The sequence below is a fragment of the Macrosteles quadrilineatus genome, unplaced genomic scaffold, assembly GCF_028750875.1.
Source record: "Macrosteles quadrilineatus isolate MER2022 unplaced genomic scaffold, UCM_ALF_1.0 Scaffold_2__2_contigs__length_208266976, whole genome shotgun sequence".
Classification (NCBI taxonomy): Eukaryota; Metazoa; Arthropoda; class Insecta; order Hemiptera; family Cicadellidae; genus Macrosteles; species Macrosteles quadrilineatus.
The window spans coordinates 8,793,633-8,865,721 of NW_026542595.1; the positions used below are offsets into that span (position 1 = coordinate 8,793,633).

Here is a 72,089-nt window from a genome sequence, read left to right on the forward strand (position 1 = left end):
AATGAGGAAAGGAATGAACAACCACATCATGACGTCGAAGATACTCCTATTTTTAGATTACCACTTATAAACGAGATACCAACACACAATCTGGGCCTGATGAATGATCAATGTATGCATTGTGGTGCGTTGCACTTTGTTGAAGAGTCTACAAATGGTCACTACAACTCTTGCTGCCATAACGGTCTCATACATCTACCACAACCTGAAAATAACAATGAACTACAACAGTTGTTTAGTAATGGACATTTTATTAAAAACATAAGACAGTATAATAGTGCTATGGCATTTGCCTCACTCTCTGCCACGAAAAAAGAAGTTCAAGGCAATGGACCATATTGCTTTAAAGTCCAAGGTCAAATTCACCGTTTTATTTCGTACTTATTACCAGGTGATGAACAAGCCCCTTCATACGGTCAGTTATATTTCATTGATACTGCAGTCGCAAATAATCTTAGACTACAAAGAACCGAAAATAGTGCCCTCAAGTTGGAAATAGTAACTCAATTGTCTGACATATTATCAAATAACCCATATTCCCAGACTTATAGAAAAGCTAATGAAATGATGACTAATGAAAGCATTAAAAACATTGAACTTCGATTCGTAGACAACATTTCGATGGATATTAGACGATTCAACAGACCTTCCGCAGATGAAATTGCTGGAGTGTTTAATTCAGAAGAAGGTGAACCTCCACACAATCGTCATGTAGTAATTTACAACCGCCAAAGTGGGCCTAAACTTTTATCAATATTGAGCCCACACTGTGATCCAATGCTATATCCTTTGTTATTTCCGAGCGGCGAACCTGGGTGGGACGCAGAAATGACTCACAATGGACAACGACGTCAAAGACTGCGTGAGAAGCTTACCATGCTACAGTTCGCCAGCTATAGACTTGCTGTTCGGCCCGGCTTCTCAAATATCCATGGTGCTAAAAAACTATTTCAACAATATATTGTAGATCTATACACCAGAGTTGAAAGTAATAGTCTAAATTATATTAGACATCACCAATCGCAGCTTAGAGTTGAACACTACCACGGATTGCAAGATTTTGTTTTGAACAGAGCACAACTAGAAAGCGTCACTGCGGGTAAGATTGTTGTGTTGCCATCAACATTTGAAGGTAGTCCCACAGCCACCTCTAATACAAGGCCGCGACGTTCGAACTGGCAACGCCGCAATCACACCCCCTCTGCGTCCGTCTTAAAACGCGGTAGGCTATGAACATCAATGAGAGTAATGCTACTCTGTATCAATGAATGAAAGTATTTAAATACGTAATAACATATTTTAGTAGATTATTAAATATGGTAGAATAGACAAAATTGGAATCTATGTTGTTTATTTAGTTAAAAATTGCAACATACCGCAATATGTCTAAAACTAAAAATATACAAACATAATGTTTTTGGTTGCATTTATCGTATTGTAAGTACGATGAATGTGGAAATAGATGGACTTTTACATATTTCCTTTGTTAATTTGATAATCTAAACTATTATATAAAAATCTCATGGTGTCTGTATATATGTGTGTTATTTAACATAGTAAAAACTACTAGACAGACTGTGCTTAAATTTTACAAAATAAAACTACTATACCAAGAATGGTTATACAGTAGGACTAACGTATTGCCACTTCAATATTTGTAGAGACTAAGATTTGTTGGGATTTGTAGAGACTAACATCTAACAATTTTTTCAAATAAAATTAATTTTAAATTTTTAATAGGAATATTATGTTTTAGTCTACCTGAGGAAACCATAAGTTAGCTACAACAAAATTTGAAGTTTTCATTTTGAAGGCATACTGACTAAATAATTTATTTTCTTTGAATAATTACTAAGAAAAACGTTTGCCATTTTGTAAACGATTTCAGAAGCTAGGCCTCTATATGGCTTTCCACAATATTAATAGAATTTTTTTATCACATCAACATTTAGACTGGATTCGGAGACTATGATGCTTTTATTGTTAGATGGTGTAGTACATATTTTTTTACTAGTAGGCTATTAGAACATTTAACAGAAACTCTAGGTAGGGAGGGGGGGTAGGGGGGGGGGGTAGGTGGTAGGGATTTTTAACGGAAACACCGGCTTATTTCTTTGAAGTGGTATTTATTTAAGTTATTTTAATCACTTAACAACAGCATTTATCAACAAGATAGACAAATAAAAAAGGAAATAGAACGGTATTTACTACCTAAAACTTGCTCCTCGCGTCTATATTTACACGAATCGTTGTCTTATTCTTACATTTGTTTACAAATTTAATCTAAGCTCATGTTCGTGAAAAATGTTTCACACCAAAACGAGATAATTTTTAAGATGTCTAATTTGATCGAAGAATAGCAGAAAGCAATTGTTGCTTACGCGGCGGATCAAGTAGTCTTAGAACACTGTATGTATTATTCATTTTTAATTGAGCTATCGTAATTATTCTTTCATCCAGGCACATCACATCTATCTGGCATGCTGTAGTAAGAAGCTTAATGTCATTACTAATGATTAAAGGTAGTAGAAACGCGATTATGTACGTAGAGTACGCGACTCCTCCATTCACTGTAATGGTAAAACGACCGAACACCAAGACACCGATGCGACGTTGCCGCTTTTCACTCGCCGCGGCCTTGTATTATAGGTGGCTATGGTAGTCCGCGTAACATGACTCAACGTTATCAAGATGCAATGGCTATCGTTCAAAAATACGGAAAGCCTGATTTATAACAATGACATGCAACCCTAAATGGACTGACATACTATCTTCACTGAAAGACAATGAAGCACCAGCCGATCGACCAGATATCGTTTCCAGAGTATTTAAATGTAAATTAAATGAGTTGAAAAAGGACCTCCTAAAAAATAATGTATTTGGAAAGGTTATTGCTTTTGTGTACGTCATAGAATTTCAGAAACGAGGCTTGCCCCACTGCCACATACTTTTAATCCTTGACGAAGAATCAAAATTTCGTGAACCAGCCCAAATAGACCGATGTGTTTATGCAGAGTTGCCTAATCCAATGAGTTCCCAAGTCTCCATGACAAAGTTGTGCGGAACATGATTCATGGGCCATGCGGAGCGCGAAATCAGAATTCACCTTGCATGAAAGACGGAAAATGTTCAAAAAAATATCCTAAAGATACGTGAATGAAACAGTTGAGAACAGCAATGGATATCCACTTTATCGTCGACAAAACAACAATACCACAGCTCAAAAGGGGGTTAACCTGGTTGACAATAGAGATGTTGTGCCATATAATCCTTATCTATTAATGAAATATAACGCTCATATAAACGTCGAGGTTTGCTCAAGTGTCCGATCAGTGAAGTATTTATTCAAATATGTATATAAAGGATATGACTCGGCTTGCCTAGAATTTGTAAATAGTATACAAAATGAAACTCTAAACTTTGATGAAACGACCCGCTTTGCCAACATGAGGTATGTTAGTTCTCATGAAGCTATTTGGCGTCTCCACTCTAATGACATGCATGAACAATCTCATACAATTATTCGCTTAGCTGTTCATGAAGAAGGATATCAAAATGTTTATTTTCATGCTGGGAACGAGGAGCACGCACTTCAAAATTCAGCCGAAAAACACACAACACTTACAGCATGGTTTGTTTTAAACAACCGAGACCCCAATGCACGTCAATATCTATATGCAGAGATTCCACAGTACTACAGATTTGTTTCAAACCAATGGGTACGTCGACAGAGATGTGGATCGAAAGTAATAGGTAGAATGTACGGTGTTGCACCAAAAGATCAAAACAGATTTTACCTACGTATTTTACTACTACATATCAGAGGAGCTATGTCATTTGATGACATACGATTCTACAATGGTACTGCATATAACTCTTTTAAAGAAGTTGCAGTTGCAAGGGGACTCCTTCACGATGATGCAGAGTGGCATCGTTGTTTAGAGGAGATGCAAAATAGCAAAATGCCTAAACAGTTAAGAGGTTTATTTGCATACATTTGTTGCTTCTGTGAGCCATCCTCTCCATTAGCACTCTGGAATAGTTTCAAAGAAAAACTTATCGAAGACTTCCAAGAACTTGGTGCAGATGAAGCTGAAAATGTAGCGTTACAACAAATAGACTTAATCCTAAGAGAGAACGGATTTAATTGTGCCAGTCTGAATTTACCAGTACCACGGAACAATAACCATCATTTGAATAACAATAATAATATAGAGTACGAGTCTGTTGTAGGTGCCGAAATGTACTCAAAATTAAATTATGGACAAAAATTAGTTGTGGATGAAATTCTAGATTCTATATCAGGAAATTCAACGGATAACCTGTTTTTTTTTTAGAAGCTCCAGGAGGATATGGAAAAACGTTCATTTACTCTTGCCTTCTACATATAATTCGAGGACGAGGCCAGACTGCATTAGTTACAGCTTGGACAGGAATAGCTGCTCTGCTCTTAGAAGAAGGAACAACACTTCATCGATTATTTGGACTACCAGTCCCCGTACAGCCCGGATCAGTATCTTCAATTAAAATTAATTCAGAGAAAGCTAAAGTACTGAGAAAATAAAAAATTATTATAATAGATGAAGCATCAATGGTCCCTGCCGCCGCTATAGATTGCATTGATCGTCTGTTAAGAGATATAATGAAATTTGAAAACCAAATCAATGAAAACATTCTAATGGGAGGGAAAATTGTATTGTTTGGAGGAGACTTTCGACAAGTGTTACCAGTTTTTCCCATGCAAGGAAAAGTTCAAACATTGGAGGCATGCTTGCAGAACAGTAAAATTTGGAAAAAGTTAAAATTTCTTAAACTAACACAAAACATGCGAGTCAACCCTGGTGAAAACGAGTTTTGCAATTGGCTTCTCGAACTTGGAAATGGCACATTAAACTAAGGTTTCGATGTGATTGACATTCCTGAACAGTTTATCCTCAGAAATCAATCTATTATTAGTTTTACTTTTAATGAACAAATTAATTTAAACAATGTCAAGACATTTTCTAATAATGTAATAATGTGTCCATTGAATGAACAGTGTCAAACCCTCAACAATGAAATCCTACAAACAATGGAGGGGGAAGCGAATGATTACTTTAGTGTGGACAAAATAATCAGTGACGACCCAACCGAACGTTTGAATATTCCTATTGAATATTTACACTCAATAACTCCCTCAGGAATGCCACCTCACAAATTGACATTAAAAGTAGGTGCCATAGTAATGTTAATCAGGAATATAAACCTAGGGTCAGGTTTGGTTAATGGCGTGCGGTTAATCGTATTAAGCATGTTTGAGAAATGCATAAAATTAGAAATTATTACGGGATCTGGAAAGGGAAATATAATATTTTTGCCTAGAATCAAGCTTATTTCAACAGATCCTAACATGCCTTTCCACATGTCAAGACTGCAATTTCCCTTACGACTTGCCTTTGCTATAACTATCAATATGGCACAAGGCCAAACCTTCCAGAAAGCTGGAGTTTACTTAGATAAACCAGTTTTTACACACGGACAGTTATATGTTGCATTTAGCAGAGTCAAGTCATCAGATGGAATCAGAGTATATAATATGGCAAATACAAGAGAACAGAACAATACAGAAAACAATTCATATACAAAAACCATAGTTTATCCAGAGGTTCTGACTAATTATCAAATGCAATAAGTAAGTAGTGATTTCTATTCATGTAAATAAAACTTGAATTAAACCAAATTTTAATTATTTTTATGCTTATTATTTTCAAAATAAAAAAGTTTACTGTTTTAGAGGCTATTGTCCCTACAAACCACCATTTAAATGTAAATGTATCTACTGTATATAATATATTGTATACATTTTGTGTTGTAAACTATATTATAATGCTAGAAAATCAGTGCTTATTTATAAATGACCAATGAAGGTTGATAAAAAATTTATGTATTTTGGTTTTTTAGGGGCTTTTGCCCCTACAAGCCCCTAGTTTAGTTGAAGCTCATAAATTTTAGGAGTTTACGTAGATGACGCAGTTAAATGGGATTCACATTTGAATTATTTACATAACAAAATTAGGTCGATATCATCTTTATTCATACATTTAAGGGACTGTGTTTCTATTGAGACACTTAAAGTAGTTTATCAATATCATGCTTATGTGGAGTCAGTGTTAAGATATGGCATAAGTTTATGGGGTCAAGCTACTGGTATTAAAACTTTATTCAGGTTACAAAAACGTATTATTCGCATTATCACCAACTCTCATCCACGCAGTTCTTTTAAGAAACATTTTCAAAATTTAAGAATTCACACATTAACGGGGTTGTATATTCTAGAATTATTAAATTAAATACATTCAGTTAAAAATGAGCTACCAGGAACAATAAATTTTAATCACAGGTATGAAACCCGAAATGGAAATATATTTAGACTCCCCAGACACCATTTGACCCTATATGAAAAATCTCCATTGTATGCTGGGCTGAGATTGTGCAATGTGCTTTCGCCATGCTATAAGTCACTAAGCAAAACCAAATTTATATATACAATAGATAATTTACTTATTGACAAGGCTTTTTACCTAATTGAAGATTTTTACAGAACTACAATTTAGAAATTTTTTTCATTTTTTTATTTTAAGTGTTTAATTTTAAGTTAAGTTTTAATGTTAAATATTTTATGTATGGATTTAATTTTGACAATGCACCTATTCTAAATGTTATTGACATGTATGGAATGTTTTGGGCAAATAAAGTATGTCTATGTCTATGTCAATCATTGAAAAAATCTTCGATTGTGTAATACAATACAAAATAATACAAGTGCAGAAGGGCACGGTGCCCATTTGAGCCGCATCCATATTTTGTTAAATTAATAGTGGTTTACAGCAACTGGATAAAACATTTTACAATATTTATGTAGAAATATGTGCATGATTTAGAATATGTGCACTGAGCAGCAGCCTAAAAAATCTATGTAACTTACCCATATAATATAGTTACAAAATGCTCATACTCCAATTATTGTGACATTTATAATTCGGCTTTTATTTCCCCAAAAGAAAAATCATCTGCAGAACATTTTATTGTGCTCCTACCTTTTCTAATAACATCCAAACACAGAAACCTTGCCTAAAATGTTACCTAAAATGGTATATTATGGACCGTGGCCCACTGGGTTGGTAATTAAGTGAAAATAACACAACATTTTGGCTGTAAAAATGGCCCAATGAGTAAATACTATTTAAGCAGCTACTGTTATGACAGAAAGGTCATATTCCCTTTAAACTAGATATAGATTTTTCTCACATCATCCTTTATAAGATACATTGATTAACAATGCATGTAAACGTCAATATTTACGTAAGAGCCAATTTACATTATTTTTTGCTTTCGGAAATGCCACATTACTATGTCATTTGCATTATTTGTTGCCAATGAAGCGGTACAACCATATAAATGAAGGCCCCTAATAGTTCAAGAATAAAAGCTAACTTCACTTCAAGTATATTCCACTACACCTAACATTCCGTAGAGAGATTATATTGACAACTTTATGTAAGTGATAAGGCTGAGACAACTAACTGACATCCCCCATGTCAAGGAATCCCAGCTTTAACAGTAACCCCACAACCAATTTCTCAAAACTGTGCTAGAGGGTTATTCATTGGCACAGAAGTACGAAGGCACTGACACAACGTGACAAAGGAAAAATCAAACTTACACTGTAACGGATATACCTCCCTTTGAAGTTAGAACGTGTCTTCCCAACAAACAGATTTTTTCAAATAAAATCATAGATTAATCTGCATTACACTGATGAAATCATGGAAGTGTTTAACTACAAAAGATCCACCAATACGATTTTAATACTATTTAAAGGTTCTTCCAAAGGAAGAGATACCAGATAGCATAATAACAACTCGGATGACATACTGTATGGGAAATATTTTATTCGTTGAATGATCAACCATATTTGATATCTAACGCAATTAATATCATTATTGTTTTTACCCTTATTAATCTTTAAACAATGCTAAATGCTCAAAATATGTATAATATATCACTAAATTTTTGCAGTTAGATGAACAGTGACGTAGCCAGGATTTCAAAATGGGGGGTTCAACCGACCGGGTGGGGTCTGGGGGGTATTCCAAAGGGGTGTCCGGGAAATAAAAAAAAAAAAATATAAGCCCTAAAAAGGTTTTTTTAGCTCTCTTGGCATTGAAAATAAACAACCCCAACGTCAATACAGTATGATTATATAATTTTACATTTAGTTTAACAAAAACATATTATATTTAAGACCGGAAGGGGGAGTCTGGACCCCCAGGACCCCCCCCTGGCTACGTCACTGAGATGAATTAGAGTAAGCCTTGAAAGTGACCGTCGATTTTGACGGGTTTAGCCTAGTCTCTAATATTTCTAGTTTTTTTATCTAAAAAATTTTGTATTTTAATTTTTTGTTATAAAACTCCATGAAATAACAGAAAAATTGGAATCGCACAAGAACCGCTCAGACAATTTTGTTTAAAATTAAGTATATTATTGTAAAGCCCTTTTAACTTTTAAAAGAATGGCACAACACACAATGCTGTAAAAATTAGGTTCAAAAGCTATTGTAACTTTTTTGATTTTCCCCATAAAATATCATCGTTACTCCCACACGAAACTTTATGTGCCATATCGCTGAGACCGTTTATTTAATTGCTTCATAGTTTAGATTTTGTAATGGTTATTTCCCCATCGTATTTAATAATATAATAGAAAAATCTGATTTTTACAAACATAGCTTGAACTAATTAATTTGTTAAAATTATGTTAATGTATGTTATAGCTCTTTTAACTCAAAAAAATTTGGTACAGCCCTGATTGCTGTACAAACTGCAATTCAAAAGTAATTGCAATTTTGTGTACCCATGCAACAGCATAGTTGTTAATCTCACTGAGTCACTGCTTACCCATTACACGGGTAGTTGACAAGCTAATGGGAGAAAGTATGTGGTGTCAGTTTGCTGTTACTGTTTAGATGTAGTTTAAGAAATATTCCATTACTCTTTTAGGAACAATATTTCAATACACTATTGTAATAAAATAATGAAAGAAGTTATTAATAAAAATCTATGTTCTAATGAGATAATATTTATTTTTGAATTAAAGTAACTTATTTGTTATTCTTTTAGTTGAAAAATCTTTCATGTAAATAATAATTTTTATCAAAAAATCTTAATGGCAATCTCTCTATCAAAATACATTGAAATACCTACCCCAAAACTGTGATATACACACAATACCTGTAAGCAGCAGTTCCAACCAGGTTGTAACATGTTTCACTGGGAATCATTTATCAAATGAATCAGTCCAGGGAGAATGTTATATTTGCTTGAGTAGCTTCGTTATTCAGGTTCGCACATACAACATATACATTGTGAACAAAATGTAAAATTATCCTTTTAGTGAATTTTTGCAAAAAATTTCTAGGGAATAAGCTATTAACGTAGGTCTCATGGTAAGACCTAGACCCGGGACCAAGTTTTGTTTTCTTTTTGTTGTCCTCTGAGCCCGATCAGATTATAATAGTTCAGACTATTTAGAACCCCTTAAAGTATGCATAATATAGAATTATTAATTTGGTCAAATAATGTTTTTTCTTATGAGGACCCTAAACAAAAATAGTAGGTCTACTTTATAGTTCCACACACAAATCACTTCTTTCTACATTCATCCTTCAGAAAAAAAAAAAAAAAAAAAAAAAAAAAAACAACTAGATGGCGTCCCCATCTCAAACTGATAATAATGATCCTACTGCAGGGACTACAATCAAATTTGTCAAATCATTTATGTGCAAAAATAGATAAAACGACCAAAATTTGGAATTTCAGTGGGTAGGGACGGAATCAAAAATTAATTACAGGGGCCTGTTTCATAAAAATATATAAGCTTGTAATATAAGTGTTTACCTGATATTATTATATTATAATACTAGTATTGTGTTTCATAAAAATATAAGCTAGTAAAACAAGTTATAAGTTTACTGCTCCAAAATACCAGTTATAATACTAGTGTTTACACAAATCTTGTTTCAAAAACAATAGAAACTAATAATATAACCCTAAAATTTAGAGTAATATATTATTAGCCTTTTTTAACTCATAGAATTTTTACTTGTGTCGTGTATTTTCTATTAAGATTTAGCGAAATATAAAAATATTAATAACTTTATCTAAATAGAGATGCAATCAAGCGGATCAAGTGATGAAGAAGACATAGTGGTGGTTAGAAGACCAAGAACATTTAAACAAAGGATTTCTTACTTTCAAATTCAAGAAACCTACGAGTTTAATGAAAGGTTTAGGTTAAGCTATGAAAATTTCAATATCATTTTGAATACAATCGAGCCTGTGTTACAGCACCCAACGAATAGGAACCATGCATTGACACCAAAAGAACAATTACAAATTGCACTTCATTGGTTTGGTAGTGGTGTACAATACCATTGCATAGCAGATATGCACGGTGTGTCGAAAGCGACAGTTTGCCGCATCATAAAAAATGTTGTAAATGCAATTAATGAAAACTTATTGATTGACACCGTTCGCTGGCCAGAAGATGTAGGAGAAACAATCAATGCATTCAGTAATATCGCTGGCATGCCTCTTACTTGTGGTGTAGTTGATGGGACTTTAATAAAAATAGATGCTCCTTCAATCGACGAACCAGTTTTTGTTGACAGAAAGGGACATCATTCCATAAACGTTTTACTAATTTGTGGACCTAACCTGGAGTTTTACTACGTAAATGCTAACTGGCCAGGTAGTGTTAGCGATGCTCGTGTTCTGAGAAATAGCTTCATAAGTGACAGAATGGAAGAAGGTTGGCGTCCCTTTCCAGGCGCTGTGTTGCTTGGGGATTCTATCTATCCGCTCAAGTCCTGGTTAATACCACCCGTTCTTCAAAACGCTGGTGACCCTGCACAAACTCGTTTCCTAAGAGCACACAAGAAAACTAGAAGGGTAGTGGAATGTGCAATCGGTAGGTTAAGGGAAAAATTTCCTTGTCTTAACTACTTGCGAGTAAATCCTGTCTATGCATGCAACATAATCAAATGTGCTGTTGCTCTTTCTAACTTGGCAATGATCGAGAGATTTGTCCTTAATAACGACGAAGACGATGCTCATGTAGTTGAGGGGGTAGAAGAGTACGCGGAAGGAGCGGAAGAAAAATTACACTTCTTCTACAACCACTTCAGAAATTAGCTGCATAGCTTAGACTTGTTGCTGAGACCTTGTTTTGACTTTTGTTTCTATATTTTTTTAGTTTTTCTTGATGTTTTTTTCAGTAATATTAAGAAGAATAGATTAGTTAATGGTATATATTAATCTAATTTATACAGTTATTTCTGTTTACCCCAACCTAAATAATTTTCCATACCGTACTTTAATAGTCAATTTGTATAGTTATAAACCAAATGTAAGTCTATTATGTTTATGATTTTTTATTGTTTGTTATTTAAAGATCTAATTAAACATGTCTTAATAATCAGGTTTTAACATCGATTAATAAAAAGAGACAATAATGAAATATACAAGCATGTTTAATTATTAAGTATTAGTAAAACTATAACAGACAAAAACACAATTAAGAGTAATTTTACAAATCCATTTGTCAGTATTTCGTACATTAGACATGAGTAAGTGGTTTTACAGATTGGGTTAACTCGGAATGTTCAACCCCTAGTTTGTTTTCCAGCTCCCACACTTCCAACTTGGTTTTGAGAACTTCCAACTCCAACTTTTGTTTTCTCAAAATCTCAAATTGCTTCTTCGCATCAGTCGATCTTACAATTACTTGCTTCCTTTTTCTAGTAGGCCTATTATTAGTAGTAGGCATTGCCACTTCTTCAAACAATGTGACATCACTGTCATCCATATTATGTGACCAAGCAACAATCTGAACATCCGATTGATGGATAGTTGGATTCATTTCATGGTTTGAAAGAGACTCATCTTCTTGCTCTTGACTCGAACCAGGTTTAGGTACCATGGAATCACCAACACCCAATCCTTTTAAAACGGGTGACTCCTTTCCTACAATGTTCAAGACCATATCGTCGATGGCATCTAGCTTCGAGTCTGGTGACCCACTTGCCCCCGTCTTAGAAGACTTGTCAACCTTTTCCATTGTTCTCTTCCTGAGATTTGTCCATGTAGTGTCTCTTACATAGGTATAGTCCTTATCATTAGTTATGAGTCCAATGGAAACAGCGTAATCACGGACAGCACTCCATCCATTTTTCTTGGTTTCTTTAGTCGCTGTTGCAGAAAACGCTTCAAAAAGCTCAGCTTTTAGTTCAAATATCTTCCTCAAAAAGTTCAAGTTTTTCAAATTCTTCATTTCACGTTTACTTGACATTTTGATCAAGTTAAAATATTGCAGTCAAAATTAACCTTACAAATCAAACCAAAACAAATACTAAAATAAACAAGCAAACTAATGCAACAGCTGACTAATAACTTGTATTATCAGTGTAATATTTTATTAGTCTGTAAATATTTTTATGAAACAGAAAATTACCAACTTGTAAAATAAAATTTTATAAGCTTATATTACTAGCTTATAATATCAGTACTTTTATGAAACAGGATGAAAAAAAATATCCTGTACTGTAATCTATATATTTAATACGCTAGGCATATTTTTGTCATAATTGTTTTGGAGCGGTGGTGTTACCGATCACCATGTCGAAGGTGTCATTAGAAAGGTCTTAGCATGTAGTTTTGCAATCAAACAAAAAAACTTTGGAATTCTATCAGGGCTCTGCCCCAGTGGCCTTCAAAGTTCCCATGTTATTCTTATGGAGAAAATGTTTGTTTACATTTGAACAGAATATGAATACTTTGAAATTGACACTAATATATTTTGTAACAGCTGGTTACACTAAAATTGGAGACATGTGCTATAAGGATCCTTATATGTAATACGTGAAGGCGTTTTCTATGAAACACTACTCCTTCGTTAATAATGGACGGATTTTTACAAACGATGTGTCAAAATTAAGTATTTTTTGTGTAGACGCCCCCTTTCACCAATTCCTGTAATAAAAGTCCTCGGGCTTTGCCCCACAGGCCATCAAAATCGCAATGTATTTCTTATGATGAAAAGATTTTGTTTTCTTAAACAGAGGAATAATATTTGTATAAATTACAGCTGTTCATTAGTAAACACATTATACACACAATAGTGTTCGTTTTCAGAGTGAGTTAATTTTGCAGTTTCGATAACTAGAGTGGAGCGATTGATTAAATCTTTGAGTTGACTCTTTTGAGTCATAATCGGAAGTTATGACTGTTATTCGTTTTGAAATAATGCCTGTAATACTTTACAATTGCTCGAATTCGAGCAACAGGTGATCTAGTTTATAATTAATTAATTAATTATCGTAAGATTAGTTGAAAAGATTGATGTTTCACTGTTTTTAAACATTTGCACAAAATCAAAACTTAACCAAAAAAATGTTCGACATAATGGAGACTATAAGACGTCGACCAGGATGGCCAATAGTAGGACGCCGACGAAATTTAACTGGTAGACGCGAACTAAATACAAATAATACTATTGTCATTGATAGCCGAATACAGCAAGCACCCTTCCGTGTTGGGTTTTAGTGTGCTCTCCAACAGCAGCCTGAAGATTTCACATTCAATTTAGGACTGTTGGATAATCGCTGCATAAGCTGTTGATTTTGGAAGACAAGGAGGCAAGTAGGACTACATTGGAAACAGAAGAGAGGAGACATTAGATGAGTGGCAAATGCGTTGGGAGCAGAGTGTTTTATGTTAACGTTTTAAAGGTAAACGTTCAGACACCTAACATCAGAAAGAGACTGGAACAAGATTGGGAGATGGGTCATTATGAAACACAGTTTGTCACATGACATGGACAATTTCAAGGTGAATTTGTGGAGATTTCACCTGGTGGAAGAGGAAGTATGTAGATGTGGAGAAATAAAAACCACGAGTCACGTATTTATAAATTGTTTACTTCAGGAGATAAATAGGAGAGAATAGGAATAAGTCTTGGATAAGAGAGGTGAGAAAATAAAACATGATGAGTGACAAGGAAACAATTAATTGAGACGTTCAGAAAAGTAGCTAGAGAAATAGGAAAAACCATGGATACATACAGGCTTTTAAATAAAAAAAAGAAACAAACAAAAACTAAGAAAGAAAAGGAATGAAAACTTGCCCATGAAGGGGAGAGGAAAGGTTAGAGCGAATCTCAATGATCCCTATCGCTCAGAGCGGAATCCGGAATGGGGAAGGGAGTCGTGCTGTTATGCTTTTGGACACATAATGTGTCTGGACGAGGATTGAAAGTGGTTAAAGCCTAAAAAGAAAGAAGATTTTCACAGGGAATTGGCCTGGCAAATGAGTCCCAGACTTAAGCCCCAGGGTTGGTGGTGGGTGTTGAATTTAATTTTATTTTTATATAATATGTTTGCTGTTACTTGTTCTGTATTTAATTTAATTTATGTTGGTAACAGCTGATCATGTGTAAAATAGTTAGGATTGTTTTTTATTGTAATGAGAATTGTAGAATAAGTTTTTTTTTTTTGTAAAAATGTTGTGTGTGTGTACTTCAGTAAAATAAACAGGTTATGGGCCCAGAAAAATTAATTAATTCAACCATAACTGTAAAAACAAGAAGTAATCCTATACTCTAATACGAGCAATGTTTGCTTGTATGTATGTATGTATGCTTGCTTGCTTGCTTGTACCAAGATCTCGAAAACGGCTCCGACGATTTTCTTCAAATGTTGTAAATAGATTATTTTTGGCCTAAAAACGAGTTTACTACAGTTAGAACTGCCAACAAAAATCTAATAACGTAGAAAAATGAAACTGAAAGTCACATTTTTTTAACATTAGTCTCATGGGTTGCTAAGTAACCATGTTGGTTGAATTAAATAACAAGGAAAAAGTAAACAAAGACTTGAAGTTGTAGCATGTGTTCATAATAAGCCAACTACCCACAGTATACTAGCAAATTACAAATACAGTACAAAAGGGAAAACATCACTTGTTACTATTGAACAAAGATTATACTAAAGAATACTCGATACATTGAAGGCCTAGTAATGGCATAGACTAACCAACACAAGTAGACTTCTCATCCCATTGTAAATTTTGAAGCACGTTTTTCGTGTCTAGTTCATGTAAGAGACACAAAGGCGCTAGTTTCGATGAAACTTTGTTTCCGTTATTTTAGGGTTAATTTCTTGATTTGTGCTTTACTGTTTGGTTATATAACTAGGGGACAAGTTATTGTTTATGATTAGATCGTATTATTTGGTTAAACGAGGTTTTAAATGGCTGTAATAACGGGAAACAAATTGTAAACAAAACACGACCTCTACATAAACCGTACATGAACTAACAATAAAATTGTCTTCAGCTGTTCCATAAGGATGAGAAATCTACTAAGGGAGTATGTCCCAGACAGCACACTTTCTCCTCAGGACATCCCACGGATATTGCGACAGGATATGCAAGATATCCCATAGTGGTCCTATGGTCAACTTGGGATATCACAGGATATCCACAGGAATGCCTAATGTCCCCGCCCGGGGATGTCCTACGGATAAGCTCACACGCATATCCGTGGGACATCCGAGGTCATCCCAGGGTAGTCCTCAGGACATTCTCAGGACATATGGGACTACTATGGGATGTCCCTGGGATAAAGTGTGGTCTGGGCCTGAACATAAAAAACACAAAATAATATAGATTTAGTATGAAAAGCTTAATTATAAGTTTAGTAAATTGATTAAATAGTTAATAAACACAAATTTTGAAGAAAAAAACGAGAAAAAAGTTTTTGGCCCAGACGGGTTTCGAACCTGGTACCCTTCGCCTTGTGAGCCTCTTACCTTACCTCCTGAGCTATCTGCGCTTGTTGATTATGGGTGTTTTCAAGTGGTTAAAGAGTAGCCGACAGTTGCAATGGTCGCAATACTTAAAATATTTTTGATATTACAGTATAGGCTATATATGATTCTGTTGATCTGTTTAGGCCTCAAGAAGTTGAATTGTTTTTCTGGTAGTTGGAGAGGATACTGGTATTTGAATATAGATTATTTAATCACCATTAGATTAGCACTGTAATAATTGATTGTTATATGATTAAAATTAGTTTTTTGTTGTTTTATTAATTTAAAGTTAGAATTAAATTCACATTCCACACAACTATGATAGAACTCTAGTTTTCCTAAACTCAGTGGTAGTAATATGTCAGTAAAGTAAAGTCAACCCTTGCTAGCCATAGTATGAACAAGACATATTTTCAATCTGGGAAACCTTAAACTTTTAAAATAAATTATAAAACCTCAACATCTTAATGCGTGGGAATCTTATTTTTAGAAAAAAAAAAAACAGACCAAAATTATTTGTTAAATAATGAAGACGGCCCAATTATAAATTCGGAATTACTGAAAATAATTACATCAAGAACAACACTGTAACATATCCAAAATTCAAAAGATTAATTTTTCTAATATTATTTTTTATTTTTCCAATATCCTTTAAATCGTCTGTTTTAACTTTGTTTAAAATTAATTTATTGAGTAAATATTTACTTTTTGTACTAGTGTAAACACAGCCTGAAGATGGAAACCAAGTTTCTGAAAGCACTAGTGAAAAAAACAAATTATTATATATTGGCCTTGTTGAACATTTAAATTTAGATATACTGTACATTTCATCAGTGGTAGTATTTTTTTTTCTTCAGTTTGTTACCGGGACATTACGGGACATTACAGGATATCCAGTGGATTTTGTACATGTCCCGGGATGTCATGGGACATTCTGGGATATCCTATGGCATTCGTACATATCCCGGGACTTTACAGGATATCCTGAGGTTAACTTACAAATCCCGGGACATTACGGTATATTGTAGGATATCCTGTGGATTTCGTACTCGTCCCGGGATTTTGCGGGATATCCTGAGGATAGCGCACATATCCCGAGACATTCTCAGGACATATGGGACTACTATGGGATGTCCCTGGGATAAAGTGTGCTGTCTGGGTGTTTTATCTATGGTAATGGCTAGCAGTGTGAAGTATAGGGAAGTGTGGGATCTGTTTATGACGATTAGATTAAGGTCTGCCATCCTAAAATGCTATGGGAAGGGAAGGAAACAGATCCGTGACGTAGGAAGTGGTGAAGGAAGTAGTAAAGGAGAGTTGCCCGGAGTGGGGGATCTGTTTATGACGATAAGATTAAGGTATTTGGAATCATAAAATGCTATGGGAAGGGAGGGAAACTTGTCCGTGACTTAGCAAGGAAAGAAGTAGTAAAGGCGAGCAGTCCGGAGTGTGGGAACTGTTTATGACAATAAGATTAGGGTATCTGCAATCCTAAAATGCTATGGGAAGGGAGGAAAACAGGTCCGCACGTAGGAAGTGGTGAAGGAAGTAGTCAAGGCGAGCTGTCCGGAGTGTGGGAACTGTTTATGACGATTAGATAAGGGTATTGGCAATCCTAAAATGCTATGGGAAGGGAAGGAAACAGATCCGCGACGTAGGAAGTGGTGAAGGAAGTAGTAAAGGAGAGTTGCCCGGAGTGTGGGATCTGTTTATGACGATAAGATTAAGGTATTTGCAATCATAAAATGCTATGAGAAGGGAGGGAAACTTGTCCGTGACTTAGCAAGGAAGGAAGTAGTAAAGGCGAGCAGTCCGGTGTGTGGGAACTGTTTATGACAATAAGATTAGGGTATCTGCAATCCTAAAATGCTATGGGAAGGGAGGAAAACAGGTCCGCACGTAGGAAGTGGTGATGGAAGTAGTCAAGGCGAGCTGTCCGGAGTGTGGGAACTGTTTATGACAATAAGATTAGGGTATCTGCAATCCTAAAATGCTATGGGAAGGGAGGAAAACAGGTCCGCGACGTAGGAAGTGGTGATGGAAGTAGTCAAGGCGAGCTGTCCGGAGTGTGGGAACTGTTTATGACGATTAGAAAAATTAAATTAAGGTATTAGCTTTCCTAAAATGCTATGGGAAGGGAGAGAAACAGGTCTGAGATGTAGGAATTGGTGAAGGAAGTGTCAAGGCGAGCTGTCCGGTTGCTCGTCTGGAGGTCGTTCGATCAATATTGTCCATCGCAGCTGTTGAGAAGATGGTTCTACGGCAGTTTGACGTCTCAACTGCGTTCTTGTACGGAGACGTTGAAGAAGAGATTTTTATGAAGCAGCCTGAAGGATATTCAGATGGGACAAATCGTGTTTGTTGTCTCAAACGCAGCTTATACGGCCTGAAACAGGCACCTCGATGCTGGAATAAACGGTTTGACGACTTCATGAAAGGCTTAGGATTTCGACAGAGCCGTGAAGATCCCTGTGTCTATATTTGTCCTACCCCTGCTGGAAAAATCATTGTTGCATGTTGATGACTGATTAGTCGCAGCGACTAGTCAGACTGAAATGGACTTATTTATTGGGCAACTTCGTTCACAATTTGAAATTGTTGCTAAAGAAGTGTCATACTTTCTCGGACTCGAAATTTCTCAAAGTGATAGTGATATATTGGTCTGCCAATTAGCGTATATCAAGAAGATCATTTCTCGATCTAACATGGAAGGATGCAAGCCAGTACTTACTCCCATAGAGAAGCTCACTGCTCAAACACCAGGGAAAGCCTCCGATTTTCCATACCGATCGGCAGTTGGAGCCCTACTTTATGTTGCTCGTGGTACTCGTTTTGACATTGCATTTAGTGTAAGTGTTCTATCACGTCACTTAGAAAATCCTACACAAGATGATGTCACAAGAGCAAAGCGTGTTATACGCTATTTGACCGGCACTGTGGACCAGAAGCTAGTGTACCAATCCAAACCTAAAACACGTCTACTGGAGTGCTATAGTGACGCGGACTTTGCTAGTTGTCCAACTACAATGCGTTCAACAAGTGGAGTTATTATTAAATACGCGGGTGCAGCTATAACTTGGGTTAGTCGTGGTCAGGAGTTAGTTGCGGACTCAACTTGTGAAGCTGAAATCATTACAGCTAATCTTGGTTCAAAAGAAACAATCTAGATTGTTCGTTTGTTCAAAGAACTTATAGGATTGTCTGCTGTCCCTATCCTGAAAGTTGACAACGAATCAGCAAGAAAACTCTGTGAAAACCCCGAGTTTCACTTTCGTACAAAACATATTCAGCGGAAGTACCTGTTCATTCGAGACAGGATAAATATAGGTATGCTGACTGTAAAGCACATCGGTTCAGAATATCAACTAGCAGATATACTGACAAAGCCTATACCTCGACCAAGACTTCAAGTTCTGCGAGAAAATCTTGGACCTCGGAATGACTATGCAAATAAGGGAAAGTGTTGAAAATGCCTGCCTTTTCTATTTATTTGTAATAGTCATACAGATGATATGAATGTTGTTTTTACTATCAGCTGTCTGTTTTGTTGTCCAATATTGCTCCTTGTCATGAAAACATTAATGAGAAATACATTTGATTATTTTATAGTTTAAATTCGTTTTTCGTCGTAGTTTTGCTTAGATTATCCCTAAACATCTCCACTTGGGAGAATAATTCAAGACCGTAGCAAATTTCAAAACTTTCAATATTAAATAGTATTCATATTTAGAGCACCTGATATCATATTTAAGAATACCACAACCCAATTGGCATGTTGCTAGCTATAAAACAACAACAAAATGGTAGTGTCTCAGACTTAGATGTGGAAGGGACAGATTTAATTCCTAGCACAACCACAAAATCGTTGCACAAAAACTTTATTCTCATGTTGACCCCTTGTAAAATGTCACTGGCACTGGCGTAGAAAAAATGAGAACACTGAGAACCAATTCTCCAGGCGGTAGCAGTGACGGGACGCCGACGGCAACGTTAGTTGGGTAGTGTACTTTGTGTAGGTTAACTGTTGCTTACTGGGCAGGTATAATGCAGTCGTTTTGGGTCCAAGTTCTTAAACACTTCTTAGATAAAAAAAGTTCAGTGGTTCGAAATCTTGGTCTGATTTTGGACATTTTCCGTTTAGCATGCACATTGGCACCAGGTGGAAGGAAAATACATCCGCCATAAGTTGAAAGGGTGTTTTTGTAATTCAATACCGGTAATGCTTGAATGTGTTGTAAAGTTGCGGTATTCCTTTGATATTAAAACCCCAAGTCTCAATAATGCAAAAACATGTCATTATACAAGTTTATTTTTAGACATATCTTTGACCTTTAAATAAACTGGGAAGCTTGAACACATTAAACTAGGCCCTCAAAATAGCTTAAAACCACTCGTTTTAGCACGTTATTTCCAAATTTTTTCCATACCCCCCAGGCCCCCCGGTGACCCCCCCAAAATATATGTCTAGGACCGCCCTTGAGTTCAAGTAATACTGATACTACACAAAGCATCAAGCTAAGAAGAAAAACTAAACTACCTGAAAGATATAAAGATTTTGTGATGTTGACATATGAAGAAGCAATCAAAGGACCAGATAAAAAAAATTGGCTACAAGCAATTGAGGATGAGAAAAACTCCCTTATTGAGAATGAAACGTGGGAAGTGGTTGACAAAAAGCAAGCACTAAACAAGAAGATCCTAAGTAACAAGTGGGTATTAACAAGAAAGGATAACGGAAAATACAAAGCGAGACAGTGTAAGAGGTTTTGCCCAAGAAAAAGGTATAGATTATGAAGAAACCTACAGCCCAGTTGTAAGTAATTCAACTTTACGTTTGTTATTTTCATTAGCTGCCAAACAAAATCTCAAACTAATGCAATTTGATGTTAAAACTGATTTTCTCTATGGAAATTTAGATGAAGAAATTTATATGTGTGTACCTGAAGGGTTTGATTATAAAGATAAAGTTTTGAAATTAAGAAAGACTTTATATGGACTTAAACAAGCTCTCTTTAAATGGAACCAGTTGTTTACAAACTGCTTACTAAAATATGGCTTAAAACAAACTCAGTCTGACCGTTGTGTTTTTACAAATGGCAGTATTCATCTTGCTTTATTTGTTGATGATGGAATTCTTGCTGGTTCAGATGAAAGAGAGATGAAGAAACTTTTGAACGAGCTGTCTAGAGATTTAAAATAAAAACAGACAAAAACCCATCAAACTTTCTTGGAATGGAAATTTTATATTCAAGGGAAGGGATATTGTTAACGCAAAAGAACTATTTAAACAGTATTCTCGAAAAATATGGAATGATAGATTGTAAACCTGTAGACACTCCCATTTGTCCAGTGAAAACGAGCAAACCTGATGAAGAAGTAAGCTGCCTGACAAAAGATTATCCTTACAGAGAAGTTGTAGGAAGTTTGCTGTACTTATCCAATAAAACCAGACCTGATCTTACACTTGCTGTGGGATTAGAAAGTAGACGTGTTGAGAATCCAAGCAATGAAGATGTTGTAAATGTCAAACGAACCTTAAGAGGTACTCAAGACGCAGGAATATTATTTTCAGCATCAGGAGAAAATTGCCTAAATGTATATTGTAACGCAGACTATGCAAATGACAAGCATACAAGAAGAAGTACTACTGGATTTGTCATAATGTATGGAGAAGACCCAATAAACTGGTGTACAAGAAGACAACCGATTGTAGCTTTGTCCAGTACTGAAGCAGAATACATTGCAGCGGCGGAATGTGTCAAAGAGTTGTTATATTTAAAAACTTTCTTGCAAGAGTTGAGTGGAACTAATGTTGAAACAAACCTAAACATGGACAATCAAAGTGCTATTAAGCTTTGTAAAAATGGAATTTTTAATAAGCGAAGCAAACACATTGATGTTCGCTACCATTTTTTGACTGAAAATGTAAGGCAAGGTAAAATAAACATTTCTCTTGTTTCTACATCCGAGAATGTTGCGGATATGTTTACAAAACCCTTGAACAATGTTAAGTTTCATAAATTCAGTAAAGCTTTGATCAACTATCCAAAATCTTGAACAGAAGACGATAATCGAGATATTTATTTTATGTTTCTTATATAAAATTAAAATTAAGGGAAGGTGTTGAATGTAATTTTATTTTTATATAATATGTTTGCTGTTACTTATTCTGTATTTAATTTAATTTATGTTCGTAACAGCTGATCATCCTACTAATATTATAAATGAGAAAGTTTGGATGTACCGGTATGGATGTATGTTTGTGACAAGTAAACGCGAAAAATACTGGTCGGATTGGGCTGAAATTTGGTATGATGATAGCTCACATTCCCGATTAACATATAGACGCATTCTTATCTCAAAAGTCCTATCGGGCTCTGCCCCAGTGGCTCTGGAGTTTCCCATGTTAACCTTATGAGTAATCATATTTAAAAGGAATAAAAGAATTTTGTCAGCTGCTTCAACTACACAAGTTGGTTCTATGATATTGAATAGCATTAAAACGTTACAAGGTTTACCAACAGGGTGCAGTACTATTATTTTTTTACATTTATGACAACATCTATCCTATAAAGGCAATAAAGGTTAAATTATGTTTTAAAAGGCTCATGTGTAACTATTTTATCAACAGATGTAAAGATCAAAATGTTTCTATTTCGTGTTCTCTTCCCGTTGCAAAGCACGGGTACAACAGCTAGTGTGTAAATAGTTAGGATTGTTTTTTATTGTAATGAGAATTGTAGAATAAGTTTTTTTTTTTTAAAAAGGTTGTGTGTGTATACTTCAGTAAAATAAAAGATGATTATTGTAACAGTAAAAACTTAGGTGTTAGTAATTTACTTTCACTTAAGTCAACAGTGGGAACGAGGAATTTGCTACAAACATTTACTGAAAGTTGAAATGAAATATTTACTACCTATTTGAATTTTGGTTGGCGAATTTATTATGGACAACCTACTGTAATGCGGCTATGCTATGAGTAAGGCTATTTTTGTAGAAAACACTTTTTACAAGAAATGTTTATTATATCGATCTGTTATGTACATCTTGAGTATTTCCATAATCTTTTAATCAAATCTTTTAAAGTCATTAGAAATTATGACTGTTATTCGTTTTAAAATAATGCCTGTAATACTTAGCAATTGCTCGAATTCGAGCAACAGGTACACTAGTTGAAAGTAAAAACAAGTTTCTTTTTTTCAATAACAATAACAGGTAAATAATAACATATAGTAAAGGTAAACATTTTTCAGTATTTAATACATCTTATAAACTATCTAAAAACAATTCTGGATGTTCTCTACTTATTTAAAAGAAATATTACCAACAGTAATAAAGATTGTAAATCAGAAACTTGTATTTTTACATGTCAGTATCACATAGACACAAAATTGAAAAAAGGCCTGAGAAAAGGTATTATATATTTTAGGCCTGTGAAAAAAGGATTGAGTTTATATTTTACACCTTATTGTCCAGAAAATATACTTACAAGACAATTACATACAGGGTGTCCAAAAACGTAGAATGATAAAAGTACACAATGACCCTCTGGGAAAATAGATATTTTTACCTTAAAATACATACCATGTTTAATAAAGATCGGTTGGATGAATTAAAAGATAAAAATGTGTATATATAAAAAACATCTAAAACATAAAAGTGGCTGATATCTGGGTAGATATGCATTTTCGGATATACCTTCATTTGATATTTTTATTTTTGTATGAGGAATCATATTCCAGGTGTATTTGTACAGGTTAAGTGTAAGAAAGGGCCATGTGGCCCTAACTTTGCCTGTCTAAATAAATAATTTTTTTATTTCATTTTATTTCACTCCAAGCCACTGAAACGTATAATAAGTCACCTCTCCATAATCTCTATTTTGTCAATCTGTTTCAATAAAATATTATTTGCAAAAATATTGCTATGGTAGAACAAGTTTACCCTTAACTTTTTTACTCTAAACTTAAACTTGATTTACTGTACCAATGTCGAATTCTGTACTTGTTTTACGACAATAACAAATTTGTATTTTGTTCTAGCATTTTAACATTCATACTGTTAATTAAATACTTCTGAAAGTCCTCTTCTCCAGAGCAAAACCTTACATTGTGCTGTTAAAGCTCAATTTAATCTTACTGATTATTTCCAGCTCCAGGAATACTTGGTAGTTCTGATGAAAGCTTTGGATCTAAGTTTCTATGGGGGTTGAAAACAAACCTAAACGTTTTCATTTCCTTTACACCATAGCAAGCTGAACTTATCACAAGTAAGCTAATTAAGATAATACTGAGAGGAACTAACAACTCTACCCTGGTGGCCTCAGAGACTGGGGAACTTTCAGTTTCACTTTCTGTCACATAATCTGGTAGAATGTTCATATCACACAATTTTTCCTCCTCCAATCGAGTGTTGTTTGTGAGACAGACGTCTCCTTGAATCAAAGCATAACTGAAATCTTTCAACGACACTGTACAGTCTAAGCTGCAGTAGTTGTTGAAGAAAATACTTTGTAATATTTCATGAGAAGAGTTTGTTAGAATCAGCATATCTTGCTTTGGATTCAAAATACTTGTTCTTTTTGAAGCACAGTCACAATTGATTAAGTTATTCTCTATCGTCATTCCCCAGCCCATGTCTAACAATACACCACCTAGGTCTACATCTTGGATTGTGTTGTTTGTGAAGAACGTGTCTTGAAGTGTAGAAACGTCACTTAAAGCTCCAGCAGGAAGAATGTCAAAGTTGTTGCCACTGATGTATATTCCCGGAGAACTGAGGTTAAACACCTTCTTGTTGAGATGCTTGAAGTGGTTATTTACAATCTTGATACTGGATTCTGCCGTGATTTTGAAACCTCCTTCAGCTACAGATTCAAATGTGTTATTTTCTAGTTTGATGTGATTGCCACAAATTATCAGTCCTCCCTCTGGTATTGGGTTAAACTGAAAAATTATAGTTTTTGAAGCACTCAAAAAATAGGATAAATAATCAAGAATATGAATTGGTTTATAATTAGAGAACATGGATTTTCCGGGTGATAATTATTGAGATTATCACGAGACATCAGCACTGTTGCTCCTTATCAACATGTATGCTTGCCCCCTCACTCCATGTGTCCCATAGTAAGAGGCACAATTACAACTGACTATCAGCTCAAATACTAATCACTGGGAGGCTTCCGCTACTCAACCAACAATGTTTAGTAAGAAATATATATGCATTAGGCAAGAAAACGTATTTTATTGGAATTTAATAGGTAATTGAGCTTGATTAATAATATAAATATAATTCATATAATTATTTTAGTGTATCATATGCTTACATTTTTACTGAGTTATTCTTAAGCATGACAACGTTCAGTTCCCAGTTCCCACTTAGAAGGAGATACAAGTGGTTTCATTACAAACTGACAGAGGTCTTGGGGAGAGTTTGTTTCCATTTCAACATACCGACCCCCAAAAAATTACAATAAATAATACAAAATTATATAATTTAAATGGTCCATTTAGTATTTTGGTACCGATAATCAAATAAATTCCACCAAAATCATATTAATGGTGTGGACTTAGCTCTGTAAACATTCACCCACACATTTGTGTGAAAACACAAACTCACACTCACTCTCACACACACAATTTGTCCATTGATTGCTTACCACACAGTCAAAAAATGTAAATTGCAACTCCAAGTTTTCAAAACAGTTCCTTTCTTCTTGAGTGCCCAGAACAGTGAGTGAACCAACATTACCAATTTTGACAGTATAGTTGATGGCATTAAAACTGATGGCTTCATCCAAGGTCAGCAGATCAATGTTCTCAAGTATTACTGACCACAGGTCTGGTTGACTAAGAGCTCCCACCTTCACTGATTTTATGTTTTGTATCACAAGCGAACGGAGATGATTGATAGAGTTGTTGTAAATGTTAACTTCAGAACAGTTTTGAATTAGAAGATCAAGAGGTTTTTCTGTTAGAAATGAATTCAGTCCAAAGTTCACTGTTTTAATACCATTAATATACACAAGTTGGAGAGTGGAAGCTTGAGATGAAGTGGCCAGTGAAAACTCCTGCAAAATATCAAACTATTATATATAAATAATGGTGTTCAAAGATAGAGATATTTTAGTTCTGATAAAGTATACCATACTTCACAAATAGGCTACATTTTCAGCTCATAAAATTAGAGTTATAAAAAAATTATTACCTTGAATTCAGAGATGTGCCTATAGTTTAATCTAAATTTATATTTAACTGGCTGGGTAGCTGAGTGGTTATAGTGCTCGCCTAGTAATCAAAAGGTCGCCGGTTCGATCCTGAGAAAAGTCAGTAGCTTTTTGATGGTTTGAAACTGGACCCAGCTGTTCCTGATCATTGGGCTTTAAATAAATGATCCTGGCTAATGAAACAGCTGATCTTAGTCAGTAACAAATGCTTGTGTAGCTTTACACAATCTGTACACAGATCATCTCACACCATTTTAAACTCATCCTTCAATCATATTTGGGTTAAAATACACGCTTAGGTGGCGTCCCCATCTCAATTGATATTGATATATATATATATATCTACTACAGTATTTGAATTTCACAGTATTTTAACAGTTCTGAGTTAGATTTTTGAAATAAAGCAGAAACAGGACAAAAGAAGTCTCCTCTGTGCTATCAGTTCTGAGTATTTTGTTGATGTTGGTCAATAAAAACACATTCTGAGATTTAGTTCAGATTGGTCTTTGTTTGATTACAGCTTATTGGCTAACTTTATTCATTTGGATTTCACTAGATGTTAAAGTCAAATAAAAGTGAAAGCAAAACATTATACAAATATAAAGATAGTTTGTTATTTTTAATCCACATTGACAGTTACAAAAACTACAATCCTAGCAATTACACATTTGAATATAGACAAAATAAAGTACCGGTACAAGAATAGAGAAAATTATGTTGATAAAAATTCTCATTTGCTTTAATATTTATAACCATTGAATAGTCAAAGGTTGATTTACTCTATTGTTTTACAAGTAGTTGGATCGTAGAGGGTCAAAAGTCACTTATTGAAGTCAGTAAAGTATTTTAGTAACACAAGTTAATGAACCTGAACTAGTCAAAATGAGGTGTGCTCTGTACTGCTACAAGGAATAATCACACCAGTGGGACCTTGATAACCTAATCTCACTTTTCAATGTCAATCTCTGTTATCCATTACCTCCAAATTTTTTTTGTTTTTACTATCTTAACTGTAGGTTTTCTGGGGTTACAGTTTTATTTAAATAATATACACCGTGTGTCAAAACTTAAATAGTTTATCAAATAGTTTCTATTATACAACTATTTACTTAACCATCATAGTGCCCATCCTTCCTCTGACAGTTTTAGTTGAGTTTTAAACTGTTCTTGGTTAACTTTTTAAAGCAAACATTAAAAAAATATAATTGCTAAACACAAAATTGTTAATATTTTTTAGGTGACAAATTGAAACTCTAAACACAAAATACAATGTCTTTGGACTCATCTTAGTTCTGTTTTTAGTAAATGAGTGAAAAATAAATTGAGTTTATAAAAATACTAGCAAAGTACCCGTTCTTCGTACGGGGTTGGCATATAAGTTTAAATTACTTATTGCAGTTATACTCAAGCTTTGCGTTTGCAATGGGGGAGAACAAAGTTTGATCAAATTTGCTTCTTTAAATTGACGGTATACTATGGTATTACACATCTATCATAGCCATAATGTTCTACCTCTTCACCTAAACAATAAAGAAAAATAAAGTATTACAAATTTAAAAAATCACAAATTATTCATGACATTAAACACATAAACATAACTGTAAACAATCCTACTTTGACAGTTCTCATTGCGTATCACAGTTGTTTGTTGCTGCTTAGTTCAAATAAGTTTTTTACATAAATGCAAAAAAAATATAGTGCTGCACCCTGTTGGTAAATCTTATAACTTTTTAATGCTTTTGTATATCATAGAACCAACTTTTTTGGTTGAAACAGCTGACTAAATTCTTTAATTCCCTTTAAATATGAATACTCATAAGGTTAACATGGGGAACTACAGAGCCACTGGGGTGAAGCCCGAAGGGATTTTTGAGATAAGAATATGCCTATATGTTAATCGGGAATGTGAGCTATCATCATGCCAAATTTCAGCCCAATCCATCCAGTGGTTTATGCGTGATTGACCTTCAAACACACAAACACACAAACTTTCACATTTATAATATTAGTAAGATGAAATACAAATTTGTTTTAAAATCGCCTGTCTAAATGTGATATGAAAACTTCATTTCATGTACATTGTAACCATAAGCCAATAGATCTCTGAGGGATGATTTTGTCCAACTCACAAAAAGTATATCTCACAAGTAAGAATATTTATTTGTTTATATTATAGGGATAAAAGACTCAAGAAGTAATTTACAATGAGTAATACAATGTTGTAATAATATAAAAAGATATTAGTTGTAAAATATCTTCAGCAATGAATTGTACTAATTAAACTGCTAAATTTAAATAAAATCATCTAAAAACATTAATCAAACACCTATTATTTTCCTTCCACATCCCCTACAGTCATAGTCACTCCATTCCAAACACTCTTACATGATCACGTTAGCATTACAGAACTTTTTCAACATCTGGCAATTGCTAAAAATCGTATTATAAAGTTTTCCTCTATTTATTTTTATTTTACGTTCACTTAAAATTTCTGGGCAATACATTTGACAGTGAATAGAACTTTATAGTTTGCAAAAGTCAATGGAAATAAATAGGCCTATATGTTGCTTAAATACATAACACATACATACACACATAACACATACATATACACATACATAACATACATATGTTTGTGGAAACTAACATACACAAGATTAAGCGCACTAGGGTGATCACCTTAATCAAGTGATCAAATAAAAAAAAAAACTTAAAAAATTTTTATTTTAAGATTTTGTTCTTGTTGGGCATCTTAATATTAAAAATAATTAAACCGGAAATAAACAAGCTGATTTCTCACCTTATCACCAAAACTGTTATCAACACAGAAGGCTTGGACTGGGTTATCACCTCTGGGCAGACAATCACACAGCTGGCAAATGTCTTGTGAACTGCTAGCGGAGGTCAAGATGAGCAGTAAGGCGGCCAACATCTTGACAACTGACTAGGAACTGCACCAGTTATCAGGGGAAGTCCTGTACATGATAATAGTTCTCAACAGAAGCCGCTGTCTTGCTGTGACATCATAATCATCACATGTTTTGCCAAGTCGTTTTTACAATGACACATCTCTTCCCTCTGTTTTGATGGCATCATACCTACAAAACGATAGATGGATAATAATGTGTTTACTATTTCAAATCTTGTGCACACATTTTTTATAGTACTGTAGCATTGTTTCACTTGTATTTTACTTTTTCTCCTCCTTAATTGTGTCTCTACCAAATAGTAAAGTGCCCTGCCAAAATCATTTCAAAGACAATTTTTCCAGCTGGTAATTAATCTATACTTATTTAATACGCAAGCAGGTTTTTTGTGACAATTACTCCTCATCCGAAACTACTGAACCGATCCCATTGACATGTTTTTTATGTCATTGGAAAGAGCATAACGTGAAGTTGTGCAGGAAACTTTCTTTTTAGGGAAATAGTTAGAGTGTGAAGCCCTGGGGCTTTTTTAAGTTTTGTATTTCTCCATAAGATTAACATTTGAAACAAACATTGTTATGAAACTCCAGCTGTTGTCAGAAATTAAAAGTGAGAAGAAGAACATATGTTAATTGTAAAATTGTGACAGAGAGGTTATGCAGAAAATCAGGTCGTTAATGGTTATTTGATGCTATTAAAATAAAGACTGAAATTTTGTAAACGTACTGGCCACAATGGGTTATACCATGCAGACTACATTATCATTGACAAAGACTAACATGGACAACCTATTGCGGTATAAGTGGGAAACATTTGTACAATACACTAAAAGCCAGATCAGCTTTTGAAAAACGATAAAATATTTACAAGAAATGTTGATTATATTGAACTGTTAAGTACATTGTGAGTACGGGATTATCATTAGTTACATAATCTTTGAGTTGACTCTTTTATTTAAACTCATCGGAATTTATGACTTATATTTGATTACAAATAAGTTGTTTGTTTTTAAATAACTCCTTTACTTCTTTGCGATTGCTCGATTTTGAGCAACATGTATACTAGTCACAATAAGTTCACATAAACTAATAAGTCATCATAAACTAGTGTAGAACCTACCTGTTGCTCGAAGTCGAGCATTTGCTAAGTATTACAGGCATTATTTTAAAACGGAAAACAGTCATAATTTATGATGGCTTTAAAAGAGTCAACTCAAAGATTTTGGAAACACTCACGATTTACATAAAAGTTTGACAATCAACATTTATCTATCTATAACTATAAAAGAGGAACTATTTATGAATGTATGTGTGTATGTGTGTATATACATTATGGACTCCGAAACCGCTCGACAGATTGTAATGAAACTTTCAGGCATTATTAAGCATCTTTCAAGGATTGTTCGAGTGAAGTTTGGTGCAGATCCGTCAAAAGGGCTCTGCTCCAGAGGGTTTTAAGGGGGCCAATGTCAGACTTTTTGATCTACAATGTTTACAAATAAATATAATTTAAAAGCAGATGTTTACTTTCACCAGCTGTTTTGCAGGTTTGAATAATCACAATTAACATTCTGTATAAGCATTAGTCATGATTTGAAATAGTGCCACAGTGTTTCTACAGAGTGCAGCACAGAAAACTATTTTACTTTTGAATAAGTCCAAATGTATGTGCCCCAATCGCAGCACACCTGTGCACTCAACAACGTTTAAATTCTCCGAAGTTAAATATTAAAAACATAAAAACCTTTATCAAAGGGATGACAATGCCTTAGTATTTTTATCTTTTGTTCTATACCCACACAATCTAACATAAATTATTAAGTGAATAATAATCGTGCGTGCTATCTCGGGTATTCAAATGCCTCTCAATTTGTCATCAACCCACCACATTACTGTCATTAAAAGAAGGAACTCCAATAATACAAATGCGAAACTTAAATCCACTTAAGCTGTACAACATTACCAGACTAACAATAAAAAAGACGTCAAAATTGATTAAAGCAAAAATGATCAGTGGTAGGTTTAAGGGAGAAATAGTCTTAATCATAAGAATACTGATGATTTCATCCGAATTAACCTCTGAATTTAAGTAACTACAATTTCCTTAGTGTCTTGCTTAAAAAAAAATAAAAAAAAACATTATTTATATTTCTTCAAGTTGCCGGTGTTCTATGAAATTCCTATGTTTCCATAGTTTGCAAATCGGCTCTTTCAATGATTGCTGAAGAAATGCAGCACAGGGTTAATACAGTTTTCTTTTTAGTATACCAAATTTTCCAGGATTTCTTGCTTTTTACTTTCTCCCCCTATACCATAGTATATAAAGAGAAAGTATTTTTTTCGTAAACATTTTCGAGTTTGAGTTTTGAGTTGATATATCTGTTTTGGGTCCCCCAGGACCCAAAAAAGTGGTTTTCGAAGTGATGTTTAAGTGTGTGTGTCTGTGTGTCTAGATGTGTACAGAGCTAGGGACTACACCAGTGGCCCGATTTTGATGAAATTTGGTGTATAGGTTCCAATCCATGGTATCTCGAGGTGTTTTTTTCATTTTTTAAAATTTTGATTTTTAATGTTGATTTTCCCATAAAACCCCATAAAATAACGGAAAAATCGGATTTACTCAAAAGCGGCCACAACCAATTTGATAATAATTTAGGATGGTGTAGCCCTTTAAACAAAATGGTACAACTCCAATTTCTGTAAAAATTATGGTTCAAAAGTTATTTAAACTATGTTATTTTCCCATAAAAACCTATAAAATAAGATAGAAAATCGTATTTTTTAAAAAAGGCCGGTTTTAGTTCATATTAGTATGTGACATTCGTTATAATTCCTAACAACATAGTGCAACCCCCAATTGCTGTAAAAATTTAGGTTCAAAAGTTATTGAAGCTTATTTTGTTTTCCCCTAAAAAACAATGGAAAAAGGATAACAAATTTTTTTGATTTAAATTCCTCTGTTTTGGTCCTTATAAATTAATGGATGATAATGATGTCCACACAACCCGCAGGAAACTCTCAGGATTTTGCTGTGATAGTGGAAGACTATTTTAATATTTCATTGACCTTGCGTGATATTCTAGATTTTTACGCTATTGTAGAAGACGATGATGACGTTTCTTTTTCCTCAGGAGATATCTAGGATTTGTCGTGATTGCGCCTTTTGTCGCCTAAACAAAATAGTGCAACACCCCATAACTGGCTGGGTAGCTGAGTGGTTATAGTGCTCGCCTAGTAATCAAAAGGTCGCCGGTTCGATCCTGAGAAAAGTCAGTAGCTTTTTGATGGTTTGAAACTGAACCCAGCTGTTCCTGATCATTGGGCTTTAAATAAATGATCCTGGCTAATGAAACAGCTGATCTTAGTCAGTAACAAAGCTACACAGATCATCACACACCATTCTACACTCATCCTTCACTCATATTTGGGTTAAAATACGCACCTAAGTGGCGTCCCCATCTTAATGATTGATAATTTTGATAATTGATAATTTTGATAATTGATAATTGATTCCTGTATAAATTACGGTTCAAAAGCTAATGAAATGAAACTTTTGTGATTTTACCCATTAAATATCATAGTTAGTTCTCATCGCTTACCCCTGATAAAGGTTATTTACAAGCTAATGGGAGAAAGTATTTGTCAGATTGCTGATACTGTTTATTTTTATTGTAAATTAACCCCAATACAAATTCAAATAGTAAATATTTAATTTCAACCAAGCCAGTAAATGTTTGTAGCACAAACAAAAAATCCCTATAAGTTAACAAAGTTACATGTAGCGAATTAATAATATAGATTTTTGGCCCCACATACAAGGAAACAGAAAATACCAAATTATTAGTTTTTGTTTCTTAGTGCCTCTCAGTACTGTAATTTGGGTTGAGTTAAAATAAACACCATGGGGGAGAGTGTTGTACCTTTGACCAGTTTTCACTTAAACATTTTTTGTAGAGACAGGAAAGCTCCGATTATTTTAAAAACAATCAACGATGATACTTAACTGTTTTATCCATGGATTAAATATTTTTTCCAGTTCCTTGTCATAAGTTTTAACCTATTTTTAGTAATAAAGGAAATTTGTTACATGGTAGTCAAAGGTTCAACATGCAGTTGTACCTTTGACCAGCATATCGATTTCAGCCCAAAACAGGTAGAAAAAAACAAATATATATCTTAGTTTTTAAAATATAAAAACAGATACACAAAGTTGAACTTATTATTCATTCATCAAGATTAAAAAATGGCTTTTTCTACTTTTTAGGATAAAAAGTCCACTGCAAAATTGAAAAATTCTCTCTGACGTGCTTATCCACTTGATTTGGCAGTGTTGGGAAGCTTGGTGACAACCTCCTGTCGTTTCCACAAAACAATGGCTTAATATTAATACATTAACATATTTCAATAAAAACCAGTAATAACTACACTGAATACAGATGATGTTGTACCTTTGACCTGGTCAAAGGAACACCACTATTAAGTGGTCAAAGGTACAACACTAGCGCTTTCCGCTATTTTATATATATTCTCAAAAGATATGTGATACCGGTAATATCAGTTTCAAACACCCAAGAGAAGTTAGAGGACAAATATCAAATAATAACCCCTCACTTTCACTTTTATTTGTAGAAAAATATACATTTTATAAAACAAACAATAAGTCAACAAATTTTTACTTTTCAGAAGCAAAAATGAATAAACTAAAATATCTTCCAACTAACACAGTTTTCAATCTCCAATGCAAGGTGAAGTAGTCCTCTGGTGGCTGATCTATGAACTAGTTTCATTAGCTTCCCTATACAACCTCTAGATTTCACTATATGACTGGCGGTCAAAGGTACAACACTCCAACCTAAAGGTGAGTGAGCGTAGCGAACGAACTTCAACCAGGACGTGATTGAGCCATGCGAACGAGATCATCTGAAAATTAAGAAGTTAAACGGGGCAAAGCCCGCGGGTTATAGCTAGTTTGGAAATAAATTAAAGATTTTAAATCTGCGGTGAACTTTGTTTTGTTATCATTCTTCAAATCATAGACAAGTATTAAGTACAGTATTTCAATAATTTGCATTACCCCAACAAACATTGCAGTCAAAGTAGTGGCAAGGTCTTTTGAAACAAATTCTTTTCAAAATCTCAAATTATATGACTAGGTGGCGTTCGCAGATGCATCCACAAAATTGAGCGGAGTCATCAAGGGTTCATATTGTTTTTGTCATACTGCAGTAAAAACAGTCTTCATTGGTGCATGCATTGCGGGTCTAAAGTAGCATTTTTACTCTTTAGGGAATAAAATTCGTTTTTAGCCTCTATGGAGTAAAACTCAGCTATTGTCAACTCAGTTGTAAATTTCTATTGTAAACTATTGAATACGTATCGAAATATGTAACGATTCGTGCTTCATAATCATTTTAACCTACAGTCAACAGTCTCTTCCCATAGCATTTTAGCATTGCAGTACATTAGTCCATTCCCACACTCAACAATGCACACCTTTACTACTTCCTTCACCACTTCCAACGTCGCGGACCTGTTTGCCTCCCTTCCCATAGCATTTTAGGATTGCAAATACCTTAATCTAATGGTCATAAACAGATCCCATACCCCGAACAGCTCGCCTTGACTACTTCCTTCCAGGGCCGGTTTAACCCATACGCGAACTACGCGGCCGCATATGGCGCCACGAAAAAGTGGCGCCGTGGCGCCAACGGAACATTTTTTTTTACGTGAGCAACGTAATTTTATTTATTTTTGCTCAGAGTTCAAGTATTCAAAGCACCACAATAAAGGCATTTATTCTGTTTGTACCAACAGCACTTAACAATTTTGTATATTTATACAGCACTACAACTCAAGGACTCAATGCCATTTGCAGTTTCGATTTGAACTGAGCTGACGCTCGGCAGTCGGCAGCGTCAGCGCCAGCGCGGCACCTATGGGTTTCATTTCACGAATCACTCATGCTCGAGATAAGCAAGCGCGCAGCACCACTTGTCACAACAAGAAACTTCCCCTTTCTTTCACTCCTTTCTGCCTCTGATCCTAGAGCAGAGCACTACACGTTGTATTGCACTCTTTTAGTTGTATACGTAGGCCGTAGGCCTATATCGTATCGGTATCGTATTGGCATTGTTTTGATGATTCATGATTGTTGATAAGCGAATTATTACGAGTGTTTTAAGTTTAATTTATAATTAGCGCATTAAATAAATTATAAACGGAATGAATTAGTAAAACATATTGCGAGCCGAAACTATGGAAACAATGGTAGAAAAAAAGAAACCGTCTGGCACTTATCATAGAAAGCGTAAGGCGAATTTGGAAGAGGAAGAAAAAAAACCAAATCAATGAGTAGACTTTTGTAGAAATCATCTGGTGGCGAGTCCAGTCAGCCCAAAGAAGTCACGATAGAAGACGGCAATGACGTAGGTATTTATTTATTTTCCAAGGAAAGATTAAAACAAGCAGCTGATCACAAACGGCAAACATTACGTCATTGCCGTCTTCTATCGTGACGTCATGCTTGACGAGCATTACATTACGGCCTGTTTTTTTAGTGTGTCCTTGGTTTTGCTATAGTTTATATGATGAGTAAAAGTGTATAAATGTCACATTTCTGCGAATAATAAACAGCCTTTTATTGCAAGTTAGTATTCTTCTACCTAAACTTATAAAAAAAATTCTTCCCAAAATTATTGAGAAAAAATTCACAAATACGGTTATGTTATGTTCATGGGTTTGGGGGGGGGGGGGGAATTCTAAGTGGCGCTGATTTGGGTGTTCGCTTAACTCTGAAAAATTCCTAGAACCGGCCCTGCTTCCTTCACCACTTCCTACGTTGCGGACCTGTTTCCTTCCCTTCCAATAGCATTTTAGGTTTGCAGATACCTTAATCTAATTGTCATAAACAGCTCCCACACTCCGGACAACTCGCCTTGACTACTTCCTTCACCACTTCCTACGTCACGGACCTGTTTTCCTCCCTTCCCATAGAATTTTAGGAATGCAGATACCTTAATCTAATCGTCTTAAACAGTTTCCACACTCCAGACTGCTCACCTTTACTACTTCCTTCACCACTTCCTACGTCACGAACCTCAAGCTAGTGTCGTCATTTGATTATATTTATAATCCATACCACCGTTTATGTTCTAATATCTGTGGAATAATGCTATCAGCTATTTATTTATCTACTGCATTCAAAAGTCAACAGCTGATCATATGTCTTTGTTTATGTGTCAAATACTGCTTCCATAAGGATTACATTGAAACTTTGAGACACAGTGGGGCGGATTCCTGAGAGACTTTTTAACGCCATATAGATGTTGGCACTCACCGATATGGTCTTTTTCACCATGCAAAATTTGAAAACGATTGATTCAGCCGTCTAGGAGGAGTTTGCGTATTACGAAATGCATAAAAGTCGACGTATAAGAGCTTCGCTCGCTCCGCTCAACTAGGGCACTGGCGGCGATAAGAGCCCGCGGCACCACCCCCCGCAAGATTGTTTGGTAAAGCGACAACAGGACTGAATTCGACCTGGGCCAGCCTGAGCCCTCTGGGGCAGTCATGTGGAATAATGCGAGGGTGCGACATTAGGACTGACTGGAATCTCCCCGTTCTCCCTGCCTCATTCCCATCACCCTACCCTCGGACAAATAGTGAACTAGTGGGATAGTGAACGGCTCGGCTCATGGAATCGTTCACGGAAATATTTACAACTCAGACTGTGAACACTTATTTAGGCTAGTGATTCGACTAGTTTAATTCATAAGTTTTAATAAAACTATTGATTGGTAAAGTTAAACTAAAATCTACAAAACAGAATACGCACAATACAATGCAATTTGTTGTTGTTATACAAATAAATAATCTGCCAGATTTTAATAAGGCAATAAATTGAAAGAATAACATACAGATAAGTACAGCTGAGGTATTTTAACATGGAAAGTTCCCTTTAGAAAGGAATTTAAGGGCATTTTATGAAATTATGCATAGTTTTTGTGCAAGGGTTCTCGTCATGACGAACATTTTAAGTATGTGGTTTATGGAGGTGTGACCTTACGTTTTCTCAAAAGTTCATGGGTACTTTGGGATTTATATATAGACTAGCCACCATGTGCTTTGCAACGAGAAGAGAACGCTTAAGAGAATATTATTTCATAGATCTGCTGTATGTAGATAAACTTTTAGTAATCTAGTAAAAGTATTAACTTAAAATACTAAATGGTTACTATTGTTTCCCATACATTATTTTTTTGGAAATAAACCATACAAATTCAATAGGTTTTTATAAACATTTTGAAAAAAGTCAATAAGTTATTGATTTACGCACTTAAAAAATAAAACTCCTCATTCACACACTATCAAAAATTATTTATTAAATTAAAAACATAAACATAGGTGTAAACAATCCTACTTTGACAATTATTTAATTTTGTATCATAGCTGCTTAGTTGAAATTAGCAACTGTTGTCATACATTAGACAATTAATAGTGCTGCACCCTGTTGTTACATTTTGTAACAGAATATGATGGGAATAGGACACCTATGTTTTTCCTTCCACCATGATAGATAACATTAACATATGATTTGAGAGTTTCATTTAAGTAATGTTAATAGCAGTTTTCATTACTAGTCTCGAAAGTGACTTATTGCGGAGAGTGATTGCATTTACCCGTGCATTTAGCCCATGGGTAACAGCTGGTTTAGTATAAGATTCGTTCAGTTCTGTCATTTGTTTATGCTGTTCATCCATAAGTTACCGAGTTTATGAGAATTATTAACCAGATTTATTTGTTTAGAAAAAGCTACCGAGCCCCGCAATGGCACTTTAAAAACGAGTATTCAACATTATTTGTCATTACAATATCGAAAAACTTGTAAACAACATGAATACCTTTGTTTATTCCACTTAGTATCAAACAAATAACGGAAAAACCGAACTCATTTAACTATGAGTTCGTGCTTTAATCGAGGTACAAAATAGTGTCGTAACTATTATGTGTGAATCGACCTTAAAAAATGTACTTTCGTTTGTAGAGTAATGAAAACTACTATTACATTTCGGCTAGCGACACCATTTTAGGTTTATGATCCATACAGTTTCTGTTTAAATATTTATGCATTACAGCTCGTGACATCTAAGCTGGCACTTGGCCTATCGCTACTAGTACCTATTTCAAAAACATTATGTCCCGCCATGCGGGTTGCATCAACTGTCCTCGCGACCCATATGAAGGCGCTCAAGTACAATGCAAGGGGAGTCAACCCCGCGAGGCAGCGGAAATGTTTGCAGTCCGGTCTTTTCCCTACCTCCACCCTCCTCCCGACTACACTGCCCGCGCTAGGCCAAGTGCCAGCTTAGGTGTCACGAGCTGTACTAGCAGGTACCCGGTGTGCGTTGCAGCGCTAACAACTATTATTTTAAACTAGTGCTTCTGTTGCTCGTATTCGAGCAATTGTAAAATATTTGAGGCATTATTTTAAAACGAATAACAGTAATAATTTCCGATGACTTAAAAGAGTCAACTCAAAGATGACGTAATCAATCACTCCACTCCAGTTATCGAAAATAAAAACGATAACCGAACGAAAACGATACTAAGTAATCAACACTTCAATAAAAAACACACCTCAATACATTCCCTGTAGCAGCAAACCTACGTACTCATTAAAATTAATGTTATTTAAATAGGAAGTAAATCTAACAATTTTCTGGCAATATTTTAGTAGTAAATGGAAATTCGCACAGTCTGCAGGTTCACTGCGGTGGGAGTATTTTATTTTACAACATGAATGGTGTTTTTTGATTAATTTGTGGTTTAGGTTCCCTATTACTATTTTTAAGGTGTATTTTAAGTGGGTGGTTGTCCTTCCTACTTACTCCCCACCCCCTTCAGAAAAACCATGATAAAGATGCGCCTATTGGCCACGTTCTCTGACAACTCGTGTAGGGGTAGTTTGGTATTCCGAAAATTGTATGACTCATAAGCTCTCGCTGCTGCTGCCAACCGTGCAATGGTCAATGGATGGCATTTCGGGTCGCAGTGTTGAATGTTGATGATGGGCGAAGTTACAACTGGGTTAAGGGGTTCCGAACACATGCTGTTCAACAGTTTTATTTACACCAAACTATACCGAAGGTGCGCGCAGTGTCAGGTGGCGTTGTTTCAACAGGACCAAGTTCACCTGCAAGGCTGAACTCACATCTAATCTACGACCGGTAAGTAAACTGATAACATATTATATTTTTTTATTTTACCGTTTTTCACCTGTCAGTCAATGTATTAAACATATACCCTTATTAATATTTGAGTTAGAATTAATATTAATATATATATATATATATATATATAGTCAAAATATAAATAGAAATTTCCCTAACATGTATCTGAAATATATTTTAAAATCTTTATACAGTATTGAAAATTTATGTTTTAAGAGGTGTTTGAGTTTTAAATAAATTATTAAGGGGATTATTAAGGGGACTAAATTGTATGGAACCTTTTAGCGAATTTCCCATATAGGGAATAAGCTATTACCGTAGTACTCATGGTAAGACCTGGACGCGGGACCGATTTTTTTTTTCGTTTTGAGGTCCCTAGAGGCCAAAAACACCATCCGTTCAAATTCATATATATATATATATATATTTATATATATATATATATATATATATATATATATGTATATATATATATATATGTGTCCGTTAGCGCGATAACTCGAGCAAAAATGATCCGATTTTGATGAAATTTGGTACAAACGTGTAAACCTACGTTTATTCGAACGAGTTCGCAAACCAGCATGATCGGACCATGGGAACGGGGGTTTATGGGGGCTTTTATGGGGTAAAAATGGGTTTTTCCCATTTTTGACCCAAAAAACATAAAATTTTGCAATTTCTTTCGAAACTATTTTGTAGAGCTTAAAAAAACAAATAATTTAGTATATTGAAGCGTTATAATGCGCCTAATGGTTACGGAGAAAATTCCAAAAAATTGTAAATTTAAAATTCCCATGTTATTCTTATGGAGAATAAGTAAACTGTTGTAGTTTGCTTGTTTATAAACATATTTTGCCCAAATTTGGAAAATGTTTTTATTTCTTACTAACTATTAACATTTTACATAAAAAACACTTTTACCCTCCCTGTTGCAGCAAACCTAAGTATGTTTTAAACTGATTCTATTTAAATAGGGAATAAATGTGATATTTTTAAGGAGACATTTTAGTGTAAATCCATTCAGGGAAATGGAAATTCGCTTAGTCTGCAGGTTTGCTGCGGCGGGGGTATTAGTAAACACAACCAAAATTTGTAAATTTAAATGTGTAAATTGTAAATTTAAAACTCCCAGCTATTTTTATGAATAGGTAAACTGTTGTAGTTTCCTTGTTTATAGATTTATTATGATCAAACTTGGAAAATTAGTTTATATAGGTCCAGGTCTTACCATGAGTACTACGGTAGCTTATTCCCTATAATGGGAAATTCGCTAAAAACGTTTTCAATTGTTTATACAATTTGGATTTGTCTAATGTGAGATTATTCGTCACATATACTAGATATTAGCAACATATTCTCGAGGTAAGTTGTGATACGATTTTGAAATGGTTTAATCTGTGAAAAACCAACATTATTCTTAATGGTATTTATATATGGATAAGCTCCATCATTGTTTCATAAACCAGCGATGGTAAGCTGATAAATTGTAAACATAAGATTCCAGATTCACAACCTAGCGTCCTAGGATGTGATGTCATTGGGACAAAACGTCCTACCAAGACCAAGTTATTGATATTTTACTAAAAAAAAGCAGCAAACCTAGGTACCTGTTAAACCTAATTTTTATTTATATATTTAATAAAACATCCAATCAGTCAAATGGAAATTTAATGAGTCTGCAGGTTAGCTGTGGCGGAGCTGTTTTACTGATTTAAAATTTTAAGATTTTATAGTATCACACTATTTATTAAATGGGATGAGTTGTCGTGAACTTTGAAAGTAACCGTCGATTTCCATGGGTTTCGCCTATTTTTTATAAATAAAAAAATATACTTAATCATAAATAACTCAAAAACCGGTGGGTTTGGAGAAAAATTATAAACACAAAAAATGTGTAGGCCTATCATGGACCTCATTTTGTATTTTAGATTTTTCCTGTATCTCTAATAATAAAGTCACTAGCCAGCCAAAAATACAGAAATATGCCGCCATTTTCCAATATGGCGGCCATAGCACAGCTTCAATTTTAGGGGACTTTTAGTAGGTTCAAAAAGGAAGGTACCGTACACCCAACATCTGTACCAAATTCCCCGCTTGTGCTATTCTTTTTAGGTTTATGGGATTTTTTGCTTATTTTTACTGCACTATAAGGTTAACATGGGAAACTCCAGAGTCACTGGGGCGGAGCCTGAAAGGAGTTTTGAGATAACAATATGCCTATATGTTAATTGGGAATGCGAGCTATCATTACCCCAAATTTCAGCCCAATCCGACCAGTTTTTTTGCGTTTACTTGTCACAAATATCCATACATACATCCAAACTTTCTCATCTATATATATAATTCCGTAAGTCAAATTTTTGTAAAGAAATTGTGAGTGACTGGATGGCCGTAGAAGGATGGGAGGGGTCTTATTTTAAAGGTCTTGACGTGAACTTTGAGGGAAAACTATTCATTTTTCTTATTTTTTTACCATAAATTCGCAACAGAATAAAACTTTTCCCATTAAAACAACATGGGGTTTAATTTGTTTACATCTTTTGAAATTAAAACAACTGTGCCACAGATTTGAAAACAGTGATCAATACACGCATTAGGTTTACTTTTAGCCAGTCAACTATGAAATGTATACTATAATAAAACTGAAATATTGAAGATTAGTCGGAAAAACGTCTGCATTCTTTTTTTATATTTAAATCATATACTCAAGTTTCATTTTTTCATGCTTTTACGTTATTGTCGTGTTAAAGGAATAAACAACATAGAATAAATATTCTGTATAAATAATCAAAGAGTCGAAATTAAATCTTACTTCTGTTTTGTTTTTATTTTTAAATCATATGTTCAAGTTTATTTTAAATGATGTTGTTTTCTTTATATTTCGACACATTTTAAGGTTAAGGTTGTGTGAATATATACAACTAAAATAACCTATAAATGTTATTGGTTCTAAAATGGTGTATTTGCATTCCTTCGTAAGTAATTTTTTTTAGTGCAGTGAATATACAACGTAGAGTAATCATATTCGATCATACTTTTATAAAATCACCAGGGATTCAAGATGGTATGTAGGCTGCTGGATATATATTCTTTTCATTATAAGTACTGTAATTAATATGAACGCCAGGGGAATACCACAAAGGCGGGGAACTGTTCATAGGAATGACAGTGCGCGTAGGAGAGCAAGAGTAGATAATGACGAACTTAGGGGCGGTTTGGGAGCTCGAGCCCAGCTAGTACGCGCCTAGTGTTGGACGCGCCTAACTTTAGTCCCCGGACCAGAAACCAGGCTTGGGAGCTCGCGCCTAAGGCCCGGTTCACACGAACGACATACCTAGCAGACTAGGCTTGGACTAGGTAAGCACTAGTTAAGCACGTCTGGGTAGCGGACCACGGGATCACACCGGTTCACACGAGCGACATGTCTACGGACTAGGTGAAAATGTCGAGATCAAAACCACTCGGTTCCATCACTGGTGCACAATGAGAACAAAGGTAAGAATGCGAGCTGCAGCTCGACTACCCGATCGCTCGTGTGAACGCTCCCATAAGGCTACATGTACTGCTACGCAGTTCGACTGGGCGACTGGGTAGTTGCCACGACGGACTGGGAAGCGGGGCCCGACTAGGTTTTGGGACATCAAGCTCGAACACGACTAGCTAGTCGGCGTCCTAGGCTCGTGTGAACGGCTCCATTTGATCCTGTGGTCCGCTACCCAGTCGTGCTTACCTAGTGCTTACCTAGTCCAAGCCTAGTCTGCTAGGTTTGTCGTTCGTGTGAACCGGACCTAAGTTGAAATGGTCGTAGATCAAGTATAGTCGCGCCTAAGTTGCAGCGCGGCTAGATAAACAGGGAATCGCGGGGAATTCAGGTTTTGACGTTGGCAACGGCCATTGCAGAACCCGTTACCGTTGACAACAACAAAAGATGAACACTTATTGAAGATGGATACAATTTTATCTTGGTACTACTAGCTGTACCCGCGGGCTTTGCCCCGTTTAACTTTATAAGTATTCGCATGGCTCAGGCTTGATATAACCAGATCTGGGTTTATAGGGCCAGATTTGGAATTATATATGGACAGATCTGGCTTGATATAACCAGAAATTTCCCAGTATAATATAGGGGTATTGACAAAAAAAATAATAAAAAGTAATTGCGGAGGTTATGATTGTGTGAAGCCAAGGTAAATGTAAAAAAAATCTTTTAATACAGTACTTAGAAAAAATTGTTGTCAATTTAAAATCTTTTTTTACATGACACTCTTTTATCTAACTTTCCTAGGGAAGTATCTATTACCATAGGTAGCACTTAGTTCCGGGACAGATAAACCTTTCCATTTTGATGTCCCTAGAGGCCAAAAACACTGTTCGTTCCAAATTTTATATATGTATAGCCTATATATATATATATATATATATATATATATAAAAATGTATTATATATACGTCCATAAACGTGATAACTTGAGTAATTTTTGTCTGATTTTGATAAAATTTGGCATGAAAGTGTTAGGCGCGATTCTCCATAATGAGTTCGCGAACCAGCATGATCAGACCAAGGGAACCCGGAGTTTTATAGGATAAAAATAGTTTTTTCCTCAATTTTAACCCCTATAACATAAATCTTTGTCTTTAAAATATTTTAAAGAGTAATTTAAAGAGTAAAGAGTATTTTAAAGAGTATAAAAAACAAATTAATATCTTAAAATGTTTTGTACGGTTATTGGCTACAGAGACTATTGGTAAAATTGTAAATTTTAAATTCCCATGTGATTCTTATGGAGAAAAAGTTAACTGTTCTAGTGTGGTCGTTTATGGATATATTTTTATGAAACTTGGGCAAATTTATTTATTTTTTATAAAGCTGTTAATATTTTGTTAAAAAATACACTTTATTACCCTCCCTGTAGCAGCATACCTACACCGTAGGTAGTTTCAGGTGCTTGTTAAACCTAAAGTTATTTAAATAAATTTAATTGAAAGCTCTATTAGGTTATTTGGAAATTCGCTTAGTCTGCAGGTTTTCTGTGGCGGGTTATTGATATACTGTATATATTTTCTTATACTCCAAATAATCTAGGTACCGTACTCCATTTTGATGTAACTAGCACTTGGTCAATGACACTGAACTGAGCTCTATCACAACGCAATTAAAAGATAACGATTATGACTGTGAGCTATTTGCAGTTTTTTATGTTTTGTTTACTATCTCTTCACTCTTTCGTAGGGGGTGAGTGGGGGGTATGCATGTGGTTGCTAATTATTTCCTTACTAATAAAATATTTATAATTAAGTTACGGGGGCTTATTATAGCCAAACTCTCAGTTGAAAGAAATTCTATTTAGGGTCCATATTTGTATTGCAGTTAACAGTAAAAACAAAAACCAAATAATCTTTCGTTAAATTTAGCTTTCTGCAAGATTTTCGTTTTATTTTGAACAACAGAGAACTAAAAAAAAGTTTTATCAAATATACTTTGAGAGGAATGAAAATGTTCGGAATTTAATAACGAATTCCAATATAACATTCTTTTAGTTAATATGAAAACAATTAACTTGCTAATGAGCTAATACCGGCATGATGTCGACTTAGACCTGCCCCCTGGCAGGCCTAAAGTTGGGGACTAAACTCACTGATTTTTATGACGAAAACATATCTCTTAGTCCCGAAATTGGTCTCCCAAACCCACCGAGACTATCTCTTAGGCTGGCGCCTAAGTCTACTTGACTCCCAAACCAACAATTTAGGCACGAGATTATCCCTGCGCACAAGTTAGGCGCGCGCCTTACTGATCCCGAGCTCACAAACCCGTTTTCGAGGCGGCAGCCTAAAATACCGGAAATATCCGGATTTAGTCGCGGACTAGCGCTAATACCGAGCTCCCAAACCGCCCCTTAATCAAGATATGTTACAACCCCTTTTTAGGAGACCCATGGTAGACGAGAGAAATGTAAAGATCCATGATGCAGGATTATTGGACCAAGAGTGTAGAGTGCATTCAATGTAGTGCTCTTCATTTTAGAGAAGAACTAACGAATAATCATTTTATGACATGTTGCCATAACGGACTTATTAACCTTCCTCAGTCAAAAACTAATGTAGAACTTAAAAGTTTGTTTGAAGAGAGCCCACAACTGTATAAATTCATTCGACAATGCAACAGTGCGATGGCTTTTGCTTATTTTTCAGCCAGTAAGAAAGATATTCCAGGAAAAGGACCATACTGTTTCAAAATTCAAGGACAGATTTATCGTTCAATCTCAGATTTGCTGCCTCAACATGATGTGTATATGGCCAATTGTACATTATCGACACATCAACAGCAACAGAAATTCGTCAAAGGCGTCGAGAAAATAGTGACTTAAAACCTGAAATATTGTCAAAACTAGCTGAAACTCTATTAGAAAATCCATTTGCACAAATTTACAAAAGAGCTTCGGAAGAAATGGTTGTACAAGGTGACAGTGAATTAGAACTTAGGTTTGTAGACAGGTTAAATATGGATCGTCGTAGGTATAATAAGCCTACTGCAGATGAAATTGCAGGCGTCTTCAATTCATCTGAAGGCGAACCTCCAATGAATTTTTAAAATTCCAAACAGGGAAGCTTTTATTTATCCTCATTAACCACAAGACCAAAGCTACCTTAGTAAACCAGTATTTATTCACAAACAATGATATGTTTGCTGCCTTTTCATGTTAAACCACTGGAGTGATTCAAATTATTTATTGAAAATGACATCAACAAAAGCAAACAAAGAAGAACAACAAACTGGTTTTTACACAAAAGATATGGTGTAGGGATGCCTATTCTGACACATAGATAATGTTATTCTGAGTTTGTTTAAATACCGGTATTGCAAAAAGTTGTTTTACATTTGAGCTTTTTAGGGACTTATGTCCCTACAAGCCACTAGTTTATAATATTAGTAGGATTGATTAAATTTGAATTGAAGTGTTCTCATACATAGGGTTTCACGTTAGCTGCATGATAAATCGATACAAGATCATAACCTAGATGCTAGATACAAGAGATATAGGCCTAAGTAACAAAGTTATATACTTATCTAAACTAGCATATAGTTGTGTTACACATAACATCAAATGATGACATGTCTATGAAGCGTATAAGTAAGAATAATTTTTAAATTAAATAGGTTAAAACTGGTATCATTGATATGCATTGTTTGGGTACAATCATTTATTATATTTGTCCACTACATGTATTTAAAATACACTCTAGCTAGATGATAAGATACTATGAAGAAGGTAAATAATTAAATAAAAATAGTAAAATGTGAATTTTACAGATATTGGACAAAGAAAATATTTGTAAGCTTGATGTAGCATCAGTGCAGTGGTCAGTTAATTTTCAACTTTACTCTGCAAGTAAAAAAAAAATACTAGTTTTCTGTCATATTACAGAAAGGCCCCCTAAGGCCCCCTAAATAATAAATAGATCCCCTAAGGTATTTATTAATTTTCTTTGCAAATGGTACCTAAACCAAAATAAATTTTGAACAATACTATTCTGGGATATAGAATGAATTTCGCAAATGAATTTTATTTGATTGTTAAAAAAAACCTAAATCTACAACCCAACTGGTTATCAGAAGGTAAAGACGCATTTTTTGAATCTATTGATCAGGTAGTGGACAGGAGTTAATGCAATAACCACATAAGGCTTCAACTCCCACATCAGTATCCAACTGACATGGGACTCTTCAGTTATGGTGAGTTTGAAATTATATATTTTTTAAATTGTTTAATAAAAAAGAAAATAAGCTTCTGTTAGGTTGGATGAAATGTCCTTTTTACTTTCTCCCCCTATACCATAGTATATGGAAAAAGTGTTGTTTTTGTCAATATTTTTGAGTTTGATTTTTGAATGGGGAAAAATCAAACCCATAAAAAAACGGAAAAATCTGATTTTCTCAAAAATGGCCCGAACAATTTTGATTAAAATGTAGTGTGTTGTATCCCTTTAAATTCTGAACAAAATGGCATTGCTCCCATTTCTGTAAAAATCACAGCTCAAAAGTTATTGTAAATTATGTTATTTTCCCATAAAAACCCATAAAATAAGAGTAAATAGTATTTTCTAAAAAAAGACGGTTTTGATTGAAATTCACCTGTAATACTGGTGTGCTTGTCCTTATAATTCTAAACAAAATAGTGTAACCCCCATTCCTGTAAAAATTACGGCTAATAAGTTAATGCAACTTTTGTGATTTTACCTATTAAATATAATATCTCATTGCTTACCTATGATAAAGGTTGTTGACATTCTAATGCAAGAAAGTAAGTGTCAGATTGCTGATACCGTTTATTTGATAAATGCATAAATAAGTTCGTGATTTGTCATCAATTTTGTTTTTTTCGCTACCTACGCAATAAAATTTAATCTATAAAATATCATTTAGATAATTTATTTTTATTTCCAAACTACACTCTAAACATAAGCTGTAAGCAATTACTTTAAATGCCAGTATTTCAATAGTGAGAAGCTTCATACACTTTGACAGTCATGGTTATAAACACTATTTTGCTAGACTTAAAAAAAATTTATGTACTTTATTATTTTTCAGGAAATAATAAAATATAAAAATCCCTCCATTAATTGTTCAAAATTTACAAGATTAAAAAATATTCTTAAAGTTTTTTTTTTTTATCATGTAGAATGAATAAACGATACGGTACTAAATATAACAATAATTTGTTAAAGAAATCAGACAACCTTAATAATTTTTACTGATATTCTTATCAAGTTACAGCAAAATTATTTTCAATTTTAAATTATTTTAAAATTTAATGTTAGGTTCAGTAATATTTAAAAAGCTGTTTAAAAAAATGTTGAATTGGTACACTAAATTCTAAAACATATTTTTTTACATTGGCTCGTAATGTAATTAATTGTATGACAACCTTTCATGATAAATCATGAACTCTGCACAAACTCTGAAATTTTAAAAGCCTCTAGGAGGAAGGGCTTTCACTTTGATATCATCCAAACCGGCAAAATGCACATCTAGAGGACAAAGCTTTAAATTACCCAAAAAAGCATATAAAAATAATTAATTAAGGGTAGATTTGCTGAATATAAAAATCCAACAACTTTTTCTTTAAATATATATTCACAGAAATCGACTCCTGCATCAGACGTTTCCTTCTCTAAAACCATATTGTTCTTTATCTATTCAATTATTTTCCCCTAAGAATTTTGAAAGTTGTATATGCATAAATCGCTAAAACATTTTTGATAACGAGCATATTATTAGCATACTATAGCACCATTTCATGAGATAGGCCTCTGTAATTACACATTTTCTCTGGTTTATCATTTTTACTAGGATTACTTTAATATCAGTAAAAGCCATAGTTGAGCGAAGCGATCACCTTTCATGGTTTTTAATAAAGCACTAAATTAAAGCAATGGTTATAGATGATATACAACTATTTCATCAATTTAACTTATCAGTTTGTCTCATAACTATCAACATCTAAATATATTTTGACATATCTAAGCATATTTTACACTTGGCACTTTTCATTAAAAACAACCTTTATTTATTTGAAAACTGTAAAAAAACTCGTAGTTATGAAACTAGACACAAACAACTTTTGGAAATTCCAAGCCACAGATTTAGCTTTGTTTCACAATGGGCCCTATTATCAATGCATATACATGTCTACAACAAATTGTCCTTTTATTTCACAGACCAGTCTTTGAGCCTTAATAATTTTAAAAGAAACTTTCAGAAAAACTGATTGCACTTTGTCCTTATGACATGAATTCATTTTTATCCTGTCAACTGTAATCTTAATATTTGTATATATTTATCATGTGTAAACTATTTTTAATGCATGATTTGTATACTGACATGTCACATATTCATTGCTGATATTCAGCCTCAGTATTATGAATTTTTGTGATGAATAAATTGATTTGATTTGATTTGATCTATAACAAGTTTCATAAGTAAAGATGTGGACATTACATACAAAATACTGGTGAACTACAGTTCTCGTTGAACCCGACCAAACAACATTTTCTCAATCTTGGCCATATTTGGCAATTCAGGGAGAAATAATCTTGCATGTATGATTAGCAGATGTAATTTTTTAAAGACTTGCCTGCTTTCATAGAATTTCACATATAGTTTTACCATAGCTTATAAGGTCTGTTTTATTAAATGTTCTACATTCAACACGTTAAAAGCACTGTTTTCATTTCAAGCAAGTGTTCTACATTCAATTATCTCAAAACATTGCCAGAAGTAGTTGTTTGTGCGTTGTTCTTACCGTACATAGTAGACTAGATTTCCCAACACTGTTATGTACATAAAACGATGCTGGCGACCATAACCTCTTGAATTATTCTCCCAAGTGGAGATGTTTAGGGATAATCTAAGCAAAACTACGACGAAAAACGAATTTAAACTATAAAATAATCAAATGTATTTCTCATTAATGTTTTCATGACAAGGAGCAATATTGGACAACAAAACAGACAGCTGATAGTAAAAACAACATTCATATCATCTGTATGACTATTACAAATAAATAGAAAAGGCAGGCATTTTCAACACTTAGGCTTACTTACTTGGGCAATTATATACCCCAAGTCATTGCCAAAATGCTGATCAATACAACATGCCGATCAAGTGTGTTGCCAACAAGATAGTATCATAAAAAATATTTCAAATTTTACAATAGGTTGGGAAGTATAGAATGCATTATTTAAACTCAGTGGTAGTCCGCGCGTTTTGTTGATAATTATTTACATAAACTTAACAATATGCTTTGTTAGTTAAAACAACTTATGAAAATAGTTAGTGTAACTCTCATTTACACAAGATATACATTATATATCAAATACATGTGCCTATAGACTCTATTTTCAAGCTATTCCAGACTCTATATTCCACACTGGTAAATAAAACTTGATAGAAATTTCTTCCATTTGTTTTGATTTTCTGTTTATATTTCGTAGTTATTTCGTCACCAGCAAGGCAACCCATAAGGCCCATGTAATTGATATATTAATTTGAAACTGTTTTTCTTTGTCACAGCTATTTTGAGAGAACGGCTGGGCGTAGAAACTCAGTAGAGCTGTCTAAAGAAAGGTCTTGGTCTGTAGATGAGCCATCAAAAGAGAAAGATGGTGAATTCCCTTGGGCTCTGCCCCCGTGGCCTTAAAATTCCCATCCCATGTTATTCTTATGAAGGAAAACGGGGTTTTTGTCACAGATAATTTGAGAGAACGGCTGGGTGTAAAAACTTGGTAGGGGTCTCTAAAGAAAGGTCTTGGTCTGTAGATGAGCCATCAAAAGAGGAAAGAGGTAAATTCCCTTGGGGCTCTGCCCCAGAAGCCTTTGAAGTTGCCTCTTCAGATTTGTTTACATTACGACCATATGCATAATTCTACACTACTTTTTAATGCAACAGCTGTTAATATTTAAATTGTGATTTATTGAATTATTCAAAATGAAGTACAGTATTTGCAATGGATTTTTCTGATTTTAAAATTGATTTTCTTCTGCATCGTGTCATGTTTTGCAATAGCCTATAATGTTCTATTACAAATCAGTGGAAAATCCTAATATCACAGTAACTTTTAAAATTATTTCTTTGGAGTTAACTTATATCTATTGTATGGGTGGGTTTCTGCCTTTTTAGCGAATTTCCCATATAGGGAATAAGCTATTACCGTAGTACTCATGGTAAGACCTGGACGCGGGACCGATTTTTTTTTTCGTTTTGAGGTCCCTAGAGGCCAAAAACACCTTCCGTTCAAATTCATATATATATATATATTTATATATATATATATTTATATATATATATATATTTATATATATATATATATTTATATATATATATATATATGTGTCCGTCAGCACGATAACTCGAGCAAAAATGATCCGATTTTGATGAAATTTGGTACAAACAATAAAAAGTACGTTTATTCGAACGAGTTCGCGATCCAGCATGATCGGACCATGGGAACGGGGGTTTACGGGGGGGTTTTATGGGGTAAAAATAGGTTTTTCCCATTTTTGACCCAAAAAACATAAAATTTAGCAATTTCTTTCCAAACCATTTTGTAGAGCTTAAAAAAACAAATAATTTAGTATATTGAAGCGTTATTATGCGCCTAATGGTTACGGAGAAAATACCAAAAAATTGTACATTTAAAATTCCCATGTTATTCTTATGGAGAATAAGTAAACTGTTGTAGTTTGCTTGTTTGTGAACATATTTTGATCAAATTTGGAAAATGTTTTTATTTCTTACTAACTATTCACATTTTCAAAAAAAAAAAACAGTTTTACCCTCCTTGATGCAGCAAACCTAAGTACTTGTTAAACTAATTCTATTTAAATCAAGAATAAATGTTATATTTTTAAGTAGACATTTCAGTGTAAATCCAATCAGTCAAATGGAAATTCGCTTAGTCTGCAGGTTTGCTGCGGCGGGGGTATTTACCACTTCTTGGAGATTGTACGTAGGTGATATTCTTTGGCATATTGCACATGTAGACGAAACTTGGGTTGGTGTACTTATTACAATGGAAAAACCGAGAAATCTTGGACAATTTGATATAGGCTAAAAATAAAACTGATTTAACACTGTGCTACATTTCTTGAGCAATCATTGAAATAACCGATTTGCAAACAATGGAAACATAGAAAAAGTCATAGAACACAACCAAGTAAAAGAAATAGAAATAATTTTTTCCTACAGTTACCTAACAATGTACATGTTCTCTCACTGACTTGAGAAAGCAAAGTGGCCAATTCGCTCATCAGTGAGACAATGTTAACTTTGTCTCACTCTAATTACTTTGTCTCACTCCAGATTTGCAACGTGAAGGCACGAAATAGTGAGCGCGTAACATGCAGGCAACGTCATATGCGCGCTAAATGCGTTGGCAGCACTGTAAATCAGCTGGTCAGCTGTTGTACTGTTGTATTTGTCACTTCACATTAAATTTTATATTAAATGTTCACTTCTGTGTAAAAATAGGTTATGTTTCTTCACCAATTTATTTGTTTTAGGTAACTGTAGGAAAAGTATAATGTGCAACTCGAGTTCAAAGTACAATTGCCTCACTCGAGAAACCATTCCTCACTCGCCTACGGCTCGTGAGTAAGGATTTCTCTCGAGTGAGTCAATTGCTCACTTTTCTCACTAGTTGCACAAATAACTATTTTTTACACTTAAAAACACTAAAAAAACAAGATAAGCTTTTTGAAAAAAGATAAGATATTTACAACAGATTTTGATTATATCTAACTGTTGTGTAGATCGTGAGTATTTCCATAATCTTTGAGTTGCCTGTAATGCTTCGCATTACAATTTAAAATTTTAAAACACAGGTACACTAGTGTTTTAAAATTTTAAATTCATTTTTTGTGCTTATTACTTTTGAGCCCTCCCTTTAATTTATAAAGGGATTCTGTACATCTACAGGCAAATATCTTTCCAACAATGCGCAGATTTCCCCTGCAATATGCACACAAGCTGAGAAAAAAGGTTTTAAAGAAACATGCTTCCCTAAAACTGCTGATTCATGTAGTTGTTTTAATTCCCAATCACATCACATCCTTATACATATAATACGTGAAGGCAATTTCTATGAAACGCTACTCCTCCGTTAATAATGGACGGATTTTTACAAAACGATGTGTCAAAACGAACTATGGTTTGTTTAGATGCCCCCTTTCACCAATTCCTGTAATAAAAGTCCTCGGGCTTTGCCCCACAGGCCATCAAAATCCCAATGTATTTCTTATGAGTAAAAGATTTTGTTTACTTAAACAGACGAATAATTTGTATAAATTACAGCTGTTCATAGTAAACACATATGAGACACACAAGAGCATTCGTTTTCAGTTTTGATAACTGGAGTGGAGTGATTGATTACATTGTCTTTGAGTTTACTCTTTGAAGTCATCGGAAATTATGACTGTTATTCATTTTGAAATAACGCCCGTAATACTTTGCAATTGATCGAATTCGAGCAACAGGTGTACTAGTAAGATAAAATATTATTTGTTACTAGCAGAGCACCCGTCCTTTGTACGGGGTTGGCGTATAAGTATAAAATGCTTATTGCAGTTATACTTGTGCTTAGCGTTTGCAATGAAAGAGGACACGTTTGAAGAACATTTGGTTTACGGTAGGCCTATATATTAATTTATGGTATACTAGTATAGCACATCTCTACCATAGCTATAATGTTCTACCACTGCACCTAAGCAACAGAAATAAGTAAAGTTCTCACAGCTTTCTTCTTGGTTCAAATTACCTGTTGTCATAAATGAAAAAATAATTAACAGTGCTGCACCTTGTTGGTAAATCGTATAACTACTTAATGCTATTGAATATCATAGAACCAACTTGTGTAGTTGAAACAGCTTGTCAAAATTCTTTAATTCCATTTAAATATGAATACTCATGGTTAACATGGGAAACTCTAAAGCCTCTCTGGGGCGGAGCCCGAAAGGATTTTTCACATAAGAATAGTATGTCTAAATGTTAATCGGGAATGTGAGCTATCATCATACCAAATTTCAACCCAATCCACTGAACTTCAAATAAACAAACACACAAATTTTCACATTTATAATATTAGTATGATGATATGATAACCTAATTTAGATTACCAGGGGTCCGAGCATTGCTCGGGGTGTTTAATTTGTTCAAGAGATTAAAAAATTAAATATAGGCTTACAAATGTACGATTTCCATGATAGTATAAAATACAGTCAAAGATATGAAATATAGTGATGTGGGCCGGGTAAATACCCAGTGGGTAGGTAAATTTAAATTGGGTATTTACCCCAGGCCCGGGTAAATACCCAAAAACTGGGCATTTATAATTTTTATTAAAGTTAGAGAAGATTGAGAAGTTTTTTTGGAATTATTACCCTGTAAGGATAGTAAAATGATGATAAAATGTGTTTAACAAAATTTCATATGGTCACTACTAGCATTTTACTTCTGGGTATAATCGCCATAAATACCCAGGTCTGAGCATAAAGCATAATCAGCATAAATACCCTGGTCGCATGGTTGCACTGGTCCTGACTACTTATGATTTTTTATTTTCTATGATAGATAGATGAATTTATTTTATTGAAAGTGAAGAAAAATAATTTGCAAAGTAATAATTATTATTTAGAAAAACAGGAAAATTTAACCTAGTAGTGGCCTATGTTTAAACAACTTAAGAAAATAATTAAAATTCAATCTGTAGGATGGCAGGTTTTAATAATAGGTATTTTTGTTCTAGATCTTTTGTTGGTATCAGTGGTATCAAAATAAAAAAAACTAATTTCATAAACTTGTGATACAAACCATTTGATTCTATAGCACAATAAATCATTCAAAAAGGAGATACATTTTTTTAGTATGTTTATCCAAATATATTATTGTTTCCTACTAAGTGGTAACACAGAAAAGTTTAATTAGGTACTTTTAGTATTCTGCCATTCTGCCTATGTCAATCAGGCCTTAGGTCTGTCTAGCCTTCCAAGCCATTTATACAATAAAAATTTTAACTATCATAATTTAATAACAGTAAAAGTAGGTTTAGGTTCACTATTTCTCTGATGAGGTGTTGTCTTGATTTCATTTCATAGGGAGTGTTTAGTTTCTATCATTCTCAATGATAAAAATTGAAATAGCCACAGCCTTTTTTAATATACAATTTTTAGTAAGTTAAATTTAACTGATGTTACTCGATTTAAGACACGAAACCCCATGCTTATTTAGAAACTTTATGTGTTATAAAAAAGTGCTAAATCATAAAATAAAAGGTACTAGCAAAGCTTCAAGTTATCTAATACTCCAAATTTAAATCATATATTTCTATATACATTACATTTCCTACTGTCATCACTTTTAATATGAATGAATAAATGAGAGCCAGAAGATATTATAGTCATCTCATCTTTGCTCTCTGTTGTTTGCCAGCTGTGGCGGCATGGTTAGTGAGCCATGCTGTAGCAGGCCCAGTGAGACAGGATGATATATGTGGAGTCACCAATGGTCGCAGGCTCTACCTGGAGCAGGGGGAGAGGGGGGTGTTGACTGCCAGAAACATCTCTACCAGCCTTCGTCATCAACAGGTAACAGGACCATCTGTAGACCACTCTGAGCTACTGTCAAAAGCCTATTGCCTCGATCCTTAGTTACTCTGATGATTGGTGTAAGTTGACCGTTCAGTTTGGCTTGGTTAAAAAAATTCATGTAATGAACAGAAATTAAATAAGTAATAGAAAACAGCACACACTCTCAGTGTGTGAATCCAACAGCATTTATTTTTAGCCTATATTGAAAAAGTTATAGTTAGGATCCTGTGAAAAGTAAAATCTTTTTGATGGTTTAAAACCGGACCCGGCTGTCCTTAATCATTGGGATTTTTGATCTTGGCTAAAGAAGAACCATCTGATCTTAGTAATAAAGGTATCATCTCTTTTTCCCTATAGGGAAGTAGGTAGCTATTACTGTAGGTCTCATGGTAAGACTTGAGCCCGGGACTGACTTACTTTTTCATTTTGATGTCCCTAAAAGGCCAGAAACACTATTCGTTCAAATTTGTATACAGGGTGTCCATAAAAAACGTTTCAGGACTTTGGGAAATGAATACTAAAAGGAAGAAAAAAGTTTATGTGAAGGTATGTCCAAAAATGCATATTTACCCAGTTATCCGCCATTTTGTTTTTTATACCAAAATATTTTTAACTGTGAAGTTTTTCATTCAATGATTATGAAATTTGGTAACCATGTTAACATAGACAAAACCTATAATAGAAAAATAATAAAGTTGTTCCGATTGTAAATTTCAAAATGGCGGCTGTTTGAATTTTTCTAACGTAAATAACTCAAAAACGGCTAGTTGTATGAAAAAATGTCAAGAATACTTTCTTTTAGTGTAGAATACGTTTTTTGTGTAGAAATAAGGCAAAGGTAGTCAGAGAACCCTTAATTTTGCCTTATTTTTATTTTTATTCATATCTCAGTTATCTTTTGTCCGATCCTGTTGATCTTGGTATCTTTTGATAATGAATTAAAAATGCTAAAATAAAGTATTCCTGACATGTTTTCATACAATTAGCCGTTTTTGAGTTATTTGAGTTAGAGAAATTGAAACAGCCGCCATTTTGAAATTTACAATCGGAACAACTTTATTATTTTTTCTATTATAGGTCTTGTTTATGTTAACATGGTTACCAAATTTCCTAATCATCGAATGAAAAACTTCACAGTTAAAAATATTTTGGTATAAATAACAAAACGGCGGATAACTGGGTAAATATGCATTTTTAGACATCAGGGCATATTTTAAGGAATTTTCACTGGGCCACATTTCCCGGGGGTCTGGGGGCTATGGAATCCCCCCCAGAAAATTTTTTAGTTATGTTAGTTTTTAGTGTTATGTTAGTGATATGAAAACCGCACATTTTTACGCATCTTTTGATGATTTTTCCTATTATATTTGCTTTATAAAAGTCCATATAATTTCACTTAATCACGTGTTTTACAATGACTTAACAGGCCAAGGCTCTCTTCACAACCTCTTGGGCAAAAATCATTGCTCAATTTCAAAAGTGTACTACTACAAACATTAAACAATTTGTAAACACAAACATGTTTAAAATATCTACGTAAACCTAAAACAAAACTACAATATAAATTTCCATTTTTTATTTTTAGACAGGGAAAAATCATAATCGTAATTATTAATTGTTACGGATTTATGTATAAGTAGCCTATGATACAAAATTATCTGTAATGATAATTATGATTATGATTTTTTACCAGTCATAAAATAAAAAGCGTAAATCTTTTAACGTATATTTCCTCAATTTACAATTTTCGCATAAAAAAAACATTTAACAGTAATTTTCTACTTTCATTAGTGAGATTTAAAAAAAATCCAATTCTTTTATAAATGTTTTATTGCACACAACAAACAATCGTCAGGAAATACTTTGAAAATAACACAAAGATTTAAAGAGTAATAAAATTACTAAGATTTCATCAATACTTTTTACAAAGAAATAAGTAGCTTTCTGATTAAAAGAATTGAAGAAGAACATTGAATTTAAAGGTTACTGTTTAAAGGTTACTGTACTGAATTTAAAGGTTACTTTACTAGTCACACCGATGATGCAGCTCATTCAGAGTAGCCTAAAAAGTAAACATAAACAAGCCGAGGTCTGTGTCAGCAGTTGAGGGAGGAAGGGAGGGGGGAATCAAGTAGTGACCATGGTAGTGACATGAAAATCAGTACAGACCGCATCGCTATCTTATCTTATCTGCTTCCCCTCCCCCTCCACAGCACACATGCACTCGTCCATCCTTTGTCAGCCTGCCAACCAGTCTTTCTCTCTCTCTCTCTCTCTCTCTCTCTCTCTCTCTCTCCCCCCCTCTCTCTCTCTCTCTCTGGCTTGTTTAAAATCAGAAAAAGCGTGGCAGTTTCATGTTAATCACTTGTTTACTTAACGGAAGAAGTTGAGAACACTCTAAAATATTTACACAATGTTATTTTTTTTACTTTTATAATCCCGATACATGTGAGTCATTAAAAAAATATGCCCGCACTACCCATAATGCTATGGGCGACAAAATATCGGCACTGGGCGACACAAGTGTCGCCCAGTTAGCATGTTATTTTATGCCCTGTTGGACATACCTTCACATAAACTTTTTTCTTCCTTTTAGTATGAGGATTCATTTCCCAAAGTCCTGAAACGTTTTTTATGGACACCCTGTATATGTATACATAGAGGTATAAACTTGAACGAACTTGGCGGGATAAACTTGAATGAGTTCGTGAACCGAACCAGCATGATCGGATGATGGGAACGGGGTTTTACGGGGGTTTTTTTGGGGTAAAAATTTGTTTTACTAATTTTTGACCATGAAAACACAAAATTTTCCAATTTCTCTCTAGACCATTTTAAAGAGCGTAAATAGACAAATAATTTAGTACTTTGAAGTGTTTTTGTGTGGTTATTGGTTACGGAGAAAATAAAAAAAATTGTAAATTTAAAATTTCCATGTTATCCTTAAGGAAAGTATTGTAAAATGTTGAAGTTTGCTTGTTTAAGGATATATTTTTATCAAACTTGGTAAATTTATTTATTTTATACTAAGCTATTAACATTTTAATAAAAATAAACAAACTTTATTAGCCTCCCTGTAGCAGCAAACCTAGGTACTTGTTTAACCTAATCTTATTTAAATAGATTTAATTGAAAATTCAATCAGGTAAATGGCAATTCGCTTAGTCTCCAGGTTTGCTGCGGTGGGGGTATCCTAAACTCAACCTTCATTAAGTAATATTTTCCTTAAGTAATATGCAACTATTACTGGTATGTTGGCATCCCTAGGAGCACAAATATTTATTATATAGGTACATATGAATAAATATATTTAAAATCTATTTTATACATCTCAAGTGTGTATTAATGTCAATTTTATATACTGTAATATTTAAAATATATTAAATATATAAAAAATATGTTTTTGAATTTATTAAATAATAAAAAAAATATGTTCCAATAACATATTTTAGTGAATAATATTTAAATAAAAAAAGTACCTGGGGACCAAGCTTTGCTCGGGGAAAATCATTAGTTTACTCTGAAAACATTTTACTATTGCAGATACATTAATCCACTCCCAAACTACACAGTGCTCACCTTCACTATTTCCTTCACCACTCCCTACATCGTGAACCTGTTTGCCCTCCTTCCCTATACCATTTTAGAATTGCAGATACATAAATGCCTAGACAGTTCCCACACTTTGGACTGCTAGCCTTACTACTTCCTTCACCATTTCCTACGTCATGGACCAGTTTTCCTCCCTTCTCATAGCATTTTAGGATTGTAGATACCTTAATATAATCCCCATTAACAGTTCCCACACTCCGGACAGCTCGCCTTTACTACTTCCTTCACCACTTCCTACGTCGCGGACCTGATTCCCTCCCTTCCCATAGCATTTTAGGATTGTAGATACCTTAATCTAATCTTCATTAACAGTTTCCGCACTCCGGACGGCTCGCCTTTACTACTTCCTTCACCACTTCCTACGTCGTGGACTTGTTTCCCTCCCTTCCCATAGCATTTTAGGATTGTAGATACCTTAATCTAATCGCCATAAACAGTTACAAGTAGAAAAGCAAGTTGAAGCAAGTTGTTGTTATGAATAGTGCTCCTATTTTAAATCTAATTTTTCAGCAAGATTTGGACTAAATGATATAGCTAGTGAGTTTATATTGTACTTTTAAAACACCTAAATGTAATAAACAAATAAGTTCTTATATTACCTAAAAGAATAAAACATTTTACAATATAAGACTTTTTACTTACAAGACTTTGCTTGGAATAGGGATAGTTTTTCTATAGATTGATGATGAAAAATCAAAAGAAAAAGTTCATTGGTATTTAATGTAACATCATTTAATTTTTTTCAAACTGCACTTCTTTCAGTAAAATCTCGATTAAAGTGTTAAAATACCCAAAATAAGAAGATCTATTTATGTGAAAAATAACATCACCACTCCTAACCACATATCACTACGCTCAGGTGGACAAGGATTTTCAGGAAATAATTCTGAATTCTGACTTCTAACTGTGACGTCACCTTGCAGAGTTTCATTCAACTTCACTACCTGGAGTTTGACCCCAGCCACGTGATAAGAGACAGCAATTCAGCTGTGTTCCTCTAATATGTTCCATTGAGAATATTATTATCCTTATATTGGGAGATTTAAATAATTTTCTCCAGAAAAAAAATATATTTGTTAAAATTACAGTAAAAATAGTTTCTATCTATATATATATATATTTATTTGCTTTAAATAAATTAACAATTTATTGATAGAATACAAGATTTTCTACAATAATTTGCTATTTAAAGGATCTATTCAATAGAAACTTGATATTAGTTTTACCATTTATTGTTAAAATGGTAAATTATGCTGAATCTAAAGTGAGTGAAAACTGTTTACCTCGTGGCTGGCTGAGAGAAGAAAAAATTCGAAAGAATGGTCTCAGTAAAGGGAAAACTGATATCTACATTAAGTCCCCTGGAGGTAAAGTTTTTCGCTCAAAAAAAGAATTAAAAAACTATATCTCAGAAAAGAACCTTCCATTTAAATTAGAAGATTTTTATGACACTAAAATTAAATTAAATAGTAATAATTCATCTTTCTCAAGTTTGAATGAACCAGCAAACCATGAATCACAAAGATCTTCATTTTCCTCTGTATCCTCAAATGAAGAAGCCAAGTTAGTAGACCAGGCAACTGTAAGCAATACCAGCTGTAAAACTATTTCAATTTCAGATATAGGGACACAAACTGAACACACTCTAATGAAATCTCATCAGATTACCTACGAACTTTTAAGTAAAAACTGGCTCTCTGATCTTACTATTCAACCATACCTCCAACTGATTAGTGAAAAATTTTTACTGACAAAATCCAGCATAATAATTAACCCTTTGATTTCCCATGCGGTAAAAAATCTGCAGGACTACAACTTTCTTCTTGATCCTTTAAACATTCGCTCAATTAATACTATTATTCTTCCTATAAATGATTCGGAGGAGTTGAGCAAAGAAAGTGGATCTCATTGGAGCACCTTAGTCTATGACAAGATTTCCAACAATTACCTGCATTTTGACTCACTAAAGGACCACAATCTGACTTCAGCAAAGAAGGTAGCAGACAAACTTACATTGTATCTTGGAGGTACTTCATCAGCTGCAACATTCACTTCTGCAAGCTGCCCACAACAACCTAATTCTTACGATTGTGGCATCATCACATGCTGGGTAATTGAATCCCTTGTTGAGGATTTGGTCACTAGTAATGAGCTAAATATTAAGTTTATTCAAGAAGCTAGTTTAAGCGATATAGAACTAATTGAGAGACGGTCACTGATGGCATATTTCCTGTTACCTTCACAGTTCAGCGACGCTATTTTGTATTCTACAATGATTAAGAAGAGGGATAAAGAATACACATCCTCAGTCACTAGGGCTGAAAATAGGAAGTCCATCATTCAGCCCACGGTAATCCCTAAAGAGAAGAGCAGCACAGCTGAATCACACCACTGGGTTAAAATTAAACAAAAAAGTAATTCTTACAAGGGTCCTAACCAACACATTACAGAGCCTACAACTGCAGTGGAAAATAGGTTTAACATTCTTGATGAATTAGATGACAGTTGTGAAGTTCCTGATAACATTCAAGAAAAAAACCAGACCAATACCAGTAAAATAAATCAAAAACAAAACAAACAACGCAGAAATCCACACTATAAAAAAACAATCACAAGAAAGTCCAAACAGCTATACCCAAACTTAAAGCTAACCCTCTGCTCGGATAGCCAGGGCAGAGGAGTAGCTAATAAAATTGAAGATCTAAGCCATGGGAGAATCAAGGCTTTTGGTTACGTAAGAGCCAACACCACGTTAGCCCAAGTCATTGACTCTACAGCCATTGAAGCCTCCACCCCTGTGGTTATCATTGGTGGAACAAATGACAGCCTAAATTGCGAGTTTGGCGATATCTATAAAGACCTAGAACATAAACTTAAACTCAAAAGTGAAGAAAGAACCATCTTCATCACAACCATACCTATTAGATATGACAAGCCCCTAATGCATCCTATAAATGTTGATCTATACACCGTGAATCATTACATCGAGGAACTAACACGGAGGATGGATAATGTTTATTTGATTAATCTAACCCAGCTTGAGCGTTGCGACTTTACAAGACATGGTCTTCACTTTAGCAGTCGAGGAAAGGAAAAATTGGCTGGAATCATCATTGATGAAGTAACAACCTGGGCCCGAAACAAACTAATTACTACTAAATAGGATATTCAACTAACCGATGCACATATGAGCGATGTAATTAATAAATTTTGTCATGACCCACAGGTGGCCTTTGCACACTGCATATCTGCTGATTTCAGTGATGGAAAGCAAATGAGTCAAGGAGTAGCCAAAGTCTTCAAAGCTAAATTTGGAAAACCATGTGAAAAAGATTTCTGTGCTAAAGATCTAACATTTCAGAAAACTAAAAATGGAGCAGCAATTTATGGATTGGTAACGAAACCTAAATATTTTCTTAACTCAGGGAACTACAGCAACTATCTTAATAACTACAACCAAGCCTTCAAACAGTTAGAACAAGATTTCAAAAACAAAAACTTCAAGAAATTAATTTGTTCTCCTATGGGATGTGTGCGGGATCGCATACCTCCTCATCACTTTATTGCTAATCTTAAAAAATTCTGCAGCAGAACTGGTGCATCCATCTTAATTGTCACATTTGATGAAACCTCAACAGGAAATTTACGTAATGGACTGACACACCCAGTTTTTGTACAGTGTCTCCGAGACCTAATAATGTCATCTTCACACTTGCCCCTGACTTCAGCTGCTGAGGAGTCTCCTACAACACCTAATGCTCAACCAGGACCTGCTCCAACCAACCCACAACCTGCACCTGGCACTACCCACCACCAGCCAACTGTAACAGTTGTAGTTGACCTCACATCTGATGACCAATCATGTTTGCAGTCCACTGTAGTTCCTGGTCATCTTGCCTATAGTGAAATAGTGAAAGTGTGTGAAAAAAAGCAGAGCAATAGTGAGAGTGTAGTCCAGATCATTGGTAACACAGAGTCTAGTGATAGTAGTATTGATTTAGATGTAAGCCTTGTAAATACTAATGTTGAAATCCCACAGCTTGTAAATAGTAATGTTTTTTTAGACCATTAGATAACTACAATAACAGACCTACTAGAAAAATCCCTTTTAAACTCTCAAGTAAGTCATCAGACAGACCCAAAATAGCTAAAAGTTTTTCAAATCTACTGTTATTTCATCAAAATGTACAGCACCTATCATCCAGATTAGACATCTTAAAAATTAATCTCACAGAAATCCAACCTACTGTTTTGGCAATATCTGAACACAAAATGACAGAACCAGAAATATCAGTTTTTAGTATTCCAGATTACAAAGTTTGTTCACATTTTGCTAGATCTATAAAAGTGGGAGGTGGAGTAATGATCATGATAAAAGATAACATTAAAAGTAAAAAAATCCTAATACCTGCTGTTGAATCTCTATTAGAAGAGAAAGAATTTGAGTGTTGTCTTGCTGAGGTCTCTTTCGCTGATTTAAATTGTGTAATAGCTTGTATATATAGGTCTCCCAAAAAATGTTTGATTAAAAATTTTCTGAATAAATTTGAAAGTTTGTGTAGTATTTTAAGTAAACGTTTTTCAAATATAATTTTAGCAGGGGATTTTAACATAAATGTGTTAAATAAAGATAGAACATACAAAGATTTTGTTAATATCTTAAAGATATATAATTTGTCATACTGGGTAAATTTTCCAACAAGGATAGATGTAAATTTAAATTCACAGAGTGCTATTGATAACATTATAAGTAATATAGAGAATAGAGATTGTAAAATTACAGGTATTGTAACTTGTATTTCGGACCATGATGCTCAACTCTTTGAAGTTTCATGCTCAAACAAAAACAGTAAAAAAATAACAAAAAAACTAATAAGGAAATTTTCAACAAATAATTATGATTTTTTTGAGAAAGAGTTATTGACAGAAACTTGGTTAGAAGTCTATCAGGCGCCTATAGATAAGAAATATGATGTTTTTTATAGTATATTTAATCATTATTTTAATGTATTTTTCCCTAAAACTTTAACAGCGATAAATTGTTTCAAAAAAAGTAATTGGATTACTGAAGAAATAATATGCAAAAAAAGACAGATTAAAGAATTAGAAATTTTATTTAGATTAAGTAAGAATGAAAGTCTTAAAATAACCATTAAAAAGTTGAAAGCTGAACTAAAGCAATGCATTGACAAGGAAAAAAAAATGTTTTTTGATAGAAAAGTAAATAATGCAAAGAATAAAGCAAAACAAACTTGGAAATTAATTAACTCAGAGGTAAACAACAAAAAGATTTCAAAATGTAACATTGATATTTTGAGAGATGGTATATTTATTACTGATCCTCTCCAGGTCAGTAATAGTTTCAATGATTTCTTTGTGTCTGTGGTTGATAATTCTGTTCTTCCTAAAATTCTTCAAGGAAAAGGTAGTGTGGTGCATTCTCAGCATTTAATTTCCATTAATAAATTCAAATTCAAGCAAATTGATGAGAAAGATCTTGAAAAATTAATATTATCTTTTGAAAACAAATATTCTACTGGCTATGATGATGTTTCAATTATTACTGTTAAAAAAGTTCTTCCTGCTATTTTAAAACCTCTTTTACATATAGTAAATTCTTCTCTCATTTCAGGCATTTTTCCTAATAAACTCAAAATAGCAAAAATTATTCCAGTTTTCAAAAAAGGGGAACCAAACGATGTTTCCTGTTACCGACCAATTTCACTTCTTCCAGTTTTTTCAAAAATCTTAGAAAAAGTTGTTTTTATACAATTGATGGATTTTTTAAATGAACATAACTTAATGGATTCAGAACAACATGGATTTCAAGCAGGCAAATCGACAGTCACTGCAGTTATTGAATTTATTGAAAGTATAATAAATGCAGTGGATAAGAGAGAAAAAGTAATTGGCATTTTTCTTGATTTAACAAGGGCATTTGATAGTGTATCGCATGAAAATCTTATCGACACTTTATCAAAATTAGGTATTCATGACAAAGAATTAAATTGGTTTAAATCCTACCTATTTCTTAGGCAACAATATGTTGAGATAGAACATTATAAATCAGATTTCTCAAGTAAATATAATTACATCCAAAAGTTTAATTCACAGATGCAGATGGTCCGCCATGGAGTTCCGCAGGGGTCGGTGTTGGGGCCCCTCTTGTTCCTAATATACTTGAGGGGTCTGCCGGACTTGATGCCTGTGGGCGGGGCGGCCTGTTTGTATGCTGATGATACTAATATTACCATTTGTGGAAATTCAGAAGAAAGTATTGAGGCATCATCATTGGCCAGTCTCTCCATCATAAAAAAATTCTTAGATAGCAAAAACCTTCTTTTAAACCCTGAAAAATCTAATTTTGTATCATTTTCTACAAAACAAAACAAAAACAAATTAAATCCAGACATAATCTTAGAAGATTATAAATTACAACAGGTAGAACATACAAAATTTCTTGGTTTAATAATTGATAAAAATCTTGCCTGGGACAAACATGTTGATCATGTTATCAAAAAAATGTCTTCAGGAGTATCTGCTTTAAGACAAATGTATAAAGTTTGCAGCTTAAAAACATTAATATCAATATATTATGCCTTAGTTCATTCTAATTTAGCTTATGGAATCAGTATATATGGAGCAACTACATCAAAAAACTTAAAACGGATTTTATCGTACCAGAAAAGGGCAATTAGGGCAATGTTTAATTTGAAAAGGAAAGATTCGGTAAAACATATTTTTACCGATCTTGGAATACTAACTGTTCATGGACTATATATCTTGGAAACTATTATTTATGCAAAAAATATTACAAAAACTCAGGTATCAAACAAAATTAGTCATAATTATAACACTCGTTCTCAATCTCACATTGATAGACACAATCTAGAATTTTATAAAAAGAAAACAAAATTCGCAGGAAATAAATTTATGTCCCATCTTCCAAAAATACTTCTAAATGAAAATGATACAAAAAAGTTTAAAAATTGTCTGAAACAGTATTTGATTAAAATTTCCCCTTATTCTCTTGAAGAGTTTTGGGAGAACAAATAAAATAAATATTCTGTCTTATTTTTAGTTCTTAAATGTAAAACATTTTATTTTGTAATATCTGACTCTATTCCTGTACAATTGTACTTACATGAATAAAGGATATTTTGATTTTGATTTGATTTGATTACCACACTCAAGACTGCTCACCTTTACTACTTCCTTTACCACTTCCAACTTCGCGGACCTGTTTCCCTCCCTTCCCTCGCCATTTTAGGATTGCAGATACCTTAATTTAATCGGCATTAACAGTTCCCACACTCCAGACTGCTTGCCTTTACTACTTCCTTTACCACTTCCTACGACGCGGACCTGTTTCCCTTCCTTCCAATAGCATTTTAGGATTTTAGATACCTTAATCTAATCGTCACAAACAGTTCCCACACTTCACACTGCAAGCCTTTACTATAATCTTATATAAAAAAAAGTCCTGTTCCTGTTACAATGTATCGAGTAATCTTCAGTATAATCTTTGCTCAATAGTAACAACAGATATTTTTCCTTTTGTACTGTATTTGTAATTTGCTAGTATACTGTGGATAGACAACTAACTTACAAGTCTTTTGTTTACTTTTTCCTTGTTATTTAATTCAGCCAAGATGGTTACTTAGCAACCCATAAGACTAATGTTAAAAAAATGTGACTTTCAGTTTCATTTTTCTACGTAATTAGATTTTTGTTGGCAATTCTAAAAGCAGTAAACTCGTTTTTAGGCCAGGAATAAACTATTTACAACATTTGAAGGAAATTGTCGGAGCCGATTTCGAGATCTTTCTGCAAGCAAGCATACATACATATATACATACATATATACATACATACATACAAGCAAAACATTGCTCGTATTAAAGTATAGGATTTATTTCATAATAAATTCCAAACATCCCATGGGGCTTAAACATAAAAACACAAAATAATAAAGATTTAGTGTGAAAAGCACAATTATCAGTTGAGCAAATTGATTAAATAGTTCATAAAAACAAATTTTGGAAAAAAACTAGATAAAATTTGTTTGACCCTGATGGGTCTCGAACCTAGGTCAATCCATTTATGAGCCTCGTACCTTCCTCTGAGCTATCTGTGACTGTTGTTAGTTTTAGTTTTCAAATGGTGAAAGAGTAGCCGACAGTTGCAATGGTTGCAATAAAGTACTTTGATACTACAGTATAATATGATTCTGTTAATCTGTTTTGGTATTAAGTATTAGAGTTGAATAGTGCTGTTATGAATAGTGGGTAGTCCCCACGAATACAAATACAGTAAACTACAAAAATTAATTTAAATACTATGACAAATATACTATGTAATTTATGACTTAAGTAAATCAAATAATTATTTTTAGAACGTCATATACAAACGTAATTAGTTTCTTAAAGATTCGCCAGTCACTAGCACCCTTTCTAGCCAACCATTTGAGATTTCTATGTTCACATTCATTGTCACATATTGCAATCTATATAAATAAAATTAGAGTTTTGTCTGTACATTGCTCAGAATCATAAATTTTTAGGTTAGTTTTACGTTATATACATTAAAGAAGCCGAAACAAGTCTCATCTAAATTTCTGTCTGTCTGTCTGTAACACTCAAGATTGCATTTTACGCAATCTTCTCCAGGAAAACGAGAGTACCTATCATGATCCAAGTCATTTTAATATATTCACTGGATTGGCGAGAGTGTCTTTAGCTATTAAAATATGACCTCACTACTTAGTAAATAAAATTACGGATGTTCAAAAATGCAGTTTTGTGCGATTTTTGTCAAGTTTTCGTCCAATTTTTATCACATAATGATCTATGAAATAACGAACAGCTGTTCGGATCAAGATTATTTCTTCTATATGTCACTGATATGTTTACAAATGTTGTTTACAAATACCGCAACCATTTCCGATCACGTTTTGAAGGCAAATCCCATCCAAGTGAGATTAAAAATGGTTTTCTTACATAACGGATTTAATTAATCGCAAGTGGAATAATATAGTGTAACCGTAAATGAAATTAAATAACCAGGCATCATCCAGGTCAGGAAATTGTGGTTGTGTATAAAATTGTTCTTGAGTTTTGATAACCAGAAAGAATACCTTGAATCAGTGTTGTATAGGGCTGGGAAAATTGAATTTATTAAATGATTGTCGCCAATAATAGCTTACAAACAAGGTTTCAACTCATTGACGGTGCTTCGATGGCGGTTGTGTAAAGTGTAAGGTAAAAAATCACAACTGCATTGGGTGATTGTGACAGAGGTTTACGGATGATGATAAACTCGCTTTTCCAAAGACTGTGTCACTTTCTGTTCCTACTCACCATGTGATGCAATAGCTGGACCTTACAGCCAATAGGCCCATAGCCCATCTCTTGGGTACGTATTATAAATTACCAATCTAAATCGTCTATAGAACTTCATTTCATATAGTAAGCCGTCTTTTCGACAGCATTTCGGGTCATCTCCGAACCAAGCAAATATAAATTGTTCTGATAAAATTTGATGACATTAACAAAGATTTCATAAATACTTATTTTATAGGTATGTAATTTGTTAGGTATGCTTAAAGCATAGCAAATTCCCTAATTAAATTCTGTATTTCTGTGTATATGTCTGTTGGTGACGCATTAGTGTCCTTATTTCTCAGTGTTTCACGGAAAGGAGAATAGCACATTTGACGATAAAAATGTCAACCCGAATAAAGTGTTAAATGGGGAGGTTCAGGTAGTACTTAAATAACTTTTAACCATTGTGGAAAGTAACTTTCAATTAGGTCTACCTTAGGGATATGCCTCATATATCTATAAAAAGCATATTTTAGATTAGTCTTTGGTATTAACATATGGACCAACACGATCCGGGTGACATTTAATTGCGTTTGTTTTGGCTTGAAACTGTCAGATACTGTATTTGCGAAGGTTTATAATAGTTTTGCCAACATATCTGAAAATATGCAAACCATCTGCTGTTCTTAATATAAGAAGGTTTCAACTGAATACCATAAGATCCCCGTGCGTAGAACGGGCACACAGCTAGTTAAAAAATAAAACCCATCAACACTTTTTTTTGTTTGACCCATATGTAGTTGTCGAACATGTATAGGCTACTGCCTCTTAACTATATGCGTAATTTTGTCTTTACGTGCATGATAGAGAGACACCATTCAGAGTAATATGTATTATTATTTACTTAATTTTAACGCTTTCACATCAATAGCAATTATCATACAAAAAATGCATGTATAAATTGATAGACACTATACAAAACAATAAGATGCAAATTATTTATTTTCCAATTATAATAGATTATATATTCTACAAATATATTATTATTTTATTAATACAAATATCTGACGTGTTTCAAAATATATTTATAAATACTTTAAATATATAATATAGTTTCAAAAATATTTTTTATATTTATTTAAAATATTCTCAACACATATTTTTTAAAATATTTAATAGGAAAAATATACATATAAAATAAGTATATTATAGATTCTATACTTATTTTATCAATATATATTATGAATCTATTATATATATTCAAAACGTATATTTAATTGATATTTTGCATTGCTTTTTGGTAATATTTTAAATATATATTTGAATATATCAAAATCAAACTATTATTAAAGATATATTATTTACATATTGTATAATAAATTCATCCAATATTGTATAAATTTAATCTAATTGCTAATTACAGCAGGGATCCCTGCAGTCCCATGAGCAGTGTAGTCTAGAGGTTGTCACTTGTCCATCATGTGTGATCGTAGTGAGGTTCCGACACCTCGCCTTGTCCCCTCAGTGTGGCGGAGGTCTGATGGACGCTCCGTGTCGCTGTGACTACCTCTGGCTATCCGAGCCTCCCTACGACGATGTCTCAGGTAAGATAACTAGTCTACAAGTAACTATTTGTACAGTTTTAAGATTTAATTATATTACCTATATTTTCATTTCCTTCTTCTTTCAACAAGCATGTCGTCAAATACAAGTGGTAAGTACTGATGATTGTTTACAAAAATATCTAGCTATATAAGTGTTTTCTTTATAAATTAATTGTGTTTATTCGTTGTATTTAATTTTAGTTATGACATGGAGTGGTTAGAAAAAGTTGTAGTAAAGTTAGTTGAAGTTTCAGAATGGTGTTTAGTCAGTTAAAAAAAAATAATCTTTACCCAACACTAGCTGTTACCCACGGACTTCACCCCGTTTGACTTCATATGTGTTAATAAAACTATTAATTGGTTAAGTTAAGCTGAAATAAACAAAACAGAATACAGTAATAAAACAAATCATAACACCTAATTTTAATTAGGTAATAAATTGAAAGAATAACATTCAAATAAGTACTGAGGTATTTTTATCATTAGGTATAGGGAAGTTTCCCTTGTGAGGAAGTTTCCTCCAGAGCACTAGGCCTTATCAAGGGTGGTAAGGGTCGACAAGTGAAAGACTCTGGGTATCTCAAACTTCCATTTTATTCCTTTCTAACCTTATCCTAACACATATAGTTTTATGTACAATCGTATATACAATCTTGATCCTGGGTCCGTAGTCCTCCTACCAGGCAGTGTCTCCGGGCTCGTATTCAGGGGTTGGGCAGAGGTTGGATCAAGTCTTGCTTGCGCCCTTACTGGCCCGGTGGTCTACGACACTCCTAAAAGATATCCGTGTGGGTCCGCGGTCTAGATCCTTGGCACCTTCACCCCGGAATCCTCGGTCCCCTAGCTGCTGCTCTCCACTGGAGACGGTTCTGGCTTTCCAAGCACAGAAGTCAAGCTGGGCCGGTTTAATGTGCGGTACTGCTCTCCACTGGAGACGGTTCTGGCGTCACTTGCTCAGAAGTTAGCACTCTCTAGGCAGTCTACTCGGTCTGCAGTCCGACGTAAACTCCGTCAACACTTAGCGTATACCTATGTATACGCTTTTAAGGTGGTGGGGGACTCCAAAGTCCTTTCCTCCACCAACAACTACGGACCCGCAGGCTCAACACGCCCATGCGAGGGTGTCGGTGTCTCAACACGCCCCTCCGACGGTGCTGGTGGCTCAACACGCCCATCAGGTGTCCCGCGGGCTCAACACGCCCATGTGGGGTGTCTGGGGCTCAACACGCCCATCCAACGGTGCTGGGGGCTCAACACGCCCGTCCAGCGGTACCCGTGGCTCAACACGCCCATCAGGTAACTCGCGGGCTCAACACGCCCATGCGAGGGTGCCGGGGGCTCAACACGCCCGTCCGACGGTGCCAGGGGCTCAACACGCCCGTCCAGCGTACCCGTGGCTCAACACGCCCATCAGGTAACTCGCGGGCTCAACATGCCCATGCGAGGGTGCCGGGGGCTCAACCCGCCCGTCCGACGGTGGAGTTAAACGCATATTTTCACAGTTGTGAATTTAATCACAATACATCAAAATATGAAACCTAGAGTGTACGGGCTGGAATTTTACCGCCAGACTTTTACCCTCTTTATGAGGTCAGCTCAAAATGTACGGCTCAGATTTTTACCCCCCCCTGATTTTGACCCCCCGGATTTTTACCCCCGGAATTTCACCCCCTAGCTAGATATAGATATTAGTGAGATTGATTAATTTTCTTCTTTCAGTTTAAATAGTAAACATTTTACATTCATATTAACCAACGGTTGGCCCAAACCCGAATCCCGAATATCAAAATAATTAAATAATAAAATGTCTACTATTAAATTGTGGTTTTTACATAAGTAAAGATGCAAGTTTTAAAAAAAACACCCTGTATATGGCCAGGGGGTAAACCACTTGGGGGGGGGGGGGGTGGTAAAAATCCAGGAGAAAAATCTGGGCCGTACATTTGCATAAACACTAGTTCTATGGACAGGGGGTAAAATTCCGGGTTTTATTGAAAATCTAATTCATCATGCTATGTCTATTTTCATTAGACTTCCGATTTTGTTGGGGTGAAATTCCGCCCATGAACAAACTTTAGAGCGCTCAGGTTACTACGTCTGAGTGACGTCAGCTTAGACC

At 34.2% G+C, this 72,089-nt stretch overlaps 2 protein-coding genes across 3 annotated transcripts in view; one reads left to right on the plus strand and one right to left on the minus strand.

Annotated features, from left to right (window-relative positions):
- Positions 1–23,041: 23,041 nt before the first annotated feature.
- LOC128987272 (uncharacterized) lies at positions 23,042–29,160 on the minus strand. The gene is made up of 3 exons (XM_054408032.1): positions 28,933–29,160; positions 25,566–25,976; positions 23,042–24,852 (listed from the first exon to the last, which is right to left on the minus strand). The coding sequence occupies exons 1-3, from the start codon at positions 29,062–29,064 to the stop codon at positions 24,043–24,045; spliced, it is 1,353 nt and encodes a 450-aa protein (XP_054264007.1). The 5' UTR covers positions 29,065–29,160; the 3' UTR covers positions 23,042–24,042.
- A 17,825-nt stretch (positions 29,161–46,985) lies between these two features.
- Positions 46,986–72,089, plus strand: part of LOC128985784 (uncharacterized) — a 130,285-nt gene continuing 105,181 nt past the window's right edge. For both annotated transcript variants that reach the window (XM_054405655.1, XM_054405656.1), the window contains exons 1-3: positions 46,986–47,022; positions 55,274–55,428; positions 69,790–69,970. In XM_054405655.1, the coding sequence (XP_054261630.1) occupies positions 47,004–47,022; positions 55,274–55,428; positions 69,790–69,970 (355 nt within the window). In that variant the 5' untranslated portion in view covers positions 46,986–47,003. The remainder of the gene's footprint in view (positions 47,023–55,273; positions 55,429–69,789; positions 69,971–72,089) is intronic.

Coding starts and splice junctions, on each gene's coding strand:
- LOC128987272 (XM_054408032.1), bottom strand. CDS start 29,064: ATGTTGGCCGCCTTACTGCTCATCTTGACCTCCGCTAGCAGTTCACAA. Junction 25,977..28,932: donor ATAACAGTTTTGGTGATAAG/GTGAGAAATCAG, acceptor GATATTTTGCAG/GAGTTTTCACTGGCCACTTC. Junction 24,853..25,565: donor TTACATTTTTTGACTGTGTG/GTAAGCAATCAA, acceptor ATAATTTTTCAG/TTTAACCCAATACCAGAGGG.